Source organism: Ranitomeya variabilis, chromosome 3 (genome assembly GCF_051348905.1).
Source record: "Ranitomeya variabilis isolate aRanVar5 chromosome 3, aRanVar5.hap1, whole genome shotgun sequence".
Classification (NCBI taxonomy): Eukaryota; Metazoa; Chordata; class Amphibia; order Anura; family Dendrobatidae; genus Ranitomeya; species Ranitomeya variabilis.
The window spans coordinates 631,910,083-631,971,030 of record NC_135234.1 but is presented as its reverse complement, the minus strand read 5'-3'; the positions used below and the strand labels follow the sequence as shown (position 1 = coordinate 631,971,030).

General features: G+C 44.7%; 1 protein-coding gene across 2 annotated transcripts; it reads right to left on the bottom strand.

Moving 5' to 3' along the window:
- Nucleotides 1–5,348: 5,348 nt before the first annotated feature.
- Nucleotides 5,349–40,860, bottom strand: BLOC1S1 (biogenesis of lysosomal organelles complex 1 subunit 1). Of its 2 annotated transcripts, XM_077297502.1 has the most exons (5): nucleotides 40,568–40,839; nucleotides 37,151–37,223; nucleotides 12,438–12,515; nucleotides 11,864–11,996; nucleotides 5,349–5,794 (listed from the first exon to the last, which is right to left on the bottom strand). In XM_077297502.1, the coding sequence occupies exons 1-5, from the start codon at nucleotides 40,746–40,748 to the stop codon at nucleotides 5,684–5,686; spliced, it is 576 nt and encodes a 191-aa protein (XP_077153617.1). In that variant the 5' UTR covers nucleotides 40,749–40,839; the 3' UTR covers nucleotides 5,349–5,683. The 2 variants fall into 2 exon arrangements, with proteins under 2 accessions (XP_077153617.1, XP_077153618.1); XM_077297503.1 differs by lacking the exon at nucleotides 12,438–12,515 and having other exon boundaries at nucleotides 40,568–40,860.
- Between the last annotated feature and the right edge of the window lie 20,088 nt (nucleotides 40,861–60,948).

The window sequence follows — 60,948 nt, the reverse complement described above, 5'->3', positions numbered from 1 at the left end:
TTTGTGCGTCCAAAATCAAGCAAAAAAAGGACGCATGCGTCACAAAACAATGCGTTTTGCATGCGTTGTGTCGCCGATGCGTCGCCGACGCAACAACGCAAATGTGAACGTAGCCTTACACAGCCAGTGTGTACCTGCTGCAACAACAGCCGCCATACCTTGCTCCGAGCATTGTTTACTCATGCTGCTGTCAATCACTGACAGTGGTATTGAAATGACATCATTGAGCACTAGCTCAATGATTTCTCACGGCCAACAAGGAGCATGTTTGTAGGCCCGTGTAACTGCCATCTTGGTCCTCCTGTGAGCTCAGTCACAAACATAGCCTCATAGAAGAACTGTAATTTCACTATATATAGTGCAATTCTCTAGTATAAGCGATCAAACAATTGCAGCTTCAAGTCCCATAGGAAAAGTAAAAAATTAAAGTAACACAAATAAGTGTTTCAAAATATAGTTTAAATCAACCATCTTTTCTCTGTATATAAGTATTGAACACATGAAGCAAGAGATGTGCAAAAAGCAATGGAAAGTCATGACACCAGCTGAAATCTATCAGAATTTTTAAACTACCGAAGGTTCCAGGGAGCACTGTTGGGCCGGAATCACACACAGCGAGATACGGCAGAGTCTCGCAGGTTAAAAAGAAGCTCTGGCACCAGCACTCCAGACCACCTGCGGAGAGCTACAGAAAGACCTGGAATCAGCAGGCACAATTGTTTCAAAGTAAACAATAAGTAATGCACTCAACCTCAATGGCCTGTATGCACGCTCACCACACAAGACTCCATTGCTGAACAAATAGCATGTTCAAGCACGTTTAGGGTAAGTTCACACAGGGCGTTTTTGCAGGTTTTTTTATGCTAATTTTCAGCTGCTTTTTACAGTACCAGCAAAGCCTACGAAATTTCAGAAAGCTCATGTACACACATTGTTTTTTTTGTGTGATCAGTATTTTGTGCTTTGCTGCGTTGATTGGACATAAAGCATGTCACTTCTTTCAGTGTTTTTCCAGCGTTTTCCACCCATTGACTTGAATGGAGGGTGAAAAAAACTCTGCAAATACGCAGGTTGACTTTTCTTGCAGCGTATTTGTTGCAGAAAAGTCAAGGAGAGCCGGATGTGACGTCACACCCGGCTCTACTACCTCTAGATGGCAGGCTGCATGATGCGTCCATACAGCCTGTCATCCAGCAGGGTGGACCTGAACCCCATTCACTAGAATGGGGGGGTCCGACCTTAGTGTTTGACACTTTGTCATATGCATGACAGCGCAGGAAACACTGCTTCTGATTGGCGGGGAAATCATCCCCGCCATTCAGAGAGCCACGGTTCCCACGCTGTCAGAAGACAGGGGGAGCGCTCAGCTGTGATCGGAGGTGTAAACTTCACCTACGGTCATTGGTGTCAGCTGATGGGACTACTGATCCCATCATCCGACACCTGCTAATGCTAACAGTAATTAAAGGGTTAAGTACACACACACACACAGACACACACACACACACACACACACACACACTAAGAAAAGTCTTTTAATGAAAAACAACAGTTTTACCATTTATTTTATTAGTCTGCCATTCCAAGCGAAGCCCTCGATCTCTTGAAATAAAAATAATAAACCAACACAAATACTCCCTGTTCCGACGCAGTCCAATATAACGAGTGTCCCACGCAGTATCTGTGGAAGATAAAGCTTACAAATCGGGAGCGCTGCTAATGCGACCGCTCCCGGCTGTAAGCTACTGGGGAATGTTACACAGTGGGCGCAGGCTAAGTAACGAGCAGTGACTTCACTGAGCCTGCGCTCCCTCACAGCCTGACCTGAGGTAACCTCTAGACCGTGGGACAATGCCAGTGAAGAGGTTACCGCAGGTAATCTATCCTATCAATCTATTCATTCTATCCACAGGAAGTTGGTTTTTTTTTCCCTCTGTGTGCACTCAACTTTATTGGCATACACAAAGAAAAAAAAAAAAAAAAAAAGGCCATGAAAAAACACACCCGAGAAACGCGTCAAAAAAACACACCTAAACATGCGTTTTTGGCACAGCTTCTTTCCTGTCAAGAAGATCAGGTTTTGCTGCAGAAAAAAAAAAAACACAACAAAAACACCCTGTGTGAACTTACCCTTAAAGTTTGCTCAACAATATTTAGACAAGCCTGTGACATACTAGGAGAATAAAGTCTGGTCAGAAGATACCATAATACGCCCCATGTTTGGATGCCAAAAAGTACTGCATATCACCCCAAAAACAGCATACCAAGAGTGAAGGTTGGAGGTGGGCACATCATGGTGAGAAGCTGTTTTTCAGAATATGGCAGTGGCAAACTTTATCATTGAAGGAAGGATGAATGGACAAATATACCGAGACATTCTTGATAAAAATCTGCTGCTATCTACCAGGATGATGAAGATGAAACGAGTGTGGACATTTCAGCAAGACAATTGTCCAATACACACAGGTAAGAAAACTCTCAATTGGTTTCAGAGAAAGAAAATAAAGCTGCTAGAATGACCCAGCCGATCACCTGACCTGAATCCAGTAGACAATTTATAGAAGGAAATAAAGCTCAGAATACCTAAAAGGAGCCCACAAGACCTTCAGGATACTAAGAGTATTTGTGGGGGAGAATGTGCCAAAATCACACCTGAGCAATGCCTGCAACTGGTTTCTCCATACAGGAGACATCGTGAAGCTGTCATCACCAACAAAAGCTTTTGACCGAAGTATTAAATACATTTCAGTAAGCGTGTTCACTACTTCTTCACTGTGTCATTTCTTCATTTATGGAGATCTGGTTTGATTTCTTTGCCTGTGTGGATTGGATGGATTGTTACTGAAATCTGATGAGAATTTAATGTCAATAACATCCTTAGAAATAGATTTACTTAGAAAATTGGTGATGTGTTCAATACATATTTCACCCGGTATATATAAAAATATATATATTTAGTATTACAGCATCAGTAAGGCTGTGAGCACACAATGCGTTTTTGATGCGCTTTTTCAGCTCGGAATTGGCCCAAAAATGCTATGGAATCCTTACGCCAGCAAAGTCAATGATCAGTATTTTTCTTTTCAGGATTTGCTGTACGTTTAAATCTACAGCATGTCAATTCTTTGTGCGTTTTTGACCCATTGACTGCAGCGGAAAAAAAAAAAATACATGCAAAAATAATGCAGCGGAATTTTATGAGCGTTTTTTGCTGCCAAAAAAATGCAGAAACTTTCCAGAAATTTCTGCAAGAAATTACTCAACATATGCACATAGAAAATTTTAACCACACTTTAAACAAAGGAAAAAAAAAAAAAGTTGAAAAACAATAATGATTATACATATAGACAAATCGTATCCTGTTTTTTTTTTTCCTATCTAGTCCAAATAGCTCACAGCTTATTGCTAAAGGAACAGTTACTTTTTTACCCCTCTACTGATAGTCAGCAGAATTCTGTTCAGTTGAGACTATACAGTCAAAACTTCTATACTGCACATTAATAATCGTAACCCAGCGAAACAACCCAATTATTACCGGATAGTGGAGCAGACAGATGGTCAGGGCACATAGCACACAATGCTGACATTAACGGCCAACCTGTATCCCTAGTGGAGGACAAAACACAAGGCATAACACCGGCTTTACAACCATACTGAGGGAAAACAGCAGGTGTTCAGAATAGATCAGCTCTACTTGTAAATGAGACTGAATACACAGCGGAGTGATAGCATCAACCAGCTGCCTCTGGTAAATAGGTGACAGCACAAAATGACAGGTCTCCTGCTCTAGAAATAGAATAGCCTTAGGCATGTCCTTAGTTGCCATTTGTGGCACTTGTATTTTCTCGCATCTTAGGCCTGGAAGTCCTGCTGGAAATCAGAGAGAATACTATGTCTTTCACAGCAGTCTGACATTCTAGATTTATTTAGTTTTGTCATGGTGTATTAGAATTGTATGGCGAGAAATAAATATCCAGTGACACTTGTCTGATGTGCGCAGTTCCACAAGCCATGCCTTACTTTTACTAGCCAGACCCAATTCTCTCACTATCGAGCATCACACACCCTTGTGACTCAGCAGAAACATCCTCCGTATCTGATAATTATGCTACCGATTTTTTTTAACTCACTCTATAATAATACACTAAGATGATGGAAATGCAGAGCTAATAGGACACACAGAAATAGTTAAAGGGAATCTGTCATCCCCCGACACGCATATAACTTATTAATATGGGCATACAGGTAATAGAAATGTTACACTAGTCCTACCTGTATGCCTCATAGCTGCGGTCTTATTGTTGAGTAATCGTATTTTATTTCTGTATGTTAATTATTTCTTCCAAGGTAGCTAGAAGGAATATAGAGCGCACATAGGGTCTTATCAGAGAGAGGGAATATGCGTGAGAGAGAATACAAACTCATTCACCTATTATGGTTGTGTGAGACACAACCACTGCACTTATCATTGGCGGCAGCTGTTACCCCTGATGTGCTAGGTGAAGAGAATGGGGCATCAGACTGCGCACAGAAGTCCAAGTAGATGTAATAGAGAATAGACTTTACTTCTACATGTTTCGTGGTGATCACACCACTTCCTCAGGACCGTCCATCTAGAGTCACAGTGCCCTGTACCGTATAATGGTGGCCCCAAAATCACACGCAGTAGTGCGATTATACAGTACCTATTCGTCCCTTCTATGTGCATTGGCTTCCGTGTTCTTCTGCGCAGGTCTCTGCCGTTCTCCTGAAGTGGCTTAGCGTTAAAAAGGGTGGCCTGGCGATTAAATGGCACTGTGTGCACAAACCCTATGGAGGTTCTAATAGAGGTGAGTAAACCGTAATTTACTAGGGAGTAAGAAAAACATTAAAAAAAATGCTTCTTTTGCCCAGCGGAGGAACTTGAGAGTACTAGAATACATTCTGCCCAAGACTTGAGTAGTTACTGATTGTATCAATGTATTCTGAAATCAGCTAGTTGTTGGAAAACCCTTTTAATAAAGTAGACAACCTCTTCACAGTGAAGCACAGGCCAAGTATGGACCACAATGTCCGGATCTCGATTCAGCAACTGTGTAGGTCTACTCAAGGCTGATAGTTTTGGTAAAAAGATGCTGGGCTAGTCCAGACATCATGATCCATATTCGGACTGTGTTTTTCACAGATTTATGTATTTGCCCTTAAGAGGACACATTTTTAGCATCTTTATGTCACTACTAAATGAACACTGCTCTGACTTTCTATACTCGGCATTGGAGACATTTCCATAAATTCATTACAGTACAGTAGAGCACAGAGAAGAATTTCTGAAATAAAAAAGTGTAAATTCAATAAGTTAATTGAAAGAATTGGCAAGAAAAATGTTTTATCATCTAATAGCTGAATTCATGAAAGCACATTTATGAATCCTGGCCATGGTGTAAAAGCTGTTAGTAACGTTATTAGTTGTACCTAAGAAGCAGGCTGCGTTTGCTACACATTCTATCCCCTGTAAGATGGAGCCAGGACACCTCCATGTCAGGAGTGTCGCAGTCTTGGAAGGACTGCACAATAAAACGTTCAGTGCATTAAAAAGCAAGAAGCAGCTTTACAACTCCGACACATTAACTTAGGATTTCTTCTTTTTCAGGAAAAACCCAAATGCTTTTGAAGACAGTGTAGTACGGAAGTTATTAGTCTCTTCTTAGGAGGCAGAAGTCTGTAGTTGGCCTTTATACACATATTCCAAAGCAGTGGCAATTATACGCATGTCCTTTTCAATACTTCTAGCCCAGTTCTCAACATCTCCAATTTCCTGTTTATAAAAAAACAAAAACCACAATATACGGTCAAACGTGTCCAGACAGGATCCAGTGCTAGATTCTTCACCAAATATTACGACTGTATTCTACAAGGTCCTGGCGTATTCACAATATTGGGTATACTCAATATCAGAACGTCTGTGACACTAGTGTTTATTATTTCACACGGTTGCCCATTAACACATTTAATAACAGCTTGTCGGGATAATTAGTAATTTAAGGTGTCAATTGTTTAAAGTTGAGAAAATTTGTTTATTAAGATTTAGCAAGAACTTATTAGGTAGCAAATACACGGAAGATTGGATGTTTGGGAATTTATTCTTTGTTGAGTAACAATTTTTTTTGGTCGCTGAGACATTGCATTAAAATGACGGGCAATCAAAAGAACGTATCTGCACCAAAATGGTATCACTAAAAAAAAAAAAAAAAAAAAAAAGCTCGACACAAAAAATAAGCCCTTACCCGACCCCAGATCATGAAAAATGGAGACGCTACAGGTGTCGGAAAATAGCACAATTTTTTTTTTTTTCTCTCACCACTGACCTAAAAAATAACCTAGACATGTTTGGTGTCTATGAACTCATAATACAGTCAAATAAATAAGGCAGCACACTGTGGCACCAAAACCTGCAAACATGAAAATTGAATTGCATTACTGCACTAGAAATATGAAAAATTGAGAAAGTTTAGGGCATAAATTGGCCAATTTGTGTGTACCTTGTAGCCACGATAAGGCATTTCTCGTAAACAAGGGCCAAGCAATACCTTTAGGCCATGTTCACACTTTGCGGTGTGCTCTGCAGGTTTATCCCGCAGCGGAATTGATAAATCTGCAGGGCAAAACCGCTGCGGTTATCCCTGCAGATTTATCGCGGTTTGTTCCGCGGTTTCCGCTGCGGGATTACTCCTGTACTATTGGTGCTGCATATGCAGCAATATGCAGCATCAATAGTAATGATAAAAATAATAAAAATTGGTTATACTCACCCTCCGATGTCCGGATCTCCTCGGCACTGCACGCGGCGCTCCGATTCCAAAGATGCTGTGCCGAGAAGGACCTTCGTGACGTCACGGTCATGTGACCGCATCGTCATCACGGTCATGTGACCGCGACGTCACCACAGGTCCTGCTCGCACAGCAAACCGAAGACCGGACGGCCGCGGGCAGCGCTGAGAGGTGAATATAACATCATTTTTTATTTTAATTCTTTTTTTTTTTTTTTTTTTACACTATTTATGGTTCCCAGGGCCTGGAGGAGAGTCTCCTCTCCTCCACCCCGGGTACCACCCGCACATTATCCGCTTACTTCCCGCAACGTGGGCACAGCCCCATGCGGGAAGTAAGCGGATCAATGCATTTCTATGGGTGCAGAATCGCTGCGATTCTGCACAAAGAAGTGACATGCTGCGGGTTTTAAACCGCTGCGTTTCTGCGCGGTTTTTCCCGCAGCATGTGCACTGCGGTTTGCGGTTTCCATAGGGTTTACATGTTAATGTAAACGCTATGGAAACTGCTGCGGACCCGCAGCATCAAAATCGCCGCGGATCCGCGGTAAAAACCGCAAAGTGTGAACATGGCCTTACTCTGAGAATAAAGTCTTCATTTGAAATGGAACCTAATGGGAGTCCTCTCTGACATATTTCTAGTGCAGTAAAGCAATTCAATTTTCATGTTTCAGTGTGCTGCCTTATTTATTTGACTGTACACGAGTTGGTGACTCTAGGTTCAGCACCTGTTCACACTTAGTCTATGTTTGGATGTGACGGTCAATTTTTTGAAATATGAACTTGTAAATGACCTGGAGAATCATAATGGCAGGTCACTTTTAGCATTAAGTGAATCTAGCCAAAAAGCCAAACAAAAAACAAGTGTGGGATTGCACTTTTTTTGCAATTTTACCACACTTGGAATTTTTCCCGTTTTCTAGTACATGACATGCTAAAACCAATGATATCATTTAAAAGTACAGCTTGTCCCGCAAAAAATAAGCCCTCACATGGCCATATTTAAGGAAAAATTAAAAAAAAGAAAGAAAAAGAAAAAGAAAAAAAAAAAGTCATAGCTCTGGGGAGGAGGTGAGCGAAAAACGAAAACATGAAAATACCCTGGGGGTCATGAAGCAGTTAATAGGCAGCACATTGTCCTGTGTAATCAGCTGATGTGCTGCAGATAAAGTGATGTTCTATGTGCACAAAACAAAAGTATTGTTCTATATGCATAGAATTCTGGTCAGCCGAACTAAACCGGCCAGTGAACATGCCCTGATTGCCTTTCAAGTAGCCATTCGGCAGGTGTAAATGTAGAAGAGAATTGGAGTTTTCCATTACTGCCCTAACGTATCTTTGCAAAACTTAACCTTAGATTAACCCCTTTCTGATATCGGACGTACTATCCCGTCGAGGTGGGGTGGGCCCGTATGACCGACGGGATAGTACGTCCAGCGCGATCGGCTGCGCTCACGGGGGGAGCGCGGCCGAGTGTCAGCTATCGCAGCTGACATCCGGCACTATGTGCCAGGAGCGTTCACAGACCGCCCCCGGCACATTGCGATCAAACATGATCGCAGTGTTCCGGCGGTATAGGGAAGCATCGCGCAGGGAGGGGGCTCCCTGCGTGCTTCCCTGAGACCCCTGGAGCAACGCGATGTGATCGCGTTGCTCCGAGTGTCTCTTACCTCCTGTCCCCGCAGGCCCCGGATCCAAAATGGCCGCGAGGCTGCAGGGACTACTTCCGGATCCAGAGCAGGCGCTGGTAAGCACTGTAAGTGAGATCGCTGATCTGACAGAGTGCTGTGCAAACTGTCAGATCAGCAATCTGTGATGTCCTTCAACAAAGTAAAAAAAAAAAAAAAAAAAAAAAAAATTCCACATGTGTTAAAAAAAACAACAAAAAAAAAACACCTAAATAAAGAAAAAAATATATATATTATTCCCATAAATACATTTCTTTATCTAAATAAAAAAACAATAAAAGTACACATATTTAGTACCGCCGCGTCCATAACGACCCAACCTATAAAACCGTCCCTTCAGTGAATACCGTGAAAAAAAAAAAAAAAACCCACGAGGCAAAAAAAACAACGCTTTATTATCATACCGCCGAACAAAAAGTGGAATAACACGCAATCAAAAAGACGGATATAAATAACCATTGTACCGCTGAAAACGTCATCTTGTCCCGCAAAAAACGAGCCGCCATACAGCATAAGCAAAAAAATAAAAAAAAGTTATAGTCCTCAGAATAAAGCGATGCCAAAATAATTATTTTTTCTATAAAATAGCTTTTATCGTATAAAAGCGCCAAAACATAAAAAAAATGATATAAATGAGATATCGCTGTAATCGTACTGACCCGAAGAATAAAACTGCTTTATCCATTTTACCAAACGTGGAACGGTATAAACGCCTCCCCCAAAAGAAATTCATGAATAGCTGGTTTTTGGTCATTCTGTCTCACAAAAATCGGAATAAAAAGCGATCAAAAACTGTCACGTGTCCGAAAATTTTACCAATAAAAACGTCAAATTGTCCCGCAAAAAACAAGACCTCACATGACTCTGTGGACCAAAATATGGAAAAATTATAGGTCTCAAAATGTGGAGACGCAAAAACTTTTTTGCTATAAAAAGCGTCTTTTAGTGTGTGACAGCTGCCAATCATAAAAATCCGCTATAAAAAAACGCTATAAAAGTTAATCAAACCCCCCTTCATCATCCCCTTAGATAGGGAAAAAATAATAAAATTTAAAAAAAAAAAAAGTATTTATTTCCATTTTCGGGTTAGGGCTAGGGCTACATTTACGGTTGGGATTAGAGTTAGGGGTGTGTCAGGGTTAGAGGAGTGGTTAGGGTTACCGTTAGGATTAGGGTTAGGGGTGTGTTTGGATTAGGGTTTCAGTTAGAATTGGGGGGTTTCCACTGTTTAGGCACATCAGGGGCTCTCCAAACGCGACATGGCGTCCGATCTGAATTCCAGCCAATTCTGCGTTGAAAAAGTAAAACCGTGCTCCTTCCCTTCCGAGCTCTCCCGTGTGCCCAAAAAGGGGTTTACCCCAACATATGGGGTATCAGCGTACTCGGGACAAATTGGAAAACAACTTTTGGGGTCCAAGTTCTCTTATTGTTCTTGGGAAAATAAATGATTTTTAGCCCCCCCAATTTTTTGGTGGGAAAACATTTTTTTTTTCTATTTTCATGGCTCTGCGTTGTAAACTGTAGTGAAACACTTGGGGGTTCAAAGTTCTCACAACACATCTAGATAAGTTCCTTGGGAGGTCTAGTTTCCAATATGGGGTCACTTGTGGGGGGTTTCTATTGTTTGGGTACATCAGGGGCTCTGCAAATACATCGTGACGCCTGCAGACCAATCCATCTAAGTCTGCATTCCAAATGGCGCTCCTTCCCTTCCGAGCTCTGCCATGCGCCCAAACAGTGGTTCGCCTCCACATATGGGGTATCACTGTACTCAGGACAAATTGGACAACAACTATTGGGGTCCAATTTATCCTGTTACCCTTGGGAAAATACAAAACTGGGGGCTAATAAATCATTTTTGTGAAAAAAAAAAAAAATTATTTTCACGGCTCTGCGTTATAAACTGTAGTGAAACACTTGGGGGTTCAAAGCTCTCAAAACACATCTAGATAAGTTCCTTAGGGGGTCTACTTTCCAAAATGGTGTCACTTGTGGGGGGTTTCAATGTTTAGGCACATCAGGGGCTCTCCAAACGCAACATGGCGTCCCATCTCAATTCCAGTCAATTTTGCATTGAAAAGTAAAATGGCGCTCCTTTCCTTCCGAGCTCTGCCATGCACCCAAACAGTGGTTTAACCCCACATATGGGGTATCAGCGTACTCAGGACAAATTGTACAACAACTTTTGGGGTCCACTTTCTCCTGTTACCCTTGGTAAAATAAAACAAATTGGAGTTGAAATGAATTGTGTGTGAAAAAAAGTTAAATGTTCATTTTTATTTAAACATTCCAAAAATTCCTGTGAAACACCTGAAGGGTTAATAAACTTCTTGAATGTGGTTTTGAGCACCTTGAGGGGTGCAGTTTTTAGAATGGTGTTACACTTGGGTAATTTCTATCATATAGACCCCTCAAAATGACTTCAAATGAGATGTGGTCCCTCAAAAAAAAAAAAAAAAAAAATGGTGTTGTAAAAATGAGAAATTGCTGGTCAACTTTTAACCCTTATAACTCCCTAACAAAAAAAAATTTTGGTTCCAAAATTGTGCTGATGTAAAGTAGACATGAGGGAAATGTTACTTAAGTATTTTGCGTGACGTATCTCTGTGATTTAAGGGCATAAAAATTCAAAGTTGGAAAATTGCGAAATTTTCAAAATTTTCACCAAATTTCCATTTTTTTCACAAATAAACGCAGGTAATATCAAAGAAATTTTACCATCATCATGAAGCCCAATATGTCACAAGAAAACAGTGTCAGAATCACCAGGATCCGTTCCAAAGTTATAACCTCATTAAGGGACAGTGGTCAGAATTGTAAAAATTGGCCCGGTCATTAACGTGCAAACCACCCTTGGGGGTAAAGGGGTTGACCAGGACCAAACAACTGATGGCCCATTTGTAAATTAGGTCATCAATGTGAGATTGGTAGTGGTCTGACACCCAACAGTTTTCAAGTGAATGTGAGAAGCTACAGGACTCAGTAGTGGCCAGTAAACAATCTATGGAGCTGCGATGTTCCTCTCTGCACACACACCTTACATCCAGCCACTGCCGGGGCAGATATAAACTGATCAGCCTGGGGTTTTGGGTTGGGGATAATCTCTCTCATTCCGATTACCCATTTTACAGATTTATTTAATCCCAGACATCCCCTTTCATCTACACAAGGTTAATTTATCTTCCAGTAACCAGTAAAAATGTATAATATAACACGTAAAATAGGACATTGCTCAGCTTAAGACTCATGTAAGCATGATGTGCATTGTCATCTGGAAAGACTCCAGACTTCCGTTCTTCTCTATATACAGGCCCTATGTTTAGTCGATGATCGTCTTTAAGCTTCTCAGTTTCTATGTGTAGGACTCACTTTTAACGCCTGATTAAAGTTTTCCACCAGACTGATCCACTGTGTTGTCTGCTTTGCAAACTGAGAGGCTTGGGTCTGCAGTATCTTCACTTCATGGTCCAGCTTCCTTTGATTCACATACGCCTGGGCCACCCTGCATCCGAGCAAAAAGAAGGAAACAAGAATGATGTTCTTAGTTACACGACACTGTCATAGTAATTCAATCCTCTTAATTTAATAACATTGTACAAGAATGCCATTAGAAATTAATTTAAAAAATCAAGAAGAGATCCGAGCTGAAAAGAGTCCATTGTTATTTGTAGTGTTGGGAGCTCTCATACAATGGGGCTGATGTAGACTGCAATGCATTCATGAGTGATTAAACACTGCCACCTGGTGGCCGCCAGATTGAGTACATAGCATTTCCTGGATACCCATGGGCAAGTTCGCATGCTGAGTTTTTGGTGCACTTTTCGGCTGCGTATTTTCATGCACAGAAAACTAGAGAATTACAGTTCCAAAAAATAAAAAGTGTATATAGGATTTATATAAACCTCATGCCACTATACATTTAAATAATGCTGCGAAAACTGACCTGCAATGCGTTTTTGAAATCTGTAACATATTTTTGTCTTGAGGGTCATAGGTTTTATTTGCAGATTTTCCCCATAAACTTGGATGAGATGCGTAACATGCAAGAAAAATTGAGATCAATAAAATTTTATCAAAACTAAGCAAACAAACAAAAACTTGTGTAGAAATCAACAAGAAAAAAATAATAATAAAAGAAAAAAAAAAAAAAAAAAAACACGCAAGTAGCCTAACTTAGCTAATAGGTAAAAAAGTTGAATATCTGCAACATCAAAACGCACCAAATACTCAGTGTTGGAACTTAGCCACGTGGATTCTGGTCCTGTAACAGCAAGAAAATTTTATGCATACTCATGATCCAAGAAGTATCGTTTCTCCTTGCGGAGAGTGACATGTCTCTGAAAAGACAATTTGCATATTTCCCAGAGGAGCATTGCAGCTTTAAGTCTTCTCATCTCGACATGCTTAACATGTCACTCTCCGCAAGGGGAAACGATACTTCTTGGATTTCGGTCTGGTCTCGGCTCTGAACTTACCCTATATACTCGAGTATAAGCCGAGATTTTCAGCCCATTTTTTTTTTTTTTAGGCTGAAAGTGCCCCTCTCGGATTATACTCGAGTCATTGTCCCAGGGGGTCGGCAGGGGAGCGGCAGCTGTCCATCATACTCACCTGCTCCCGGCGCCTGCAGCTCTTCCTGTGTTCAGCGGTCACGTGGTACCGCTCATTAAAGTAATGAATATGGACGCGACTTCACTCCCATAGGGGTGGAGCCGCATATTCATTACTTTAATGAGCGGTGCCAGTAACCGCTGAACACCGGAACAAGCTGCCGGTGTCAGAGACCATAGCGGAGAAGCAGGGACCACGCCAGGAGGGTGAGTAAAATGGGGGAGTCATGCGATTTTCACCTGTCCCACCGCTGCGCACCGCTCCGTCTCCGCTTCCTCTGGCTGTGACATTCAGGTCAGAGGACGCAATGACGTGTTTAGTCTGCGCGCTGCCCTCTGCCTGAACAGTCACTGCCAGAGGACGTGGAAGACACAGCAGAGCGGGGGAACGGGGACAGGTGAATATCGCAAGTGCCGATGTCCCCGCCTGGTCAGGACAAGAGGTGAGTATGTCCTTTTTTTTTTTTTTTTTTTTTATAAATCACAGCAGCTGCATATGGGGCAAATTTTTCTATGGAGCATCTTATGGGGCCATAATCAACCTTTGTGCAGCATTATATAAGGCATATTTTTGTAGGAAGCATATTATGCGGCCCATCATAAACTGTATGGAGCATTATATGGGGCTCCTGATTCAATATGGATATTCAAAACACTTAACCTACTGATGTCTCAATTAATTTTACTTTTATTGGTATCTATTTTTATTTTTGAAATTTACCGGTAGCTGCTGCATTTCCCACCCTAGGCTTATACTCGAGTCATAACGTTTTCCCAGTTTTTTGTGGCAAAATTAGGGGTCTCGGCTTATACTCGGGTCGGCTTATACTCGAGTATATACGGTATTTATAATGCGATTGTGGACATAAGCTATGCGATGAACAATGTCTCCAAAAGATTAGAAGTCAGAGACATACACAGGTCACAGAGCTCTCAGGAGAGTTAGAATATTTTTTATTATAGGAACACTTATTTTTAATGAAATACTCGGCTGCAGCAGAACCCCTTTTTGAAGAGAAATTAGGATCTTCATGAAAAATTGCTTTCTAAATAAACATTTTTTGCCACCCATATAATACGTCATCTACATGTGTCAGCCAAAATGCTGCCCTAACCTCAGATACAGCCTCCACTGCCATCCTCAATGTCCAAACACCAGTCACAGACCTTCCCACGGCAAGGATACTATTACAGTACTAGTTGTCAGTCTGCCCTCCCAGTGCCCACCCTTCCCGGGTGTCATCCACAGACATATTATTTATAGCCCAATCACCTGTACATCCAAAGTCCCAGCTATTGCCACAATAATCAGCCTGTGCCCGTTCCCTCAGAACCTTAGGCTTCTCTTCTAGCCTCAGAAGCGTCCTCTTCCTGTGCCAGATGTTGGTACAGAAGGAGGAAATCCTGGTAGGAAAAGGTCTGGAAGTGTGTGCCAGCGTAGAAATGAGTGGTCCAGCCTCAGACATCACACTGTCGTCCCAGCAGACTGCCACTACCCCTATATCCAACGCCATGAAAATAGGGATCAGACTGTTTATTACCAACATCGTTAGGTTATTATTACTATGCTGGGAAGAAATATGTTGTTACAGTGATCATTTTGCAGCTCTGGAAAAAGAAACATCCTGACAGCTGTATCGGTGGACAAATCTGTCTTCATTACTTAAAATTAGTACAAGAAGTCTGGGGCTGGAGACGACTAAAAGATGACGTCAATCCGCAGAGCCACGCCCGTTGTTACGGCTAGCGGAACGCACCAAATAATAAGATAGATAGAATAAGTTGCGTTCACAGCCCGGGGTCCACTGTGCGGAGATGGAACCTGCTGCTGAGTAATGACGGACTATATGGCGGTACAAAATGGATTCACACAAGGGTTAACTTTACCCAGTATGAAGAAAGTGAACCCTGTTGCGTCACAGTGTCGCGGTACTGCACAAAAGAGCACAAGCAAGGAGTCACAGAACTCAATCCCAAGACTCTGGATTAGAGTTCGTCTAGACCTCTTGCGCTCAACACCGCAACTGGGGTGTCAGAGCGAATGAAATAATTATTTAGATGCACGAGAGTGCGTGCGGTGGTGCTCTGGCGGACGCCACTAACCACCCAGGCTTGGGTAAGGAAAGCGATGTGAAAGCGCACGGCGCGGCACTGGCGGTCACAGCGATTAGACGCTGTTTTGGGTGTTAGGTGCTGATAGCCAAGTCGGGCGCTAGATAGCAATCATCCACCTTATGCAAGCAGTCATACACAAGGGAGGGGATAATTAATGAACGACTTTCACACGTCACACACACACACACGTTTACAAGTGTACACTAGAGCATGGCCGAGCGGCCATGCAAACCTTTTATAGCGGCAGTACTACAAGACCTTCCAGATGGTCCAATAGGGGCCGCAACAGGACCTGAACATGTGACCCTCCCGTGGGCATGCTCAGTATGGGAAAAGCAGGACTTTGTCTCAGAAAGATCTGCTCGCTGCTGATCAGTGCTGGCTACAAAGGCAGAGCCTGGAAGGACAGTAGTGTCCAGTATCAGCCTGAGCTAAACGCTGGGACCGACGTCTCCGCTGAGCAGGCTCCACTGCGGCTGGAGAAGAATGGGAGATCGCAGCGGAGATGGTTCGAGATTCCCCCTGTAGAGAGGTGGGAACTTGACACCTAAGGCTGCTTTCACACTAGCGTCGGTACGGGGCCATCGCGCTGCGTCGGCCCGACGTACCGATGCATACTGTGAAAAAAAATGCCCGACGTGGGCAGCGGAAGCAGTCTTAGGACGCTTCCGCTGCCCCATTGCAAGGTCCGGGGAGGAGGGGGTGGAGTTTCGGCCACGCATGCGCGGTCGAAAATGGCGGTCTCGACGCACAAAAAACGTTACATGTAACGTTTTTTGTGGCGGCGGTCCGCCAAAACACGACGCAACCATCACACGACGGTTGTGACGTGTGACACTGCGTCGCTAATAAAAGTCTATGGAGAAAAAACGCATCCTGTGGGCAACTTTGCAGGATGCGTTTTTTCTCCACAACGACGCATTGCGACGTGCAGTGCCCGACGCTAGTGTGAAAGTAGCCTAACTCATGAAAGGGGTTTTATGGTTACAGAAAACTTCTCCGGCACAGTTTGTTTAAAAATATCGTAGTTACTTACCGATAACGGTATTTCTCTGATCCCATGACGGCACCAAGGAGAGAGAGGGATCTGCCCTCAGGGACAGGAAACCTACAGGTGAAAAAGGCGGTACCCCTCTCCCACATCAGTTGGTTTACAGAGCCTTAACAGAACTTCAGCTGTAACTTAAAATGGGTATTCAAACAAAAAATAGTTTAATTTTAGGCTTAAAGGCACCGCGTGACTAAATATTAAATGACTAAACTTAGTGTGCACACCCACACGTGAAAGGAGGGAATATACGGGTGCCGTCATGGGATCAGAGAAATACAGTTATCGGTAAGTAACTACGATATTCTCTTACCCCCATGACGGCACCACGGAGAGAATTTCATAGAATAAATATTGGGGGGGGGGGGGGGGGGGAAACACCTGCCACCTGGACCCTTCTGCCAAAAGTGAGGTCTGAAGAAGTCGGGTCTAGTTGGTGGTGCTTGAAAAAAAAATGTAGAGGGAGAAGACCAAGTGGCTGCTCTACATATCTGCTCAATTGATGCTCCTGCCACCAATCTAGTCGAATGAGCTCTGACTCCCTATGGAATGGCTTCATTACATGAAGAATATGACAGGATGATGGCATCCCTTACCCATCTTGCCAGCGTGGCCTTCGATGCTTTATGCCCTTTGTTTGGACCCTGAAAGCACACAGAGACCTATCCCTCCTACACTCCCTTGTGGCTGCTAGATATTGGGTTAAGCATCTTTTAACATCTACACTGTGTTCCAAGTTATTATGCACATTGGATTTAAGTGTCAAAACGATTTAATTGTTTTGTTTTTCAAATAAACTCATGGACGGTATTGTGTCTCAGGGCTCAATGGATCACTGAAATCAATAATAATAATAATAATAATAATCTTTATTTATATAGCGCCAACATATTCCGCAGCGCTTTACAGTTTAACAGTTTCAAACACAACAGTCATAGGTAACAATGTTAACAATACAGCAATAAAGCAAAATAAGACGACCCTGCTCGTGAGAGCTTACAATCTACAATGAGGTGGGGAGATACAAAGTACAGGTGTGTATTTACAATGATGTATTTACAATGATGGTCCAGCCATCTTCAGGGGGTGGGGGGTAGATGAGATAGTGAATGGGCTACACACACACACAAACATAAAATGACTGATTAGGGAACGTGATAGGCCGCTCTGAACAAGTGAGTTTTGAGTGAGCGCCTAAAGCTATGCAAGTTGTGGATGGTCCTAATATCTTGGGGTAGAGCATTCCAGAGGATTGGCGCAGCACGGGAGAAGTCTTGGAGTCGGGAGTGGGAGGTACGGATTAGTGCAGAGGTTAGTCGAAAGTCGTTTGCAGAGCGCAGCGGTCGGCTAGGCCGATAGACAGAAATGAGGGAGGAGATGTAAGGGGGTGCCGCACTGTGGAGAGCTTTGTGGGTGAGAACAAGTACTTTGAATTGTATCCTGTAATGAATGGGCAGCCAGTGTAATGACTGGCGAAGAGCGGACACGTCCGAGTAACGATTAGCCAGATGGACGACCCTGGCTGCTGCATTAAGGATAGACTGGAGAGGGGAAAGTCGCGTGAGGGGGAGGCCAATTAAAAGAGTTACAGTAGTCCAGGCGGGAGTGGATTAGGGCGACAGTGAGAGTTTTTGTTGTCTCCATGGTGAGAAAAGGGCGGATTCTAGAGATGTTCTTTAGGTGTAAGCGGCACGAGCGGGCAAGAGATTGTATGTGGGAGGTGAAGGAGAGATCGGAGTCAAACATGACACCTAGACAGCGTGCCTGCTGCCTAGGTGTTATTATGGTGCCACCCACGGAGAGGGAAATGTCAGATTTCAATCTTAAACATGTGATTAGTTTTCCAGGTGATTCTAGTTAAAGGAAAACTACTTAAAAATGATGTTCCATATTATTAAGCAGGCCACAGTTTTCAAGTAACATGGGAAAGAAAAAGGATCTCTCTGCTGCCAAAAAGCATCAAATAGTGCAATGCCTTGGTCAAGGGATGAAAACATTAGATATTTCACAAAAATTTAAGCGTGATCATCTTACTGTTAAGAGATTTGTGGCAGAATCTGAGCACAGTCGTGTTCGTGCTGATAAAGGCATAATGAGGAAGGTTTCTGCCAGGCAAGTTCATCAGATAAAGAGAGCAGCTGCTATAAAGCCATTACAAACCAGCAAACAGATATTTGAAACCGCTGATGCCTCTGGAGTCCCTCGAACGTCAAGGTGTAGGATCCTTCAAAGGCTTGCTTTGGTTCATAAACCTACTATTCGGCCACCCCTAAACAGTGTTCACAAGCAGAAACGGTTGTAGTGGGCCCAGACATACATGAAGACTAATTTTCCAACAGTCTTGTTTACCAATGAGTGTCGGGCAACCCTGGATGGTCCAGATGGATGGAGTAGTGGATGATTGGTGGATGGCCACCATGTCCCAACAAGGCTGCAACGTCAGCAAGGATGTGGAGGAGTCATGTTTTGGGACGGAATCATGGGGAAACAGCTGGTAGGGCCCTTTAAAGTTCCTGAAGATGTGAAAATGATCTCTGCAAAGTATATAGAGTTTTTGACTAACAACTTTCTTCCATGGTATAAAAAGCAGAAACGTGCCTTGAGGAGCAAAATCATCTTCATGCACGAGTCATGACAATGCAACATCTCATACTGCAAAGAATACCTCTGAGTCATTGGCTGCTATGGGCATAAAAAGGAGAAACTCATGGTGTGGCCACCATCTTCCCCTTTCCTCAACCCTATAGAGAACCTTTGGAGTATCATCAAGCAAAAGATCTATGAGGGTGGGAGGCAGTTCACATCAAAACAGTAGCTCTGGGAGGCTATTCTGACTTCATGCAAAGAAATACAAGCAGAAACTCTCCAAAAACTCACAGGTTCAATGGATGCAAGAATTGTGAAGGTGATATCAAAGAAAGGTTCCTATGTTAACATGTAACTTGGCCTGTTAGGATGTTTTTGAGTTAGCTTTTGTTCAGTGAATGTGACCTCTTAATGCTGCAAATTCCACAAATGAGCATTTTCAGTTCTTTAAAAACATATCAAATGTCTAGAAATTCTACTGTGCCTAGCAACTTGGAACAGTACATTTTGAGGTTTTATTCATTTTGGAGATTATACTGTTATCATTGGGAGGTTTCTTCAATAAAATTCGATGTATACTCTAAAGGGTGATGACTTATTAGACTGACTGTCATTTGGACTGACCATTTAGGAAAATCCGAGAAAAATATCATTTGCATAATAATTTGGAACATAGTGTAGTGTGTGTTGGAGTTCTTCCTTTCTATTTCTGGGGTTTGGACAGAAAGAGGGTAAAGAGATCTCCTGAGATCTATGAAACCGTCACGCCACTTTAGGAAGGTAGGATGGATCGGTCCTAAGGACTACTCTATCATCTAATATCTGGGTCAGAGGCAGGTATGCTGATAGACCCTGCATATCACTAATTCTGCAAGCCGACGTTAACACTACAAGAAGAGAGGTTTTAAGGGATATTATTTTTAAAGAAGCTTGTGACAAAGGTTCAAAAGGTGCTTTAGTCAGTGCAGAAAGTACTAGGTTTAGATCCCAGGGAGGTGTAGAGTCGTGGACAACTTGTCTAGATCTATTTGAGGCCTTAATAAATCTTTTTATCCAGCAATTCCCCGCTAAGTCGCAGTTGGTAAAGGGCCCCTAGCGCTGCCACTTGAACTTTAAGAGTGCTTGTTGCTAAGCCTTTTTCCAACCCCTTTTGAAGGAACCCTAGCACTTTCTGAATTGGGATCTCCCCCCGATAAACTGGCACCCGAAACTGACAAAAGTCTCCTCCAGACCTTCCCATATGCTCTAGTAGTTACTGGTTTTCTACTTATCAAGAGAGTTGAAACTAAGTTTGAAGAGAATCCTCTCTAGGTTAAAAGTTCCCTTTCAAATTCCAGGCCGTCATATGCAAGCTTTTCACTTGCGGATGGTTTACTGGCCCCTGACAAAAGGTTCGGGATATCTGGGAGAACCCAAGGGTCTGTTATAGACATCATCCGCAGCCACGGAAACCATGCTCTTTTCGGCCAAAAGGGAGCTATCATGATTACTTTTGCTCTGTCCTCCAGAATCTTCCTCAGTACTAAGGGAATTAGTGCAATTGGGAGAAAGGCATAGGCTAGCTGAAAGTCCTAGGGAATTAAAAAAGGCATCTAGGGTTACTGGACTCCCCTGTGGGTCGATCGAACAGAAGGCATGTGTCTTCCGGTTTAGACTGTTTGCAAAAGAGTATCTCCGGGAGACCCCAAACCTCTACTATGTGGTTGAATACAGCCTGGTTTAATTCCCACCCCCCCCTGTTTTAGCTGTGTTCTGCTTAGAAAATCTGCGGCCTGATTTTCTGTTCCCTTGATATGAAGGGCTGACAGTGAGGACAGATTGGCCTCTGCTAACAACAGGATAGATTTTGCTACCTCCATCAGCGCTCGAGATCTCGTTCCCCTCTGGTGATTCAAGTATGCTACCACCACCCTGTTGTCCGAGAGCACCCTCATGTGGTGGGAAAGTAGGAAGACTTGGAAGTGGTTGAGCGCACATTTTACTGCCAGGAGTTTTCATGTTTGAGGAAACTAGGTTTTTCCTCCTCCGACCAGGGGCCTTGGGCAATTTGGTCGTGTAAGTGAGCCCCCCATCCCCAAGGACTCGCATCGGTAGTCAGTGTTACAGATATCGGCCATACCCACCGAACACCCCTGGTTAGGTTGTCTGGATCCACCCACCAAGCTAGGGAACGTATTGTGAGATTTTTAAGCGCTTTTCTAAATCTCCCTTTAAGCGAGATTCTGCTTCTAGTATCTCCCACTGGAGATCTCTGGTGTGACTCTGGGCCCATTGGACCGCTGGAATACAGGCTGTCATTGACCCCAGTACGGACATTGCCTTGCGCAAAGTGACGACTGGGGATCCCTTAAATTGTGTTACCAGTTGAATCATGTTTGAAACTTTTCCCCCCGGAAGACAGCATCCTTGCTTTATTGAGTCTACCATTATCCCTAGGTACTGTTGTACTTGGGTTGGGATAATCCTGGACTTTGCTAGGTTCAACATCCAACCTAGATTTGTCAGGGATGTCATTACTTTGTCCGACTGTTGGCTGCAATGGAGGAATGACTCGCCAACTACCAAGAGGTCATCCAGATATGGGACTATTAGTATGTTTTGCTCTCTTATGTGAGCCATGACCTCTGTCATTAGTTTCGTAAACACCCTCGGGGCTATGGCTAGGCCGAAGGGAAGGGCTCTGAATTGGTAATGCTTTAGTTCCCCTTGCATTAGTACCGCCACTCTGAGGAATTTTTGGTATCTGAGTGGATGGGCACATGGTAGTATGCATCTTTTAAAATCGATGACAGTCATAAAACAAGACGAATAAAGCGTTCTGACGCAGGTTTTTATTGTTTCCATTTTGAAACTGAGTCACTAGGTACTTGTTTAGTTTTTTCAGATTTATGATCGTCCTGTAAGTTCCATCCGGTTTCATTCGAAGAAACAGAGGGGAGTAGAATCCTGTGCCCTTCTCCTGGTCTGGAACTTCCTGCAGGACGTTCTTTGTCAGAAGACTCTGTACCTCCTTTTGAAGGCCCAGTTGCTCGGCCTCTACTTTCCTTTGTGGTGTTATGACAAAATGATGATGTGGCATCGTATGGAACTTCAGTTTCAATCCTGTCATTATTATATTTAGTATCCACGCACTCCCAGATATTTTCTCAGGCTAGAAGAAGTATGTCAACCTCCCTCCCACCTGGGGCACACCTTCATTGGGGCTGTTTTTTGTTAACAGGTTTGTTGTACATGAAGCCTCTTTCCTTTAAACTTTTTATCCTCCCATCCTTTTTGATTTTTAGGGGGTCTTCGATGCATAAATTTTCTGCTCTGAAAGGGCCGTCTATAGGATTGGTTGGGAAACCCTGGAAAAACTTTTCTTGTCCCCTGCTTTCTCAAGAATGTCATCTAGGGCAGGACCAAATAAAAATTCTCCTTCACAGGGAATGGAGCATAGTTTGGCTTTTTGTCTGTAGATCTCCCGGCCAACACTTGAGCCACAAAGCCCTTCTAGCTGCGTTTGAAAACAAGGCAGACCTTGCCGCTAGTCTCACTGAGTCTATAGAGGCGTCTGCTAGATACGCAGCGGCTCCCTTCATTATTGAGATGGAGTCCAATATTGAGTCTCTTGGGGATCTATCCCTTAGCTGTGACTCTAGGTGGTCTAACCACACTATTTATGCCCTGGCGGTACATGTGGCGGCTATTGCTGGTTTTAACCCCGCACTGGCAGCCTCCCAAGAGCCCTTTAAGAATACTTCCGCCCTCTTGTCCATGGGGTCCTTAAGGGTCCCCATATCTTCAAAAGGCAAGGCAAATTTTTTTTAGAGGCTTTTGCAATGGCGGCATCTAACTTTGGCGCCTTTCCCCAGCAAGCTGGGTCGTCAAATGGGTATTTCCTCTTTGGGGTTAGGAGGACTCTTTTGTCTGGTCTCTTTCATTCCTTTTTTATTAAAGCTTGTATTTTTTCAATAAATGGGAACGCTCTTCATTTCCGTTGTTCTAGGCCGCTAAACATAAGATCTTGCACAGTTTTCTTGGACCGAGTCTCCACTAGCCCCATGGTTGTTCTAACCGCTTTTACTAAGGCATCTGTTTCTTCAATAGGGAAACAATTGCGACCCCCTTCTGAAGATGAAGAGGATGATGGAGAAGAGAGTGAACTATCTGAACTATACTGATCACCATCTTCCTCACTGGAATTAGACTCCGGGGATTTGCGTCTGGATTTATGCTTCCTTTTTAGACTTTTAATGTTTTTTTAACGCATCTTCCACTTGGGTGTTGATTAACTCTTTTAGGTCAGATGCAAATCTTGGGGACTCTTCACATATAGTATTTTCTATGCATATGGCAGAGAGCTTTTTTACCCACATAGCGGGAAGTTCTACAGAGCAGATTGCACATACTCTGTGTCCGGTTTTTGCTGTACATTTCTTCCCCTAAGAAAACATAATAAACCCCATTTAGAATATGGACATTCACGGAGGTCACTTACCCTCCTAATGTGAGGGAGATACCAGTTCTGGCCTAGGAGTTGCATCCTCGATTTGAAAAGCTGTTGTTCTCCCGGATCCATTGGAGCCTCTGCTGCGCTGGGATCCTGAGCTGTGACGCTGGGAAGAGGCGTCCTGCTGCTGTCGTCGCCGCTGCTGGTGATGGCGCTGTTGCTGCTGGCGTTTTGTTTGGAGGGGACTGCAGAATTTCTTCTGCCGGCTGCTCCTTCTCACCCATGGTGAAAAGAATCGAGCACCGGCGTTTGGTTGGACTGCCTTATATCCCCGGAAATGACCCCCACCCCTGCGCACTCCGGATCTCCCAGAAAGCATTGCGGTCGCTCTCGCGCCTCACCTTCCGGTGCCCTGTCTCCAGGAGGGAGCCTCGGAGCAGCCGCCGCATCCAAAGTTGCGGCGCTTCCTATAGGTGACCGCCGCCACCTCCTGAGCCACGGACCGGCGGCATGTCGCCAGGCGGCCACCATCACCTATTACCGGCCATATATGGGTTACTGAAGGAGAGGCAGACTGGATCCTGCTTCACTGCCTCTCCCCCGCACAGGGCCCGCCGACCCCAGATCATGGCCTTCGGGGGGGGGGGAAACCGAACTGATGTGGGAGAGAGGTGCCGCCTTTTTCACCTGTAGGTTTCCTGTCCCTGAGGGCGGATCCCTCTCTCTCCGTGGTGCCGTCATGGGGGTAAGAGAAACTAAAATGGTGGTTTACGCACCATCCCTGGGTCCAGTGCAAAGTCTCTGCTGCTTTACTAGGTCTGTCATTGTCTGCAGCGCTAATGTCACGTGGACAGCACTGCAGCCAATCAGTAAGTTCAGCTGCTCTGCCTCAATAGAAGAAAATGCTGAGCTCACTGATTGCAGACAATAGTAGAAACATAGCAGTGGTGGAGACTCAGTGTTGGCCCAGGGGAGGGTGAGTAAACCCTGTTTGTTTGCTTTTTCAAATATCAGATTTTCTGAAAATGGGAAACCCCTTTAAGTGTCTAACTAAATGGCCAAAAAAAAGGAAAAAATCTAGTTCTCAGGAAATTAGTTCTTATCTCATGGAGTCAAATCCTTCCATACTGTCACCCCATGAAAGGTGACGTGAAAGCAGGCTTTGTACTGATGCGAGCACGCTCTATACGTGGACTCCAGCTGTCCCGAGTCACCACAGCCATTTTCCAAGTAATACAATAGATGAGAACTAGACAAATGCAGACACACAGATACAAGTACGTGAAGCCGTGTGAATGGGGCCCAACACGGAAATCAATTGATCTGCATGTATAATACGCAGAGCTCTCAGTGCTCCAGCCAATTGACAAGAGGTCACAAACAAGGCAACCCCGACTAACCCAAAATGCTCCAATGCGGTCCTCACAGCTAGCAGGCTGTCATGTAACAAGGAGCACAACTGGTTTAGCACAAAAACTGCGCTTTGTTTAGCAAGAAGTTCAGCGGCTCTGCAATGCAATTCCTACCCATGTAGCAAGGTAAGGTCGCATTTAGGCGTTAGCGATTTTTATGATACACAAAGATTCAGTTTTTACCATTGGTGAATTTCCTCATATGAAAAAAAAAAAAAAAAAAAAAAAAGGAAAAATTACAAATCTTCTCCTATCCACTAGAATGCTAGCACCGGATAGCACGTGGATGGCAATGTGAGAGGTGAGCGGCTTATATGGGTAATTTTCATCCATGTCTTTCTGTTATTGTTTATGGATCACTTGGTTCATAGATATGTGAGCAGCCATAGAGGCTAATGGGGACACATTATCCACTATAAACATAGGTCGCACAAGTTTGTGATTCCCAGATGTCTGATTGAGGCCTGAGGCACATTGTTGTTCTATACACTAATAGGATGTCAGACACTTGTTTCTGCATTTTTAATTTTGGAAACAATTTGTAAGATCCGGGCATATCTACGTTCTGGCAAGGGAGGCAGAGAAAAATAATTTATATAGAGGAGCATCCAACATGACAAGACCTCATTCACACCATTGCTAAAGCACCACTCTAGATGAGAGATAGAGAGATATACATACATACGCGCTGGAGTGGTGCCACTAATCTAAGCTCCCTGGTCTTACACTTACCAGCCACCACCTTCAACTGTTACGGTCCCACGGCACCATCTTGTGACCACAACTTCTTACTGGCCAGAAGTCAGAGGTATCGGTCACAAACTCTCAGCGTAAGACTATGGGAGAAGTGTTCTGGTCTCAGACTTACATTGAGTAATCTGTAAAGAAGTCTCGCACTCAACTTAAGTCTTATTGTTTTGTAGATTTATTGGTACTAATGGTAGCACTGGAAACGTTTCAGCCCTTATCGGGCTTTCATCAGTCACGTGCTGTGCCTTTTAATGTGTGTAGATACTACCTTTAAATAGGATGCAGATCGTGCGTAATGCAGTGGGTAACCGCTTCAAAAGGAAGTGGAGTAATTTGATAGGCAGAATGCATAGAGGCTTAAACAAGGCATGTATAAGGCTAGAGGTAATCACCTCAAAACGGCCAGCACTGGAGCAGGGGCTGGAGGGAAGCCGCTCGGATGCGTGTGATGTCCTCTCAGACGCGGTGTCCACCGCTCGTCTGAGAGGACATCACACGCATCCGAGCGGCTTCCCTCCAGCCCCTGCTCCAGTGCTGGCCGTTTTGAGGTGATTACCTCTAGCCTTATACATGCCTTGTTTAAGCCTCTATGCATTCTGCCTATCAAATTACTCCACTTCCTTTTGAAGCAGTTACCCACTGCATTATGCACGATCTGCATCCTATTTAAAGGTAGTATCTACACACATTAAAAAGGCACAGCACGTGACTGATGAAAGCCCGATAAGGGCTGAAACGTTTCCAGTGCTACCATTAGTACCAATAAATCTACAAAACAATAAGACTTAAGTTGAGTGCGAGACTTCTTTACAGTTTACTATATGGTTTGGGTACCTAGTCTCTGCACCAGATTATAGCAGTGCACACGGTGTTTATTTCCTTACATTGAGTAATGACTTCTGGCTAGCCCAATAAACACAGGATCAATCCAGCAGGTCACAACCTGCAGAAGATGACCGGAGCGGCGCTGATAGAAGATGAAGACAATGACAGGCAAGTATAAGACTAGGGACAGGGAGCTTTTATTAGTATAACCACTCCAGCACTGAAATAAAAGAAAAAAAAAACAAAAAAAAAACTAAACGGGGAATTGGTGCTTTAACCCCTTCATGACCCAGCCTATTTTGGCCTTAATGACCTTGCCGTTTTTTGCAATTCTGACCAGTGTCCCTTTATGAGGTAATAACTCAGGAACGCTTCAACGGATCCTAGCGATTCTGAGATTGTTTTTTCGTGACATATTGGGCTTCATGTTAGTGGTAAATTTAGATCGATAATTTCTGAGTTTATTTGTGAAAAAAATGGAAATTTGGCAAAAATTTTGAAAATTTTCGCAATTTTCACATTTAGAATTTTTATTCTGTTAAACCAGAGAGTTATGTGACACAAAATAGGTAATAAATAACGTTTCCTACATGTCTACTTTACATCAGCCCAATTTTGGAAACAAATTTTTTTTTTTGCTAGGAAGTTATAAGGGTTAAAATTTGACCAGTGATTTCTCATTTTTACAACAAAATTTACAAAACCATTTTTTTTAGGGACCACCTCACATTTGAAGTCAGTTTGAGGGGTCTATATGGCTGAAAATACCCAAAAGTGACACCATTCTAAAAACTGCAACCCTCAAGGTGCTCAAAACCACATTCATGAAGTTTATTAACCCTTCAGGTGTTTCACAGCAGCAGAAGCAACATGGAAGGAAAAAATGAACATTTAACTTTTTAGTCACAAAAATGATCTTTTCGCAACAATTTTTTTATTTTCCCAAGGGTAAAAGGAGAAACTGGACCACAAACGATGTTGTCCAATTTGTCCTGAGTACGCTGATACCTCATATGTGGGGGTAAACCACTGTTTGGGCATACGGCAGGGCTCGGAAGGGAAGGAGCGCCATTTGACTTTTTGAATGAAAAATATCTCCATCGCTAGCAGAGACCATGTCACGTTTGGAGAGCCCCTGTGTGCCTAAACATTGGAGCTCCCCCACAAGTGACCCCATTTTGGAAACTAGACCCCCCAAGGAACTTATCTAGAAGCATAGTGAGCACTTTAAACTCTCAGGTGCTTCACAAATTGATCCGTAAAAATGAAAAAGTACTTTTTTTTCACACAAAATTTCTTTTAGCCTCAATTTTTTCATTTTCACATGGGCAACAGGATAAAATGGATCCAAAAATTTGTTGGGCAATTTATGCTGAGTACGTTGATACCTCATATGTGGGGGTAAACCACTGTTTGGGTGCACGGCAAGGCTCGGAAGGGGAGGCGTGCCATTTGACTTTTTGAATGGAAAATTAGCTCCAATCGTTAGCGGACACCATGTCGCGTTTGGAGAGCCCCTGTGTGCCTAAACATTGGAGCTCCCCTACAAGTGACCCCATTTTGGAAACTAGACCCCCCAAGGAACTTATCTAGATGCATAGTGAGCACTTATAACCCCCAGGTGCTTCACAGAAGTTTATAACGCAGAGCCGTGAAAATAAAAAATAATTTTTCTTTCCTCAAAAATGATTTTTAGCCCAGGATTTTTTAATTTTCCAAGGGTAATAGGAGAAATTGGACCCCAAATGTTGTTGTCCAGTTTGTCCTGAGTACGATGATACCCCATATGTGGGGGTAAACCACTGTTTGGGCGCACGGCAGGGCTCGGAAGGGAAGGCACGCCATTTGGCTTTTTGAATGGAAAATTAGCTCCAATCATTAGCGGACACCATGTCACGTTTGGAGAGCCCCTGTGTGCCTAAACATTGGAGCTCCCGCACAAGTGACCCCATTTTGGAAACTAGACCTCCCAAGGAACTAATCTAGATGTGTGGTGAGCACTTTGAACCCCCAAGTGCTTCGCAGAAGTTTATAACGCAGAGCCGTGAAAATAATAAATGTGTTTCCTTTCCTCAAAAATATTTTTTTAGCCCAGAATTTTTTATTTTTGCAAGGGTAACAGGAGAAATTGGACCCCAAAAGTTGTTGTCCAGTTTCTCCTGAGTATGCTGATACCCAATATGTGGGGGTAAACCACTGTTTGGGCACATGCCGGGGCTCGGAAGGGAAGTAGTGACGTTTTGGAATGCAGACTTTGATGGAATGCTCTGCGGGCGTCAGGTTGCGTTTGCAGAGCCCCTGATGTGCCTAAACAGTAGGAACTCCCCACAAGTGACCCCATTTTGGAAACTAGACCCCCCAAGGAACTTATCTAGATGTGTGATGAGCACGTTCAACCCCCAAGTGCTTCACAGAAGTTTACAACGTAGAGCCGTGAAAATAAAAAATCATTTTTCTTTCCTCAAAAAAGATGTTTTAGCAAGCAATTTTTTATTTTCACAAGGGTAACAGGAGAAATTGGGCCCCAACAGTTGCTGCCCAGTTTGTCCTGAGTACGCTGGTACCCCAAATATGGGGGTAAACCACTGTTTGGGCACACGTCGGGGCTTGGAAGGGAGGGTGCATCATTTGACTTTTTGAATGCAAGATTGGCTGGAATCAATGGTGTCGCCATGTTGCGTTTGGAGACCCCTGATGTGCCTAAACAGTGGAAACCCCTCATTTCTAACTTCAACACTAACCCCAACACACCCCTAATCCTAATCCCAACTGTAGCCATAACCCTAATCCCAACCCTAACCCCAACACACCCCTAACCACAACCCTAACCCCAACACACCCGTAACCCTAATTCCAACCCTAATCCTAACCCTAATCCCAACCCTAACCCTAATCCCAACCCTAACCACAACTGTAACCCCAACACACCCCTAACCCTATCCGTAACCCTAACCACAAGCCTAATCTTAACCCTATTTCCAACCCTAGCCCTAATTCCAACCCTAACCGTAAGGGTATGTGCCCACGTAGCGGATTCGTGTGAGATTTTTCCGCACGACTTTTGAAAAATCTACAAGTAAAAGGCACTGCGTTTTACCTGCGGATTTACAGTAGATTTCCAGTGTTTTTTTGTGCGGATTTCACCTGCGGATTCCTATTGAGGAACAGGTGTAAAACGCTGCGGAATCCGCACAAAGAATTGACATGCTGTGGAAAATACAACGCAGCGTTTCTGCACGGAATTTTCCGCACCATGGGCACAGCGGATTTGGTTTTCCATAGGTGCACACGGTACTGTAAACCTGATGGAAAACTGCTACGAATTCGCAGCGGCCAATCCGCTGCGGATCCGCGGCCAATCCTGTCATGATCTCAATGGCAAGAGAACATAGCATCAGCATATATAGGAACTAGCTCTTGGAAGATGGGAACTGAGCTGACCATGAACTAAACCTAACACACAACTAGCAGTGGCCGGGTAGCATGCCTACGTTGATTCTAGATGCCCAGCACCAGCCGGAGGACTAAATAATGCTAGCAGAGGAAAATATTAGTCCTAGCTCACCTCTAGAGAAATACCCCGAAAGGAGACAGAGGCCCCCCACATGTATTGGCGGCGAATTAAGATGAAATAACAAAACGTAGTATGAAAATAGGTTTAGCAAATTTGAGGTCCACTTACTACATAGCAGAAGACAGAAAGAACACTTTCATGGTCAGCTGAAAACCCTATCAAAACACCATCCAGAAATTACTTTAAAACTCTGGCATTAACTCATAACACCAGAGTGGCAATTCCTGTTCACAAGAGCTTTCCAGACACAGTAACGAAACTACAGCTGTGAACTGGAACAAAAATGCAAAAACAAACATGGACAAGAGTCCAACTTATCTAGTAGTTGTCTAGGAGCAGGAACAAGCACAGAGAGGCTTCTGATAACATTGTTGACCGGCAAGCAACTAACAAAGCAGCAAGGTTATATAGCGACTCCCACATCATGAAGGGAACAGGTGAACAGAGAAGATGAAGACACCAGTTCAATTCCACCAGTAGCCACCGGGGGAGCCCAGAATCCAAATTCACAACAGTACCCCCCCCTCAAGGAGGGGGCACCGAACCCTCACCAGAACCACCAGGGCGATCAGGATGGGCCCTATGAAAGGCACGAACCAGATCAGAGGCATGAACATCAGATGCATTCACCCAAGAATTATCCTCCTGGCCGTATCCCTTCCACTTGACCAGATACTGGAGTCTCCGTCTGGAAACACGAGAGTCTAAGATTTTCTCCACAACGTACTCCAACTCACCCTCAACCAACACCGGAGCAGGAGGCTCAACGGAAGGCACAACCGGTACCTCATACCTGCGCAATAATGACCGATGAAAAACGTTATGAATAGAAAAGGATGCAGGGAGGTCCAAACGGAAGGAAACAGGGTTAAGAATCTCCAATATCTTATACGGGCCGATGAACCGAGGCTTAAACTTAGGAGAAGAGACCCTCATAGGGACAAAACGAGAAGACAACCACACCAAATCCCCAACACAAAGCCGAGGACCAACACGACGGTGGCGGTTGGCAAAAAGCTGAGTCTTCTCCTGGGACAACCTCAAATTGTCCACCACCTGCCCCCAGATCTGATGCAATCTCTCCACCACAGCATCCACTCCAGGACAATCCGAAGATTCCACCTGACCAGAGGAAAATCGAGGATGAAACCCCGAATTACAGAAAAACGGGGACACCAAAGTGGCAGAGCTGGCCCGATTATTGAGAGCGAACTCCGCCAATGGCAAAAAAGCAACCCAATCATCCTGGTCAGCAGACACAAAACACCTCAGATATGTCTCCAGGGTCTGATTAATCCGCTCGGTCTGGCCATTCGTCTGAGGATGGAAAGCGGACGAAAAAGATAAATCTATGCCCATCCTAGCACAGAATGCCCGCCAAAATCTAGACACGAATTGAGTCCCTCTGTCAGAAACGATATTCTCAGGAATACCATGCAAACGAACAACATTTTGAAAAAACAGAGGAACCAACTCGGAAGAAGAAGGCAACTTGGGCAGAGGAACTAAATGGACCATCTTAGAGAAACGGTCACACACCACCCAGATGACAGACATCTTCTGAGAAACAGGCAGATCTGAAATAAAATCCATCGAGATGTGCGTCCAAGGCCTCTTAGGAATAGGCAAGGGCAACAATAATCCACTAGCCCGAGAACAACAAGGCTTGGCCCGAGCACAAACGTCACAAGACTGCACAAAGCCTCGCACATCTCGTGACAGGGAAGGCCACCAGAAGGACCTTGCCACCAAATCCCTGGTACCAAAAATGCCAGGATGACCTGCCAACGCAGAAGAATGAACCTCAGAGATTACTCTACTGGTCCAATCATCAGGAACAAACAGTTTATCAGGTGGGCAACGATCAGGTCTATCCGCCTGAAACTCCTGCAAGGCCCGCCGCAGGTCTGGAGAAATGGCTGACAATACCACTCCATCCTTAAGGATACCTGTGGGCTCAGAGTTACCAGGCGAGTCAGGCTCAAAACTCCTAGAAAGGGCATCCGCCTTAACATTCTTAGAACCCGGTAGGTATGACACCACAAAATTAAACCGAGAGAAAAATAATGACCAGCGCGCCTGTCTAGGATTCAGGCGCCTGGCGGTCTCAAGATAAATCAAATTTTTGTGGTCCGTCAATACCACCACCTGATGTCTGGCCCCCTCAAGCCAATGGCGCCACTCCTCAAAAGCCCACTTCATGGCCAAAAGCTCCCGATTCCCAACATCATAATTCCGCTCAGCGGGCGAAAATTTACGGGAAAAGAAGGCACAAGGCCTCATCACGGAGCAATCAGAACTTTTCTGCGACAGCACTGCCCCAGCTCCGATCTCAGAAGCGTCGACCTCAACCTGAAAAGGTAGAGCAACATCAGGCTGACGCAACACAGGGGCAGAGGAAAAACGGCGCTTAAGCTCCCGAAAGGCCTCCACAGCATCAGGGGACCAATCAGCAACATCAGCACCCTTCTTAGTCAAATCGGTCAATGGCTTAGCAATATCCGAAAAAACAGCAATAAATCGACGATAAAAGTTAGCAAAGCCCAAAAATTTCTGAAGACTCTTAAGAGAAGAGGGCTGCGTCCAATCACAAATAGCTTGAACCTTGACAGGATCCATTTCAATGGAAGAGGGGGAAAAAATATATCCCAAAAAGGAAATCCTCTGTACCCCAAAAACACACTTAGAACCCTTCACACACAAAGAATTAGACCGCAAAACCTGAAAAACCCTCCTGACTTGCTGGACATGAGAGTCCCAGTCATCCGAAAAAATCAGAATATCATCCAGATACACAATCATAAATTTATCCAAATAATCGCGAAAAATATCATGCATAAAGGACTGGAAAACTGACGGAGCATTTGAAAGACCAAAAGGCATCACCAAATACTCAAAGTGGCCCTCGGGCGTATTAAATGCGGTTTTCCACTCATCCCCCTGCCTGATTCGCACCAAATTATACGCCCCACGAAGGTCAATCTTAGAGAACCACTTGGCCCCCTTTATGCGAGCAAACAAATCAGTCAGCAACGGCAATGGGTATTGATATTTAACAGTGATTTTATTCAAAAGCCGATAATCAATACATGGTCTCAAAGAGCCGTCTTTTTTTGACACAAAGAAAAAACCGGCTCCTAAGGGAGATGACGATGGACGAATATGTCCCTTTTCCAAGGACTCCTTTATATATTCTCGCATAGCAGCATGTTCAGGCACAGACAGATTAAATAAACGACCCTTTGGGTATTTACTACCCGGGATTAAATCTATGGCACAATCGCACTCTCGGTGCGGAGGTAACGAACCAAGCTTGGATTCTTCAAAGACGTCACGATAGTCAGACAGGAACTCAGGAATTTCAGAGGGAATAGATGATGAAATGGAAACCACAGGTACATCCCCATGAGCCCCCTTACATCCCCAGCTCAACACAGACATAGCTCTCCAGTCGAGGACTGGGTTGTGAGATTGCAACCAAGGCAATCCTAGCACCAAATCATCATGTAGATTATACAGCACCAGAAAGCGAATAATCTCCTGGTGATCCGGATTAATACGCATAGTTACTTGTGTCCAGTATTGTGGTTTATTATTAGCCAATGGGGTGGAGTCAATCCCCTTCAGAGGAATAGGAGTCTCCAAAGGCTCTAAATCATACCCACAGCGTTTGGCAAAGGACCAATCCATAAGACTCAAAGCGGCGCCAGAGTCGACATAGGCGTCCGTGGTAATAGATGACAAAGAGCAAATCAGGGTCACAGATAGAATAAACTTAGACGGTGAGGTGCAAATGGAAACAGATTTACCAAGCTTTTTAGTGCGTTTAGAGCATGCTGATATAACATGAGTAGAATCACCACAATAGAAACACAACCCATTTTTCCGTCTAAAATTCTGCCGCTCGCTTCGGGACAGAATTCTATCACACTGCATACTCTCTGGCGACTTCTCAGTGGACACCGCCAGATGGTGCACTGGTTTGCGCTCCCGCAAACGCCTATCGATCTGAATAGCCATTGTCATGGACTCATTCAGACCCGCAGGCACAGGGAAACCCACCATAACATCCTTAATGGCATCAGAGAGACCCTCTCTGAAAGTCGCCGCCAGGGCGCACTCATTCCACTGAGTAAGCACAGACCATTTACGGAATCTTTGGCAGTAAATTTCCGCTTCATCTTGCCCCTGAGATAGGGACATCAAAGTTTTTTCTGCCTGAAGCTCTAAATGAGGTTCGTCATAAAGCAACCCCAAGGCCAGAAAAAACGCATCCACATTGAGCAACGCAGGATCCCCTGGTGTCAATGAAAAAGCCCAGTCTTGAGGGTCGCCCCGGAGCAAGGAAATCACAATCCTGACCTGCTGTGCAGGGTCTCCGGCAGAGCGAGATTTCAGGGACAAAAATAATTTGCAATTATTTCGAAAATTCTGAAACCCAGATCTATTCCCCGAGAAAAATTCCGGCAAAGGAATTCTCGGCTCAGATACAGGTGCATGACAAACAAAATCTTGCAAATTTTGTACCTTCGTGGCGAGATTATTCAAACCTGCAGTTACACTCTGAAGATCCATTACAAACAGGTGGACACAGAGCCATTCAAGGGTTAAGAGGAGGTAAGAAGCAGCTAGACAGCAATTAAGGGCTAGGCAGCAAAACTCTGAAGGGAAAAAAAAAAAAAAAAAAAAATTCCCTTAAACACTTCTCTATCTCCTGCTTCAGCCCAAACAATTAACACTTTGTGGGCCGGTCAAACTGTCATGATCTCAATGGCAAGAGAACATAGCATCAGCATATATAGGAACTAGCTCTTGGAAGATGGGAACTGAGCTGACCATGAACTAAACCTAACACACAACTAGCAGTGGCCGGGTAGCATGCCTACGTTGATTCTAGATGCCCAGCACCAGCCGGAGGACTAAATAATGCTAGCAGAGGAAAATATTAGTCCTAGCTCACCTCTAGAGAAATACCCCGAAAGGAGACAGAGGCCCCCCACATGTATTGGCGGTGAATTAAGATGAAATAACAAAACGTAGTATGAAAATAGGTTTAGCAAATTTGAGGTCCACTTACTACATAGCAGAAGACAGAAAGAACACTTTCATGGTCAGCTGAAAACCCTATCAAAACACCATCCAGAAATTACTTTAAAACTCTGGCATTAACTCATAACACCAGAGTGGCAATTCCTGTTCACAAGAGCTTTCCAGACACAGTAACGAAACTACAGCTGTGAACTGGAACAAAAATGCAAAAACAAACATGGACAAGAGTCCAACTTATCTAGTAGTTGTCTAGGAGCAGGAACAAGCACAGAGAGGCTTCTGATAACATTGTTGACCGGCAAGCAACTAACAAAGCAGCAAGGTTATATAGCGACTCCCACATCATGATGGGAACAGGTGAACAGAGAAGATGAAGACACCAGTTCAATTCCACCAGTAGCCACCGGGGGAGCCCAGAATCCAAATTCACAACACAATCCGCTGCGGATCCGCGGCCAAATCCGCACATGCCATAACCCTAACCCTACCCCTAACCCTACCTGTAACCCTAACCCTACCCCTACCCGTAACCCTAACCCTAGTTCTAACCCTAACCCTAGTTGAAAAAGAAAAAAATATATATTTTCTTTATTTTATTGTTGTCCCTATCTATGGGGGTGATAAAGGGGGGGGGGTTATTTATTATTTTTTTTATTTTGATCGCTGTGGTAGAACCTACCACAGCGATCAAAATGTACTTGTAAGGAATCTGCCGGCTGGCAGATGCGGCGGGCGTACTGAGCATGCGCCCGCCATTTTGGAAGATGGCGGCGCCCAGCGAGGAGACGGCCGGACACCGGGAGGATCGGTAAGTATGAAGGGGTGGTGGGGGGGGTGGATCAGAGCACAGGGGGGGTGATCGGACCACAGGGGGGGGTGATCGGACCACAGGGGGAGCGGACAGCAGGACGGGGGAGCCGGCAGGCGGACGGAGGGGACCGGACCCCATAACGGAGGACTGGGGGGGGAGATCGGTGGCTGTGGGGGGGGGGTCACTTCAGGTTTTCCAGCCATGGCCGATGATATTGCAGCATCGGCCATGGCTGGATTGTAATATTTCACCAGTTTTCATGGTGAAATATTACAAATCGCTCTGATTGGCAGTTTCACTTTCAACAGCCAATCAGAGCGATCGTAGCCACGGGGGGGTGAAGCCACCCCCCCTGGGCTGAAGTACCACTCCCCCTCTCCCTGCAGATCGGGTAAAATAGGAGTTAACCCCTTCACCCGATCTGCAGGGACGCGATCATTCCATGACGCCACATAGGCGTCATGGGTCGGATTGGCACGGGTTTTCATGACGCCTACGTGGCGTCATGGGTCGGGAAGGGGTTAAAGAGAACTTGTTACCTTTGCACCTGCAGTGCTATGTGTGGGCAGCTCGTTATACAGCAGGAGAAGTCAAGCAGAGTCATTGTATATATTTATATTTTAGGAGTCCGGTGGGCAGCCCTACTAAAGTTACAGCTTTCTCTGCATGCAGTCATACGGGGAGGCTCAATCATTAAGAAGGCCCGCCCACTGGACTCCTGAACAAAGAACCAGCTGGCAGTTAGGCCGGGTTCAGACGGGTGTATATCGTGGCCCATATTCGGACTGCAAAGTCTGTAATGTGGGTCTCTAGAACCAAACTTACAGCCTTAGGCTACTTTCACATTAGTCCGTTGGTACGGGCCGTCGCAAACCGTCGGCCCGACGGACAGAGTGTTAATAGCACAACTGGGGGCAGCGGATGCAGTTTTTCAACGTATCCGCTGCCCCATTGTAATGTGAGGAGAGGTGGGGCGGAGTTTAGGCCGCACATGCGCGGTTGGAAATGGCGGACACGACGCACCAAAAAACGTTACATGTAACGTTTTGTTGTGCCGACGGTCCGCCAAAACACGACGCATCCGTCGCACGACGGATGCGATGAGTGACCATACGTCGCAATGCGTCGCTAATGCAAACCTATGGAGAAAAAACGCATCCTGCGGGCAACTTTGCAGGATACGTTTTTTCTCCAAAACGACGCATTCCAACGTACAGCAAACAACGCTAGTGTGAAAGTAGCCTTAGAGACACATATGAGACTGTAAGTTTGGATTGGGAGCACCATGTCAGTAGGGGCATTGCAGCCTATACACAGACTGTGAAATACGCCAATCTGAACCAGGCCATAAATTAATATAATACAAGTTATATAGCAATTTAATCATCTCCTCCACTCTATATCATGCTGCCTTCAGATCAAATCCCTACAGATATGCACTCACCCAACGTTTAGATGATCTACCAACGCCTCGGTGAGGCTTGTAGCCGCAGCGATGGCCTCTTTTCTTCTTTTCTCTGTTGAAAAGAAACAGCGTTACTTCATACAACAGCACTGATGGATGTAATGGTATTATGTCAAGGACCAAGTCTGCTCTATGGTCTTACCCATATCATTTCACCTATTGGTAAAAGAAAGCCGTACAGCTAAACATCTTGTGTTAAGAATTACAATGTATTTGCAAATGGGTGATCCGTATGAGATGCGATTCCTTGTACACACGAGTCATATCTGAATAACATGAGAATAGTGCATGCTGGGATATTGTCACACCGACATATTGAACAGCCCTAGTATAGCGCACCGGCCGAATGCGGCCCGTGTGATGGCAGCACTTTACATGGACCAAAAATAGGGGCACGTGCATGCAGCCTGTGACTGCCAGGTCCCCAGTCCTCATCAGTCACATTTCTAATCGCATTGTACATGACAGTCTATGGCCAGGGTCACACGAGTGGATTTAGTGGTCTGTATAAGTACCACAATGCCCGGTCTGAAGGTCTCCAGACTCAAACGTGTGTCTATGAGGCTGTAGGTTCGGGTCAGGGGACCTGCGGTCAGACCAGGTATAGCAGTCCGTGTACAGACCATGAAACATGTTTGTGTGAACCCGGCCTTATGATGGTTATGCACTGCACATATATATCAGGAGCAGACGCAGGCGGAATGGGGCCCCTGCGTGAGGACAAAACAGGGGCCCCAATGTGTCTCCTCTCACCTCCAGACACACTAACTATATATATCAGGGAGACAGCAGACATCTATATATCACACACAGAGGATGAGGGGGGGGGGGAACATGTCAGGGAGACAGCAGAGATCTATATGTCACACGTAGAGGATGAGGAGGAACATATCAGGGAGACAGCAGACATAGATATATATCACACACAGAGGATGAGGGGGAACATATCAGGGAGACAGCAGACATATCTATTTATCACACACAGAGGATGAGGGGGAACATGTCAGGGAGACAGCAGACATATCTATATATCACACGTAGAGGATGAGGAGGAACATGTCAGGGAGACAGCAGACATATCTATATATCACACGTAGAGGATGAGGAGGAACATATCAGGGACAGCAGACATATCTATATATCACACACAGAGGATGAGGAGGAACAGGTCAGGGAGACAGCAGACATATCTATATCACACGTAGAGGATGAGGAGGAACATGTCAGGGAGACAGCAGACACATCTATATATCACACACAGAGGATGAGGAGGAACATGTCAGGGAGACAGCAGACACATCAGGGAGACAGCAGACACATCTATATATCACACGTAGAGGATGAGGAGGAACATATCAGGGAGACAGACACATCTACAGTGGGGCAAAAAAGTATTTAGTCAGTCAGCAATAGTGCAAGTTCCACCACTTAAAAAGATGAGAGGCGTCTGTAATTTACATCATAGGTAGACCTCAACTATGGGAGACAAACTGAGAAAAAAAAAATCCAGAAAATCACATTGTCTGTTTTTTTATCATTTTATTTGCATTTTATGGTGGAAAATAAGTATTTGGTCAGAAACAAACAATCAAGATTTCTGGCTCTCACAGACCTGTAACTTCTTCTTTAAGAGTCTCCTCTTTCCTCCACTCATTACCTGTAGTAATGGCACCTGTTTAAACTTGTTATCAGTATAAAAAGACACCTGTGCACACCCTCAAACAGTCTGACTCCAAACTCCACTATGGTGAAGACCAAAGAGCTGTCAAAGGACACCAGAAACAAAATTGTAGCCCTGCACCAGGCTGGGAAGACTGAATCTGCAATAGCCAACCAGCTTGGAGTGAAGAAATCAACAGTGGGAGCAATAATTAGAAAATGGAAGACATACAAGACCACTGATAATCTCCCTCGATCTGGGGCTCCACGCAAAATCCCACCCTGTGGGGTCAGAATGATCACAAGAACGGTGAGCAAAAATCCCAGAACCACGCGGGGGGACCTAGTGAATGAACTGCAGAGAGCTGGGACCAATGTAACAAGGCTTACCATAAGTAACACACTACGCCACCATGGACTCAGATCCTGCAGTGCCAGACGTGTCCCACTGCTTAAGCCAGTACATGTCCGGGCCCGTCTGAAGTTTGCTAGAGAGCATTTGGATGATCCAGAGGAGTTTTGGGAGAATGTCCTATGGCCTGATGAAACCAAACTGGAACTGTTTGGTAGAAACACAACTTGTCGTGTTTGGAGGAAAAAGAATACTGAGTTGCATCCATCAAACACCATACCTACTGTAAAGCATGGTGGTGGAAACATCATGCTTTGGGGCTGTTTCTCTGCAAAGGGGCCAGGACGACTGATCCGGGTACATGAAAGAATTAATGGGGCCATGTTTCGTGAGATTTTGAGTGCAAACCTCCTTCCATCAGCAAGGGCATTGAAGATGAAACGTGGCTGGGTCTTTCAACATGACAATGATCCAAAGCACACCGCCAGGGCAACAAAGGAGTGGCTTCGTAAGAAGCATTTCAAGGTCCTGGAGTGGCCTAGCCAGTCTCCAGATCTCAACCCTATAGAAAACCTTTGGAGGGAGTTGAAAGTCCGTGTTGCCAAGCGAAAAGCCAAAAACATCACTGCTCTAGAGGAGATCTGCATGGAGGAATGGGCCAACATACCAACAACAGTGTGTGGCAACCTTGTGAAGACTTACAGAAAACGTTTGACCTCTGTCCGTGCCAACAAAGGATATATTACAAAGTATTGAGATGAAATTTTGTTTCTGACCAAATACTAATTTTCCACCATAATATGCAAATAAAATGATAAAAAAACAGACAATGTGATTTTCAGGATTTTTTTTTCTCAGTTTGTCTCCCATAGTTGAGGTCTACCTATGATGTAAATTACAGACGCCTCTCATCTTTTTAAGTGGTGGAACTTGCACTATTGCTGACTGACTAAATACTTTTTTGCCCCACTGTATATATCACACACAGAGGATGAGGAGGAACATGTCAGGGAGACAGCAGACATATCTATATATCACACACAGAGGATGAGGGGGAACATGTCAGGGAGACAGCAGACATATCTATATATCACACACAGAGGATGAGGGGGAACATATCAGGGACAGCAGACACATCTATATGTCACACACAGAGGATGAGGGGGAACATGTCAGGGAGACAGCAGACATATCTATAGATCACACACAGAGGATGAGGGGGAACATGTCAGGGAGACAGCAGACATAACCAGGTCTTATTAGTGCACCGACTTCCGCACACAGTGACTGGCAGCAGTGCCCTCCTATCACTCCCGTACACTGAGGCCGTTACCACGGACACTTTATCCCGAGGCCTCGGAGCAGGAGCAGGCCCCGGCGCTCACCTTGCAGCTCCTTCCTCTCATTCTGTTTCGCCTGGTGCTCCTTGAGCAGCCGGGACAGCATGGCGGCGGGTGTCAGGCGCCAGGGAGCCGTGTATGGCGGGGAGTCCGGGGAAGCGCACAGGGCGGAAGTGGAGGGCGGCTGGAGGCAGATCCTGTGCCTGGGTCCGGCACACGCTGACATCCAGCGGCTGATGTGAGAGCACTGCAGCCGGGAGAGGAGCCCAGAGTGTCGCCTGTGCGCCCTGCTCTTATCTACTGGCCGCTGCTACGACAAAGCTGCCATTGCCTTCTCCTTAGAGACGTCACTTGGGTTTTTTTTAATCATTTTACTAATAATGCAGCTACATGAGTCTTGTTTGCGAGCTGGTGTGGATTTTCTTGTTTTATTTTTTAGCTGCATGGTTTTCTAAGGCCACGTTCACACCGTCAGTATTTTACCTCAGTATGTGTAAGCTAAAACCAGGAGTGGAACAATCAGAGGAAAAGTATAATAGAAACATCTGCACCACTTCTGTATTTATCACCCACTCCTGGCTTTGGCTTACACATACTGATAATGTGAACGTGGCCTCAGGCTATGTGCCCACGTAGGAAGGGTCCTCTGCGGGTTCTCCCTCAGCGCATTTGATAAATCTGCAGGGCAAAACCGCGGTTTGTCTTGCGGTTTCCGCTGCGGGTTTACTCCTGCACTTGTTTTACTATTGATGCTGCATGTGCAGCATCAATAGTAATGTTAAAAATAATAAAAAAATGGTTATACTCACCCTCCGACGTCCCGATCTCCTCGGCGCTGCACGTGGCGGTCCGGTTCCAAAGATGCTATGCGAGAAGAAGGACCTTCGTGATGTAACGGTCATGTGACCGCGACGTCATCGCAGGTCCTGCTCGCATAGCAACCCTGCAACCGGACGGCCGCGTGCAGCGCTGAGAGGTGAGTATATCATTATTTTTTATTTTAATTCTTTTTTTTTTACACAAATATGGTTCCCAGGGCCTGGAGGAGAGTCTCCTCTCCTCCACCCCGGGTATCATCCGCACATGATCCACTTACTTGCATTCCTATGTGTGCAGAATCGCCGCGATTCCGCACAAAGAAGTGACATGCTGTGGATTGTAAACCGCTGCGTTCCCGCGCGTTTTTTTCCGCAGCATGTGCACAGCGTTTTCGGTTTCCCATAGGTTTACATTGAACTGTAAACTCATGGGAAACTGCTGCAGAAACGCTGTGGATCTGCAGCTAAATCCGCAACGTGTGCACATACCCTTACCCTTTCCTGATTTTCTATTTATGCATTTTCAATTTTTACTCCCCTTCTTCCAAGAGCCATAACCTATTTTTCCATCCTCATACCTGGAGGAGCGCTGTTTTTTTTTCTGTGGGACATGTTATAATTTTGGATGACACCATTCATTTTACCATATAAATTACTGGAAATCAGGAAAAAAATTCCAGATGGGATAAAATGGTTAAAAAAATCTTAAGGTTGGGTTCACATTACATTAGGGCAGTCCGTTAACGCTGCCATTAATCTTTATTTTGGGCGCATCGCTAGCGCACACCCAAAATGGGCTTGCACTAGCGATGTGCCGTCATTGAGTGACAGACCCTGGGACGCAGGCTGCTCTATCTGCGCTAGCGCGATGGCATGTCGGCACTTGCGTTAACGCAGCCTGTTTAACGCTTGTGTTGAACGGGCTGCTGTTAACGAAATGTGAACCTAGCCTAACCCCTTAACATCCACAGATACACATTATTCCTCAGCACCGCTTTTTAACGGCGCTGTGAAATAAGTGTAAAGCGCCCCCCAGCATCGGAAAATCTCCGGTGTCTTGGACACCAGGGTAGCCGGGCCCACAGAGAACATGATTTGGGTCGGTGTTTCTGTCCCCAGTCACGTGATCCCTGATGTCACAAAAAAAAGTCCGATTTTCCATTCATTTCTCCTATGATATTATCTAGCATATCAGAGGAGAGAGAAATGGGGTCCCCCAAAACCCCCCTGTACCTCCGCAAGCGATCGGCACTCATAGCAAGTGAGCATTTCTGCTACAAACCCTGGCAAAAATTATGGAATCACCGGCCTTGGATTGTGTTCATTCAGTTGTTTAATTTTGTAGAAAAAAAGCAGATCACAGACATGGCACAAAACTAAAGTAATTTCAAATGGCAACTTTCTGGCTTTAAGAAACACTAAAAGAAATCAAGAACAAATGTGGTAGCCAGTAATGGTTATTTTTTTTTAACCAAGCATAGGGGAAAAATTATGGAATCACTCAATTCTGAGGAAAAAATTATGGAATCACCCTGTAAATTTTCATACCCAAAAATAACACCTGCATCAAATTAGATGTGCTCGTTAGTCTGCATCTAAAAAGGAGTGGTCACACTTTGGAGACCTGTTGCACCAAGTGGACTGACATGAATCATGGCTCCAACACGAGAGATGTCATTTGAAACAAAGGAGAGGATTATCAAACTCTTAAAAGAGGGTAAATCATCATGCAATGTTGCAAAAGATGTTTGTTGTTCACAGCTGTGTCTAAAATCTGGACCAAATACAAACAACATGAGAAGGTTGTTAAAGGCAAACATACCGGTAGACCAAGGAAGACATCAAAGAGTCAAGACCGGAAACTTAAAGCAATATGTCTCCAAAACAGGAAATGCACAACAAAGCAAATGAGAAACGACTGGGTGGAAACTGGGGTCAACATCTGTGACCGAACTGTAAGGCCATGTTCACACTTTGCGGTTTTTACCGCGGAACCGCGGCGATTTTGATGCTGCGGGTCCGCAGCAGTTTCCATAGCGTTTCCATTTACATGTAAACCCTATGGAAACCGCAAACCGCTGTGCACATGCTGCGGGAAAAACCGCGCAGAAACGCAGCGGTTTAAAACCTGCAGCATGTCACTTCTTTGTGCAGAATCGCTGCGATTCTGCACCCATAGGAATGCATTGAACCGCTTACTTCCCGCATGGGGCTGTGCCCACGTTGCGGGAAGTAAGCGGTTAATGTGCGGGTGGTACCCGGGGTGGAGGAGAGGAGACTCTCCTCCAGGCCCTGGGAACCATATTTTGGGTAAAAAAAAAGAATAAAAATAAAAAATCATGCTATACTCACCTCTCAGCGCTGCATGGTGCCGGCCGGTCAGAGTTGCTGTGCGAACAGGACCTGCGGTGACGTCGCGGTCACATGACCGTGATGACGCCCGGGTCACATGACCGTGACGTCACGAAGGTCCTTCTCGGCACAGCATCTTTGGAACCGGAGCGCCACGTGCAGCGCCGAGGAGATCCGGACATCGGAGGGTGAGTATAACCAATTTTTATTATTTTTAACATTACTATTGATGCTGCATATGCAGCATCAATAGTATAGGAGTAATCCCGCAGCGGAAACCGCGGAACAAACCGCGATAAATCTGCAGGGATAACCGCAGCGGTTTTGCCCTGCAGATTTATCAATTCCGCTGCGGGAGAACCCGCAGAGGGACGCCGCAAAGTGTGAACGTGGCCTAAGAAACCGCCTAAAGGAAATGGGATTTACATACAGAAAAGCTAAACGAAAACCATCATTAACACCTAAACAGAAAAAAACAAGGTTGCAATGGGCTAAGGAAAAGCAATCGTGGACTGTGGATGAAAGTCATATTCAGTGATGAATCGCGAATCTGCATTGGGCAAGGTGATGATGCTGGAAGTTTTGTTTGGTGCCGTTCCAATGAGATTTATAAAGATGACTTGCTGAAGAGAATATGCAAATTTCCACAGTCATTGATGATATGGGGCTGCATGTCAGGTAAAGGTACTGGGGAGATGACTGTCATTACATCTTCAATAAATGCACAAGTTTACGTTGATATTTTCGACACTTTTCTTATCCCATCAATTGAAAGGATGTTTGGGGATGATGAAATCATTTTTTAAGATGATAATGCATCCTGCCATAGAGCAAAAACTGTGCAAACATTCCTTGAAAAAAGACACATAAGGTCAATGTCATGGCCTGCAAATAGTCCGGATCTCAATCCAATTGAAAATCTTTGGTGGAAGCTGAAGAAAATGGTCCATGACAAGGCTCCAACCTGCAAAGCTGATCTGGCAACAGCAATCAGAGAAAGTTGGAGGCAGATTGATGAAGAGTACTGTTTGACACTCATTAAGTCCATGCGTCAGAGACTGCAAGCTGTTATTAGGCTATGTGCACACGTATCTGTGAGGGCTGTGGATTTTTCCGCAGCGGATTTGATAAATCCACAGGGCAAAAGCACTGCTTTTTACCTGCGGATTTACCGCAGATTTACCGCGGTTTTTGTGCGGATTCCACTGCGGTTTTACACCTGCAGTTTTCTATTATGGAGCAGGTGTAAAACCGCCGCGGATTCCGCACAAAGAATTGACATGCTGCGGAATGTAAACAGCTGCGTTTCCGTGCAGTTTTTTCCGCAGCATGTGCACTGTGGATTGCGTTTCCCATAGGTTTACATTGAACTGTAAACTCATGGGAAACTGCTGCGGACCCGCAGCTGCAGAAACGCTGCGGATCCGCAGCAAATTCCACAGTGTGTGCACATACCCTAAAAGCCAGAGGTAGTGCAGGTGTTTTTTTGTTTGTTTTTCATGATTTCATAATTTTTTCGTCAGAATTGAATGATTCCATAATTTTTTCCCCTGTGCTTGGTTAAAAAAAGTAACTATTTCTGACTACCACATTTTTTGTTCTTGATTTCTTTTAAAGGGAACCTGTCACCCCGTTTTTTGAAGATGAGCTAAAAATAGCGTTAAATAGGGGCAGAGCTGGGCGTTACATTAGTGTCTTTGTGTGCCTTTATAACCTACCTAAGCTGCCGAAATACTTTTGGAAAGTCGCCGTTTTCTGCTGTCACTCACGCTGGTCTGGTCCTATGGGCGTGGTGACAGCGCTGTTTCTCCCCCAGAATCCTGCTCATCATTACGTTGGTGGCGTAGTGGTGTGCGCATGTCCAAAGCGAAGATTCACTGCCCAGGAGATTCAAAACAGCGCGGTCTTCGCTATTCGCCGTTTACCGGTGGGCACGGCCATCTTTCCTGTGGCCGCGCGTGCGCAGATGGAGCGCTCTGCTGCCCGGGGCTTCAGGAAAATGGCCACGGGATTCCGCGCGTGCGCAGATGGAGATCGCGACGGCCATTTTCCTGAAGCCCCAGGCAGCAGAGCGCTCCATCTGCGCACGCGTGGCCACAGGAAAGATGGCCGCGCCCACCGGTAAACTGCGAATAGCGAAGACCGCGCTGTTTTGAATCTCCTGGGCAGTGGATCTTCGCTTTGGACATGCGCACACCACTACGCCACCAACGTAATGATGAGCAGGTTTCTGGGGTAGAAACAGCGCTGTCACCACACCCATATGACCAGACCAGCGTGAGTGACAGCAGAAAACGGCGACTTTACAAAGGTATTTCGGCAGCTTAGGTAGGTTATAAAGGCACACAAAAGACACTAATGTAACGCCCAGCTCTGCCCCTATTTAACGGTATTTTTAGCTCATCTTCAAAAAACGGGGTGACAGGTGCCCTTTAATGTTTCTTAAAGCCAGAAAGTTGACATTTGAAATGACTTTAGCTTTGTGCCATGTCTGTGATCTGCATTTTTTTCTACAAAATTAAACAACTTAATGAACATCCTCCAAGGTCAGTGATTCCATAATTTTTGCCAGGGGTTGTACATAGAGCAGGGCTCCCCGTTGGGAGTCGTGCCAAAAAAGGAACCCAATACATTCAGACTAATCCACCATTTGTCATATCCAAGGGGCAGGTCAGTAAACGACAACATCGACGCGGAACCAAGTACAGTACTATATACTGTACCTCCTTTGATGAGGCAATCAGGCAGATCAAGAAGTTTGGAAGGGGCACCCTAATGGCCAAAACAGACATTGAGGGGGTGTTCTGGTTACTACCTGTGCCTCCGAATAGTGTCCGCCTATTGGGCTGCTTCTGTGAAGGAGCATACTACATAGATCGCTGTTTGCCCATGGAGCTCCATATCCTGCTCACTATTTGAGGCGTTTAGTTGCTTCCTCGAATTGGTCGTCATAGACGTTTCTAACGGGGCACATATTATCAATTACCTCGAACGACTTCTTATGCCTGGGCCCAAAAGATTTGCCACAGTGTGAATACACGCGGTAGTCCACCTGTGAGAAGGAGAGAGCTGGAGGGAGAGCGGACACCCCAGAGCCGAGGGGTTAGATTGAGAAAGGAAGAAGGCGGTGTAGCTTGCTTCATGGGTGGGGTACTCTGCTGAGTAGCAGACACTGCTACTAGGCCCAAAGTATTGCCTGGACTAGATGCAGTTAAAAATTAGTAATTAGATAAACAGGCGGTGTAGCTTGCTTCATGGGTGGGGTACTCTGCTGAGAAGCAGAATCTACTACTAGGCCCAAAAGGATTTCCTGGGCTAGATGCAGTTAAAAATTAGTAATTAGATCTACAGGCGATGTAGCTTGCCTCATGGGTGGGGTACTCTGCTGAGTAGCAGACACTGCTACTAGGCCCAAAAGGATTTCCTGGGCTAGATACAGTTAAAAATTAGTAATTAGATCTACAGACGGTGTAGCTTGCTTCATGGGTGGGGTACTCTGCTGAGTAGCAGACATTGCTACTAGGCCCAAAAGTATTGCCTGGGCCAGATGCAGTTAAAAATTAGTAATTTGATAAACCGGCGTTGTAGCTTGCTTCATGAATGGGCTACTCTGCTGACTAGCAGACACTGAAGCTTTGGAGCAGACCTCTGAATCCCAGGCCATAGTATGAGTAAACAGCTCTGCAGACTTAACCATCTGTGTTACCCAAGCCATAGTGTATGTAGTTTCTAAAGGTTAAAAGGGGGGGGAGCGACACCACCCGCCTGGAATTGACGATGCCAACGTCATGTAAAACACAGCAAGGGGACTCCAAAAAGAGTCTCCATTTTTTCCCAAAATTGGGCCACAGACACCACTTAAGTGGCATCAATTTTCCCAGAGTTTCTTAAAATGGTTGGTGAGGTAATTTTCAAAAATCATCAAGCTTCTCCTGCTGTCACCATAGTTACCCAGTGCCCAGTCACCGACATGTAACACCCCTGTCCATGTCTACTCGTCCAAGTGTCTGTGGTGAAATGCACCCTGTCACACACAGAATTTCTCAAGGAAGCGGTGATGTGTGCGACATGCTGATGTAGCGCAGGCACAGCTTTCTTTGAGAAGTAGTGGCAACTGGGCATCTGGTACTGGGGCACTGTGACGGACATAAGGTCTCGAAAATCCTCTGTGTCCACCAGGCGGAAAGGCAGCATTTCTGTAGCCAACAGCTTGCAGATGGTGAAATTCAACCTCTTAGCTTTGTCATGGCTAGGAGGAAATGTTCTTTTACTTGTCCACATCTGAAGGACCGAGGGCTGGCTGTCGTGCTTAGACGGGGTTGAGTAGGGTGTCCCCGGCAAACTGCTGGTCTGTGAGGAAGGTGCAAATGTACTGACGACCTGCCAATCACACTGGCTGTTGTGGGTAAAGAGGTGGAAGGTCTGCGTTCAAAACCATGTGCGACTGCTGTACCCACAGTCACAGAGGATGAAGAGGCCGCGGATGCACTTGATGGGGCACACGGTGGTTGACCCGGCCCACTAGGCCGCATTGTAGCACAGTGAGCTTCCCACTGCAACTTATGCCTCATATCCATGTGACGGTTCATGCATGAAGTACTCAAACTCTTCATTTTTTGGCGTCTATTGAGATTTTGGTGACAAATCTTACAGACAACATGAGTTGGGTCATACTTTGCGATCTCAAAAAATGCCCAGGCTATGCAAGGCTTAGAGCCCATGCGACCTGAAGAGCCACCACGACTTGTGCTCAGAGGTACAGTTGTGGTTGAGGATGCAGTTGTTGACTTGCTTCCAGTACTCCGTCTCTGTCCAGGAAGGCGCAACCTAACATCGTCGTCACTAGCATCCTCCTCCACCTCCTCTGCTGACCTCATGGACTGGCGGACTGACAGTAAGTGGGGTCTCCAACCTCGTCATCATCACCCTTTGTGTTCTCACAGCCGTCGTCCTCAGAGCCAACCTCTTCCTACCCTGACCGGCAAGTCAAGTTTTCGTACCAATCAGGTATCTCAGTCTCATCATCATCCTCATTGTCTCCACCAACAGGAGTTACAGTTTGGGAACGAGGGTCTACATTATGCTCAGAACCTTCTTCACCTGGGCCTGGATCCGACTTACAAAGATTCTGGGCATCAGTGCAGATTATTTCCTTGTCTGGATTCACAGAAGCTCTGGAGCAGACCTCTGATTCCCAGGCTATAGTATGAGTAAACAGCTCTGCAGACTCAACCATCTGTGTTACCCCATACTCAGACGGGCGGCTGGAGACTTGGGAGCTGTGAGGAAGCAAATGCTCTTGGGGTGACACCTCTGAGGACTGGAGTATTTGTGATGTTGAAGTTGAGGTGGAGGAGAGCACACTTGAAGGAGCACTTGATATCCGTTCAAGCACCTGCTCTTTTTGTGCCTCATCTGGAATTTGTAGCGATGCTCGTAGCGATGCTCGTAAGAAAGGGATCATATCAGATTGTCCACGAAAAGAAGTAGACATCTTACTTCGGCTGTAAGATGGTCTTCTGCAGATGTTACTGTTGCTTTACCACCTACCTCACGGACACAAACTTTTTTCCCTTTCCACCACGCCTATTCCCCTTTCCGCCAGCAGCAGGCCTTTTGCCACTCAATTTGGTGCTTAACTAATTGGCAACTCTGTAGTTGTTGGCACAAAAAACGATGGATGGAAACCGAGAAGAGCTGAGTGGCCAAACTGTGGTACTAGCCCAAAAAGATTTGCTGGGTTAGATGTAGTAAAAAATTATTAGATACACAGGCGGTGTAGCTAGCTTCAAAGGCGGGCTATTCCGCTGACGTGCAGACACTGCTACTAGGCCCAAAACGATTTACTGAGTTAGATGCAGTAAAAAATTATTAGATACACAGGCGATGTAGCTAGCTTCACAGGCGGGCTACTCTGCTGATGTGCAGACACTGCTACTAAGCCCAAAACGATTTACTGGGTTAGATGCAGTAAAAAAATATTAGATACACAGGCGGTGTAGATCGCTTCACAGGCGGGCTACTCCGCTGACGTGCAGACACTGCTACTAGTCCCAAAAGGATTTACTGGGTGAGGTGCAGTAACAAATTATTAGATACACAGTCGATGTAGATAGCTTCACAGGCAGGCTACTCCACTGACATGCAGACACTGCTTCTAAACCCAAAACGATTTACTGGGTTAGATGCAGTAAAAAATTATTAGATATACAGGCGGTGTAGCTAGCTTCACAGGCAGGCTACTCCGTTGACTTGCAGACACTGTTATTAAGCCTAAAACGATTTATTGGGTTAGATGCAGTAAAAAATTATTAGATACACAGGCGGTGTAGCTAGCTTCACAGGCAGGCTACTCCGCTGACGTGCAAACACTGCTACTAGGCCCAAAAGGATTTACTGGGTGAGGTGCAGTAAAAAATTATTAGATACACAGGTGATGTAGATAGCTTCACAGGCAGGCTACTCAGATGACTACCAGACAATGCTACTAGCCCAAGACAAACACTTGCACAGCACTGGCACAGACCTGCCAGGCAAAAAGTGCTATGAACTGCTGTAGCCTACCCTGAAAAGGGTTGATATTACAACTAGTCCCGACTCCCTAAACCTATCTCTATCTAACTGCAAATTCGCTCGCAATTCACACTCTTATACTGTATAGCGCCCACAGCAGCAGCGGTGCCGTCTAACACTAAGCTGCAGCAGTGAGAAAATGGTGGCAGCGGGGCAAATGGCTGGTTCTTATAGGGCAAGGACATGTGACATACACAGCCAATGACACATGCCCTTGCTTGTGTGCATCACATGTACTTTGCTGTGTGTGTGTCCACTGCTGAGAGACTGCACCGCCCCACTGTAAGGCTAGGTTCACATTGCGTTAATGCGTCTCCGTTACATGGCGCAATTGTTGCAATTAACGCTATGTAACGGGTCCGTTAGCGCACCCATTGACCGCAATGTGCTAACGGGTCGCTAACGCATCGCTGACGCATTACATTTTTGGCATGCGCTAGCGATGTCCCGTTATTTTCGGACGGACCTCGAACGCTGCTTGCTTGCAATATTGCCTTGCGCAGGCGTGTACTCCGGAGGACAGAGAATGAACTTCGATCCAATATTGCGGCCAGCATGCAGCCAGTGGGTAAGGAAAGGGTGAATCAAACACCCGACAACCCCGCCCATATGACCCAAAACCGGTCCCGCCAAATTCAGGTGACAGGTTCCCTTTAACCCCTTACTGACCTCGGACGGGATAGTACGTCCGAGGTCAGCTCCCCTGCTTTGATGCAGGGCTCCGCGGTGAGCCCGCATCAAAGCCAGGACATGTCAGCTGTTTTGAACAGCTGACATGTGCCCGCAATAGGCGCGGGCAGAATCGCGATCTGCCCGCGCCTATTAACTAGTTAAATGCCGCTGTCAAACGCAGACAGCGGCATTTAACTACCGCATCCGGCCGGGCGGCCGGAAATGACATCACATGATCGGAGGTCAGCGATGCTTTAGAATGGTAACCATAGAGGTCCTTGAGACCTCTATGGTTACTGATCTCTGGCAGCTGTGAGCGCCACCCTGTGGTCGGCGCTCACAGCACACCTGATTTTCTGCTACATAGCAGCGATCTGATGATCGCTGTTATGTAGCAGAGCCGATCGCGCTGTGCCTGCTTCTAGCTTCCCATGGAGGCTATTGAAGCATGGCAAAAGTTTAAAAAAAATGTGAAAAAAATAAAAAAAATATAAGTTTAAATCACCCCCCTTTTGCCCCAATCAAAATAAATCAATAAAAAAAAATCAAACCTACACATATTTGGTATCGCCGCGTTCAGAATCGCCCAATCTATCAATAAAAAAAAAGCATTAACCTGATCGCTAAATGGCGTAACGAGAAAAAAATTAGAAACGCCAGAACTACGTTTTTTTGGTCGCCGCGACATTGCATTAAAATGCAATAACAGGCGATCAAAAGAACGTATCTGCACCAAAATGGTATCTTTGCAAACGCCAGCTCGGCACACAAAAAATAAGCCCTCACCTGACCCCAGATCACGAAAAATGGAGACGCTACGAGTATCGGAAAATGGCGCTTTTTTTTTTTTGCAAAGTTTGGAATATTTTTTCACCACTTAGGTGAAAAATAACCTAGTCATGTTAGGTGTCTATGAACTCGTACTGACCTGGAGAATCATAATGGCAGGTCAGTTTTAGCATTTAGTGAACCTAGCAAGAAAAGCCAAACAAAAAACAAGAGTGGGACTGCACTTTTTTTGCAATTTCACCGCACTTGGAATTTTTTTCCCGTTTTCTAGTACATGACATGGTAAAACCAATGATGTCGTTCAAAAGTACAACTCGTCCCGCAAAAAATAAGCCCTCACATGGCCAAATTGACAGAAAAATAAAAAAGTTATGGCTGTGGGAAGGAGGGGAGTGAAAAACGAACACGGAAAAACGGAAAATCCCAAGGTCATGAAGGGGTTAAGATCAAAGAAGCCATCATGATAGCCTCCAGAAAGAAGGGGACTCTTCAGTTCTAGGGTAATCAAATTCTACTCTCAGATCTATCCAGACACACCTTAGTTTTACGCAGAGCCTTGAAACCCTTACTAACGGTACTTAAAGAGAAAGACATTCCCTATAGATGGGGGTTCCCCTTTCAATTAATAGCTTTCAAAGGGGGCAAAAGTGCTTCTCTTCGTCGGATTCGGGACCTGGCTAATTTTCTAGGAACATTGGAGCTTGCACAGGTTGACCTTCTGGAGTGGCCATTGATTCCAGCACTTCCGGATGCTCCTCTGAGGTGGCTCAGAATTCCTCATTCCAAGAAACGGAACAATAGAGGAGGTCCTTCTGATCCACCATGAAGTCTTCTCTACTTTTTTCCTCCTCTCTCATACTCATAATCCTCACTGGGTCATAAATGACCATTAGAGGAGATAATCCTGGCTCGTTGACTTCAACTTAATTGATTAGCCTTTATTGATTATTACCTTGTTATACATAGATGTTCTGCAATAGTTAAGAAGGTCCTGTTTATATCTTTCATTGATTAGTCGGATCCCCCGGTTGGACTGATGGGTCATTATAGCGATTACCTCAATACATATTCTTTTTGGACCCTCTCCGGGTTATGACTTTAATATAGATCAGAGTAGTGGGAACAAAATGGGTTAAGTTTGTTTAGTGTATTGACATGCATATGTCAATACCATTTTATGTTCTTACATATATGTTATGCTTTGTTTTAATAAGAGAATCCATTCTCTTAGCTTGGATAAGCTTAGGAGTGTTTGCCTATGTTCCTGGGACCTTCCATTATTGGGGGGGTTTGGGGGGTCGTGGCCCTTGCTCGGCTTCCTTCCTCCTTACAAGGTGCATTGGTAGTTTGTTGCCTATATAGCACCTATGCAACGAATAACTTGGAGCACTTGCTCTAATAGAATTTTTTTATATGTTTTTTACTTTCCACCTTTCTTTCCCCTCTTCACTCTCTTCCCTGCTTCCTTTCCATTCTCTCCCCATCCTACCCAACTGTCTTATGGCCCAGCACACCTCTCCTTCGAACGGATATATGGGGACACGAGAAGTCGAAAATTATCTAGATGATGGATAAGATTAAATTCTGCTCCTTTAATGTAAAGGGGCTAAATATCCCGGAAAAAAGACAGATTATTTTTTCAAGCCATAAACAGCGAGTCTCGGTGTTAATGCTTCAAGAGACACATTTCAAAACTGGGGCAATACCACAGTGCATCTCGAAACATTTTCCTTAGTGGTATCACAGCTCAAACCCATATTCCAAATTCAAAGGGGTTTCAATAGCTTTTCACAAATCTTTTGTGCCAGAGATCCTGGACTCTTTGGTCAATAAAGATGGTAGATACATTTTTCTGCGCATTACATGGGCAACATATAAATTTGTAATAGCTAATGTAATATGCAAATTGCCTCTTCTGAGAAAAAGAGGACTTAAACTCTATAGCGCCACCTGTTGGATGTAGCGATCCTACAAGTCACAATCAACCCTTTAACGAGTCGTGCAATATGACTTAGGATAAAAGCCAAATCAGTATCTCAATTCGCAGACACGGTGTTTCGGGCTGTTGGCCCTCGTCAGTGCGAAGCATAAGAACTGATTTGGCTAGGTGAGAGGCTCTGGACTGGGGTATAAGGGGTATCGTTTCTCCTTATGGAGAGTGACATACCAGCTCTGGCTTGTCAAGGTAAGGAGGCTTATTCGCCGTGCAATGCTCCTCTGAGAAATATAATATGCAAATTGCCTCTTCTGAGAAAAAGAGGACTTAAATTCTATAGCGCCACCTGTTGGAAGTAGCGATCCTACAAGTCACAATCAACCCTTTAACGAGTCGTGCAATATGACTTAGGATAAAAGCCAAATCAGTATCTCAATTCGCAGAAACGGTGTTTCGGGCTGTTGGCCCTCGTCAGTGCGAAGCATGAGAACTGATTTGGCTAGGTGAGAGGCTCTGGACTGGGGTCTAAAGGCCCCGTCTCACATAGCGAGATCGCTAGCGAGATCGCTGCTGAGTCACAAGTTTTGTGACGCAACAGCGACCTCAGTAGCGATCTCGCTATGTTTGACACGTACCAGCGACCAGGCCCCTGCTGTGAGATCGCTGGTCGTGTCGGAATGGCCTGGACCTTTTTTTGGTCGTTGAGGTCCCGCTGACATCGCTGAATCGGTGTGTGTGACACGGATTCAGCGATGTCTTCACTGGTAACCAGGGTAAACATCGGGTTACTAAGCGCAGGGCCGCGCTTAGTAACCCGATGTTTACCGTGGTTACCAGCGTAAAAGTAAAAAAAATCAAACCGTACATACTCACATTCCGGTGTCCTTCAGGTCCCTTGCCGTCTGCTTCCCGCTCTGACTGACTGCCGGCCGGAAAGTAAGAGCAGATCACAGCGGTGACGTCACCGCTGTGATCTGCTTTCACTTTACGGCGGCACTCAGTCAGAGCGGGAAGCAGACTGTGAGGGACCTGGCGGACACCGAAATGTGAATATGTACGTTTTTTTTTTTTTTACTTTTATGCTGGTAACCAGGGTAAACATCGGGTTACTAAGCGCGGCCCTGCGCTTAGTAACCCGATGTTTACCCTGGTTACCCGGGGACCTCGGCATCGTTGGTCGCTGGAGAGCGGTCTGTGTGACAGCTCCCCAGCGACCACACAGCGACAAAACAGCGACGCTGCAGCGATCAGCATCGTTGTCTGTATCGCTGCAGCGTCGCTGTGTGTGACGGGGCCTTAAGGGGTATCGTTTCTCCTTATGGAGAGTGACATACCATCTCTGGCTTGTCAAGCCATAGCTGATGTGTATTTCCTAAATCAGAGTTTACAGAAGTTTGGAGCAGAATGTAAAAGACACCTTGGTGAGTTTGCTGGCTCCTCTCCTGTGATACTTGGGGGCGATTTCAATAATCCAATGAATCCCGCAGTGGACATTTCTTCCGGAAAGTCCTCGTACCCTCCATCTTCTGTTAACCAGATAAGATCACAAATGTGTAACTTGAGACTGGTGGATGTCTGGAGGGTTCTTCACCCTGACACTAGAGACTATAGCTTTTTCTCAAAAATCCACAATATTTATAGTAGAATAGATTACTTTTTTGTTTCACATAAGTTACTTGACTTGCCGGTGGAGGCGGACGTGGGGTCTATACTCTGGTCAGACCATGCGCCTATATACTTCTCAATTTTACTTCATCCTGTTGTGAAACACCACGTCTCCCTCTATAAAATGGGAAGCATTGAAAAGTGTGGTGAGAGGAGTACTCATCTCACACGGGGCACGGCTGAAGAAAGATAGAATTGCGGAGTTAGTCAGATTAACAGATCACATTCACAAATTAGAAAACAAGCATAAACGAGATCTTATGGCCACTACACACTCACAGCTCTCTCCGGCTAGACAAAAACTGCTCACTATACTAGATCATAAATCTAGACACCTCAGGGAAAGACTTAGGAGTCGCTTTTACCAACTTGGTAATAAAAGCGGTAAACTTTTGGCAAGAGCTCTTAACCAGCGTAATCCAAATACTTACATACCCTTCATCAAAAATAAAACCAGGAAGAAAGTATACAATTTCTCTCCAGCTTTAGTGACTATTACAAATCTTTATATAACATAGCGGGACATTATATGGATGCACCACCACAGTCACTTCGTAACAAAATTAAATCATACTTACAACAAAGTAAAATACCCTCAATACCAGAAGATAAATTACTGGACTTAGAAAAAGACTTTTCAGTGGAAGAGATTTCCACAACCATTAGGGTATGTGCACACGTCCGGATTTCTTGCAGAAATTTCCTGAAGAAAACCGTAAATTTTCTGCAAGAAATCCGCATTTTTTTTTGCGTTTTTTTTCGCGTTTTTTTAGCATTCTGCAAGCGTAATTAGCTTGCAGAATGCTAAAGTTTTCCTAGCGATCTGTAGCATCGCTTGGAAAACTGACTGACAGGTTGGTCACACTTGTCAAACATAGTGTTTGACAAGTGTGACCAACTTGTTACTATAGATGCTGCTTATGCAGCATCTATAGTAAAAGATAGAATGTTTAAAAATAATTAAAAAAATAAAAAATGGTTATACTCACCCAGACGATCTCCTCAGCGGCGTCCGTTCCTATAGATGCGGTGTGGTTCAGGACCTGTGATGACGTCGCGGCTTGTGATTGGTCGCGTGTGTCACATGAGCGGTCACGTGACCAATCACAAGACAGTGACGTCATCACAGGTCCTGAACCACACCATCTATAGGAACCGAAGAGAGAGCATGCACCGGAGAGGCGGGAACACTTCGGGCGCCATCAGAGGGTGAGTATAGGACTATTTTTTATTTTAATTCTTTTTTTTTTACCAATTATATGGTGCCCAGTCCGTGGAGGAGAATCTCCTCTCCTCCACCCTGGGTACCAACCGCACATAATCTGCTTACTTCCCGCATGGTGTGCACAGCCCCGTGCGGGAAGTAAGCAGATCAATGCATTCCTAGGTGTGCGGAATCCCCGCAATTCCGCATTTTTAATGAACATGTTGCTTTTTTTTCCGCGATGAGATTTTTTCGCGGAAAAAATCGCAACATTTGCACAAAAAATGCGGAATACCCTGTAAATAATAGGAGACATATGTAAGCGTTTTTTTCGCGTTTTTATCACGTTTTTATAGCGAAAAAACGCAAACAAACGCGGAAAAAAACGCGAAAAATCCTGAACGTGTGCACATGGCTTTAGTGCTCTTAAACAGGGGAAAAGCCCTGGTCCTGATGGATATTCAGCAGGCTTTTACAAGAGATTTAACGCAATATTAAAGGGAACCTGTCACCCCATTTTTTGAAGATGAGCTAAAAATAGCGTTAAATAGGGGCAGAGCTGGGCGTTACATTAGTGTCTTTTGTGTGCCTTTATTACCCACCTATGCTGCTGAAATACCTTTGTAAAGTCGCCGTTTTCTGCTGTCACTCACGCTGGTCTGGTCCTATGGGCGTGGTGACAGTGCTGTTTCTCCCCCAGATCAGGCTCATCATTCCGTTGGTGGCGTAGTGGTGTGCGCATGTCCAGCAGAGAATATCCACTGCCCAGGAGATGCAAAAGAGCGCGATCTGCGCTATTCAGCCGTTTACCGGTGGGCGCGGCCATCTTTCCAGTGGCCGCGCGTGCGCAGATGGAGCGCTCTGCTGCCCGGGGCTTCAGGAAAATGGCCGCGGGATTCCAGACCAGCGTGAGTGACTGCAGAAAACGGCGACTTTACAAAGGTATTTCAGCAGCATAGGTGGGTAATAAAGGCACACAAAAGACACTAATGTAAAGCCCAGCTCTGCCCCTATTTAACGCTTTTTTTAGCTCATCTTCAAAAAACGGGGTGACAGGTTCCCTTTAAGTCCAATATTTCTAACGGTCTGTAATTTTGTTTCATTGGGAGGATCTTTTCCTCCACAGGCGCTAACCGCTCATATCACGGTACTCCCCAAACCTGGTAAAGACCCTTCTACATGCAGTAATTATCGCCCAATATCTTTGATAAACCTAGACATCAAAATATATGCAAAAATGTTAGCAAACAGATTATGTCCCCTCCTACCAAAAATGATCAATCAAGACCAAGTTGGCTTCATTCCTGGCCGGGAAGCGAGAGACAACACTATTAGAACTATCTCACTAATAGAGCGGGACAGGAGGGGGATCCCCTATGTATCATGTCAATCGATGCTGAAAAAGCTTTCAACCGGGTACACTGGGAGTTCATCCTTCAGACTCTGGAGGGAATCGGTCTGAGGGAGAACATGTTGCATAGGATTACCTCCTTGTACACTTCCCCCAGTGCCCAAGTCAAGTTCAAAGGCGCACTCTCGGGCATATTCCCTGTAAGAAGCGGTACAAGACAGGGGTGCCCACTTTTCCCCCTTTTGTATATATTAACGATGGAGCATCTGGCCACCGCAATACGGAGTAACCCTTCAATCAAGGGAATAAAATTACGTTCAGAGGAACATAAACTAGCCCTCTTTGCAGATGACCTTCTCTTATACATCACTTCTCCGACTACGAGTCTACCTAACATTATTTCGGAATTACACAAATTTGGCCTCCTAAGTAATTTTAAAATGAACTCCCACAAATCAGAAATTCTAAATATATCAGTACAACTACCCTTGGTGGATAAATTGAGAATAGCCTTCCCATTTAAATGTCGTTTTGATTCTCTCACTTATCTAAGTATTACAATTTTAGCTAAAACATCTCAACTATACGATGCAAACTTTAAAATAGCCCTACAAAAAGCCGAATCTGACAGAGAGGTGGCATAAACTCCAGTTGTCGTGGTTAGGTAGGATCAATGTAATTAAAATGGACCTCTTACCACGTCTCCTATATTACTTTCAAACAATACCTCTATACTTGCCAGCTTCCTTCTTCTCTCATCTCAAACAAGCGATCACCCGATTTGTCTGGTTTCGCAACCGAGCACGCATCTCGTATCTATTATTAAGTAGATCCAAACAAGCAGGTGGTCTGGGCCTCTCAAATTTCACGATCTATAGCTATGCTTCAATAGGAACATGTATCCTAGACTTCTACCATGGCAGAAACAACAAGAAATGGGTTAACCTGGAAAACAATCTTATAGGTTGTGATCCCTCAGATAGTCCTTTGGTCCTTGAAAAAAGAGGAAAGGAAAAATACACCTTTACCTTTTCTAGCTAGAAACTTGGTATCCTTTGCCAAAAATAGAAACAAGGGCCTCCAGATCACAACATTCCCAGGACCACTAATCCCAATATACGACAATCCAACTTTCCCTGTAGGGTCAAACAGAGAGATGTACTTGGGTAGGTGTAGAAGCACAAAACCTATTATTCACGACTATTTAAAACAAATGGGAATGAAATCTTTACAAGAAATATACCAGGGTAAGGAGCCTCCACCAGGCTCATGGTTCTTCTATGAACAATTGAAAAGCTTCATACATACATTGGCAAAACAAAACAACATTAGTAGGCAATTAACTCCCTTTGAAACACTTTGTATATCAATAAACCCACCGGACAACACTGTCTCATTATTATACAGAATTTTTCAGGAAGGGAGGACTCCCCATCAGGACTTTCCAACATTCTTTTCAAAATGGGAAATTGATCTGGGGAAACCCCTATCATCTGAGGATAGAACAAAGATTCTCTTATTCACATTTAGGTCGACATTATGTGCGGTGTCACAGGAGAGGAGCTATAAGATTTTCTCAAGGTGGTATAGGTGCCCCTCCATGGTACATACTGTGTTTCCAACAACCCCTGATACTTGTTGGAGGTGCCTAAAAGAGAAAGGCTCCTATGTGGACATCTGGTGGGACTGTCCCTCCATAAAAAATCTATGGCGAGCTGTATTCGAACTTCATAATAAGTTATCAATCTTACAGATCCAACCCACAGTAGGCTTAGCCTTGTTATCCTTATGTGACTTATCAATATCTCGGTTCAAGAAGGGCCTGCTCAGACACTTCCTTACTGCTGTTAGGAATTTAATTCCTCAATTCTGGAAGCAAGAGAAATTCCCTTCCCGCTCTGAATTTGTGGTAGAACTAAATGACATTTACAGAATAGAACAACTGATAAGTCAGACTACAGGAAATCCTGATTCAACATATAATACATGAGTTCCCTGGATTGTATTTAGGGAGACACCTGAATTAGATCTTTGGCTCTCCAGAACCTAGACCACCCATTATCTCTTTATCTTCCCATATATTCATCTATACTTCAATGATTAATAACATATTCCTTAGTGATGACAATATATCCCCGGATCGCTTCATTTGTCGGTAGCCGAGATGATGGAGAGATTTGACAGTTATAACCCCATATATTCCATTCCTCTACCCAACCCTCTTCTCCTTTTCTTCTTCCCCCCACCTTTGTTTGTCCTCTTACCTATCTAGACTCAATCTCTTTATTTCTTTTGAATAAGTATTACAACATCAACGGATGGTGTTATTAAATATTTTATTGATTCTTGATTGTTAATCATTCACAATATCATTAGGTACCGTGATATTATACGATAGAGTACAAATCTGTGTAAACATGTGAAGTTGTTGAATTATAGATTCCTGAACAGTTTATAAGCAATTTCAAACAACTTTGTTGATATAATTGACTGTATTCTTGCAAGTTATGTTCAATAAACTTGATTTATACAAAAACGTCAGATCCACCTGCAAAAAATAAGCCCTCACCCAACCCGAGAAGACAAAAAATGGAGATGCTATGGTTCTTGGAAAATGGCAACTTTTTTTTTATAAACTTTGGATTTTGTTTTCATCACTTAAATATAAAAGAACCAAGAACTCGTAATGATAGAGACTCATAGTACAAGGGAAGCAAAAAATGGAAACTCAACAACGGAAATACCCCTGGTCCTTACACCTTAACGACCAGAGGTATTTATGATTTTGCATTTTTATTTTTTGCTCCTTTTCTTCCCAGAGCCATAACTTTTTTATTTTTTGAACGACACCATTGGTTTTAACATATCGTGTACTGGAAAATGGGAAAAAAATTCAAAGTGCTGTGAAATTGCAAAAGAAAAGTGCAATTCCACAGTTGTTTTTTGTTTTGCTTTTTTACTATGTTCACTAAAACTGACCTGCCGTTATGATTCCCCAGGTCATTACTAGTTCATAGACACCAAACATGCATAGTTTATTTTTTATTTAAGTGGTGAAAAAAAATC

Bases quoted from the DNA above. Each gene is read 5' to 3' on its own strand.
- BLOC1S1 (XM_077297502.1), bottom strand. From the start codon at position 40,748: ATGTCAGCGTGTGCCGGACCCAGGCACAGGATCTGCCTCCAGCCGCCC. The intron at 37,224-40,567 runs GTGAGCGCCGGG...TCTTTTCAACAG, and splicing joins TGAGAGGAAGGAGCTGCAAG to AGAAAAGAAGAAAAGAGGCC. The intron at 11,997-12,437 runs GTCAGTTTTCGC...GCTCGGATGCAG, and splicing joins ATTTCAAAAACGCATTGCAG to GGTGGCCCAGGCGTATGTGA.